The sequence below is a fragment of the Saccopteryx bilineata genome, chromosome 1 (assembly GCF_036850765.1).
Source record: "Saccopteryx bilineata isolate mSacBil1 chromosome 1, mSacBil1_pri_phased_curated, whole genome shotgun sequence".
Classification (NCBI taxonomy): domain Eukaryota; kingdom Metazoa; phylum Chordata; class Mammalia; order Chiroptera; family Emballonuridae; genus Saccopteryx; species Saccopteryx bilineata.
The window spans coordinates 248,804,483-248,876,571 of NC_089490.1; positions in this window are offsets into that span (position 1 = coordinate 248,804,483).

Sequence of the window (72,089 nt, forward strand, 5' to 3'; positions counted from 1 at the left end):
AGAAAATGGTAAGTACAAAGCACTTTTGGACTCAAATAAACATGGGTTTAAAACTTGCTTATGCCCTCTTTTAGCTGTGTCATCTCAGGCATGTTACCTTACTTTACTAAACCTAAATTTTCTCCACTATAAAATAAGACTGATAATATTACTCTCTTAAAGTAATTCTTCTGAAGACAAAGGAGACAATGTCTATTAAAACAATGCTTATATTTGTTTCTGGCCCAAGTGCAGACTCATATACAGTAGGTGAGATGTGATGATCATTATGCTGTTTTTGTGGTTATTCATATGTAAACCGAAGTCATTAACATTTTTTTACAGCAACAATCATTAAGACCCCTCATTGTGACAATATTGACTTGAAATGACAGGGATGGATGGCAGAACCAAAGCAGTGAGAGGTGCCTCAATGTCCCAGTCCATGCTGGGGAAACAGGGTGCCCTGGGAATGTACAGGAATTTGGATATCAAACAACAGAAATCTATAACCCACTATGGCTTAAAACTTTACACCTCAAAAGATGTCTTCTCGTCCTGCCCCGGGTGGCCTGGTGGCCTCAGGTCTGTATCTCTTAAGAAAGACTTCTCTTCACTCTTCCTCCCAAATTGAGGATCTCAACAGAACCATCACTAGTTCCCAGAAATATTATTATATCTGTGATTTTCATAACATTATGAACAATTTGAAATTTAGTATAATATAAAGGTCAAGTTACTAAACCTTGTCAGGTACCATGGGCTTTGTATACTTATTTAGCTTTGGCAAGTGAAAGTTCAAGTATCTTAAAATAGACTAAAAGAATAAGCAACGGAAATAGTAATTGAAATGTTTAGTGATTCTAAACTTGGATGAGTGGAATTCATGACAGTTTTTTAACCTAAAATTCTAAGATGAGATGATGCCAAGAAGTGTGAATGATCCCCGATTTGAGTTTCTTCTGCTGACAAGCTAAGAAGTTAGCCTCTTCCTGTTTCAAGGGTGCCGGTGGCAGACACAAGTCTTGGGTCAGAAACAAAGGACTTTATTACTTACGGCACAGCAGGCACAGTGAATACCAGATGACATACTTGTGTCAGCTTTTTTAGCTGCCGATTTCCCCAGGAGTTGCACAATAAGCCAGATGGATGCTTCACCTCTACACCATGGGTTTTTGTCATAGCTGAGGAATACTGATTTGGGGTCTCCACCGCTTTTTACTGAAAGTGGTAAACAAGCCTGCATGTTTTCCAGAGGCAGGTGGTGGGAGGGGAACCCCATCTCAAGGTTACCAGCTGCATTTAAAAATCTTGAGAAGTGGACGGGCAAATAGAGTAGTAGCCAGGGCTCTGCAGTCTTGGCACACCCAGGAAGACGTGTAGAATCACAGGAAGATCAAAGAGAAGGGTATCTTTACAGGACGTGGTACTAGCAAGAGTTACCTGGAACATAGTTAGAAAAATACAGCCTTATATTAGTGATGCCTGTCTGTTTTTGGCTGTTATGGTCTGGATAGCAGTTTTGTCTTACTGTATTTAATATACTGTGACTTTTCAATTAAATTATTTAATTAAAAACTACATGTGGTGGAAATATTTTAGGATGATCTCAATGATTCTCATTTCTTGGTATTCATGTCCTTGTATTTATCCACTCCCAATGAGTGTGGGTTGGACCTATGACTTGCTTTTAACCACAAGACTATGACAAAGATAATGTGTGCTGTTAAATGCAAAGTTTGCCAGAAGACTGACTCTAGAGACTCTTTGCTGGCTTGAGGAAACAGGCAGCCATGGCAGGAATCATTGCTGCATAATTCATGTGGCAAGAATGTTGAGGAAGCTTCTGGAACCATGGGTAGTCTTAGTCCCTTAGCCAGCCAGAAGTCAAATTTCTAGTTCTATAGACGCAAAGAAATGCATTCAGCCAGTAGCCTAAGTGTACTAGGGGGCAAACTCTCTCCAATCCCCAGGTTAGAATGTAGGCTGGCCCACACCTTGATTGAAGTCTTTTGAGACCCTCAGCCAAGGGCACAGGTAAGCCACGCCCACACTAGTAACCCCCAAAACTATTAGCTAATAAGTGCTTGGTTTTTAAGCCACAAAACGTATAGTATCTTGTTATCAACAATAGATAATGAATAGACAGACAGCAGTAATACAAAATGTAACAGTGATAATCTTTTAAAAATAGCCATCCAATGATTTAATCAATGCAAGTAAGTAAATAATCCTTCTGATGTTGAATACATCTTAGGATTTAATTTTTATATATACTTTCAAAATCAGTGTTATTAGCTAGACTTCATTTGTTTAAAAAATTATGAGCTGAGGCCCTGGCTGGTTGGCTCAGCGGTAGAGCGTCGGCCTGGAGTGCAGGAGTCCCGGGTTTGATTCCCGGCCAGGGCACAGAGAAGAGGAGCCCATCTGCTTCTCCACCCTTCTCTATCTCCTTCCTCTCTCTCTCTCTCTTCCACTCCCGCAGCCAAGGCTCCAATGGAGCAAAGTTTGCCCGGGCACTGAGGATGGCTCTGTGGCCTCTGCCTCAGGTGCTAGAATGGCTCTGGATGCAACAGAGCATTGCCCCCTGTTGGTGGGCATGCTGGGTGGATCCCGGTCAGGCGCATGCGGGAGTCTGTCTGACTCCCTCCCTGTTTCCAGCTTCAGAAAAATGAAAAGGAAACAAACAAACAAAAAAAAATTATGAGCTGAATCATCTCAAAAAATTATCACCAATGCTTTTTAACTTATTAAGAAAACTCTACAATTCTGAGCACAAAGTGACTGAATCGTAAACTTGGAGCTGTTTCTGCTGGGGGAGCATTTAGAACAGGGGTCGGGAACCTATGGCTTGTGAGCCAGATGTGGCTCTTTTGATGGCTGCATCTGGCTTGCAGACAAATCTTTAATAAGAAAATAATAACATTAAAAGTATAAAACATTCTCATGTATTACAATCCATTCATTTCCTACTGCTCATGTTCATGGTTGCAGGTGGCTGGAGCCAATCACAGCTGTCCTCCGGGACAACACCAAATTTTTATTGGATAATGCATAAGGTACAAGGGTCGTTGTATGGCTCTCATGGAATTACATTTTAAAATATGTGGCGTTCATGGCTCTCTCAGCCAAAAAGTTTCCTGACCCCTGATTTAGAACATAACACAGCGCCGTGGTGGTCCTAGGCAGTGGGAGAGTTCAACAGAAGACCAGATGCCAATTAGAAAGGTGATCTTTTGACCAAAGGGAAATTACTGTAACCTACACTATTGTTTCCTTGGGGACAAGTTTAAGTGGCAGTCAGCATTTTCGGAGCTTATTGGAAAAACAAATCATTACAGAAATCAGTTTATGAAGACTAATGACTTTCTTCAAGTAGTAATGAGTTTCACTTGAAACAGAGTAAGCTTGAGACACCAGTGAGTATGGGACCACAAGTATATTGGCAGAACAAGGGGAAAAAGAAAGTGTACACTAAACCACAAAAGAGACTGCTTCTACACATTTTACCAGTTCCTTATAGTGGGAAAATAAAATCCCACAAATTAATGTAAGATAGACTATTAAGTGCTACTAAGTTCTTTATTATACTTGTATATAAACTGACATTAGCTAGACTGAAAACTATTCTTTATGGTGTGACTGTAGCTGTCCTCAACAAATAATTTTATCATTTTAATAATATCTGAAGTTAACACATGGTAATAGGTATTGCTATATTAGACCCTTGACCCAGGTGGTGTTTATTTGACTATTATAATTTAGGCTGTGTTACAAAATATTTGAATTTTGTAAAGTGATTTGCAAACATTCTTGATCAATCTCCATTACTTTTCTGGTGATGAACTTGGAATATGTTATTATTATTATAGTTTTTTCATATAGGAAATTGTCTCACATAGTATTCCCTGTTTCCCCGAAAATAAGACATCCCCCGAAAATAAGACCTAGTGCAATTTTTTTCAAGCTTAGAAAATATAAGGCCTCCCCTGAAAATAAGACCTAGAGCATCTTTAGGAGCAAAAATTAATATAAGACACTGTCTTATTTTCGGAAAACAGGGTTGATTATTGTAAATGGAAATAGAGTCACAAGAAATTCTTGATGGAATTCAGAGTTTGGCTGGTTATGCTGATGTTTGTGATGACATGACTATAGTATAGTAATAAATGTTGATTTTCTGTTCAACAATAAATGTGAATTTTTGTTCATGGAAAAGTAAGACATCCCCTGAAAATAAGAACTAGCGTGTCTTTTGGAGCAAAAATTAATATGAGACACTGTCTTATTTTCAGGAAAACACGGTAAGTAAGTATTAGGTTTTAAATCATAAAAAAATGTAAGGAAAAAACTGGGCTTTCACAAACTATCTCTACTATTATTTATTATAGGAATATAAAGTAAAAAATTATATAGCTATATATAATGTCTTAAAAATGTGGTTGTTTATTTTCATATATGTGTAAAGTTGTCATTATGTTAGATTCTAACAATATCAATTATTCTTAGCTTGCACTTTGGCCTGAATTTTGCAATAAATTTTTCTAACCCCTCAAGATTTTGGTTGTGGTATAGTCAGATGTGCGAGGTGTTGTGGAACACAACACAGACATTATTAGGATGTGAACAAGTTCTCCCCCGGAAAGGGTCTTGTTCACTGATTGCTCATTAGACAATCTGTTTAGCTAATGTCAGTTTATATATAAGTATAATAAAGAACTTAGTAGCACATAATAGTCTATCTTACATGGTGGTATAATTTCACTTTATGCATCTTTATGAATATGTTCTATAGCACAAATGTCCAACTTTATACTTGCAATTATAACATAGCTACTGCAACGTTGCTGTTCTTCCTTGTATTTACATTGATAACTCTGGGATTGGAGGAAATGAGGACTTGTTTTCATTCTTTGTGATCATAAGAAAAACAGGATGGTGGACAATTTCACTGTTTACTGTCAGTCTTCAGTGAGTTCTTTGCTGTTCACAACGCAATAATTAGGCAAGGGATCCTTTCACTCCCTTTAATCTTTGTGGAATTTGCTCAGAATCCAAGATTCATTTCATATAAGCAATGAGAAGTTAAGAGTGCTGGCCTAGATTTCATGGTTATCTCCAAATACAAAAAAAGATAAAAAAGAAATTACTTAGATCTTATTTTTTTTAGCTTTTGTACTTGTCTTTACTTATATTTTTATACATAAAAGTTTTATTGAGATATAATTCACATACGGTGAATCATTGAAATGAAATGATTCATTCCAATAAAATCATTAATGGACTTTAGCATATTCAGAGTTCTGCAATCATCACCACAATCAATTTTAGGGGTTTGCATCACTCCAAAAAGACACTCTATACCTATTACCAGTCACTCTCCATTCCCCCCCCCAAAATACACCCCTCCCAACCCTAGGCAGCGCTAATCTACCTTTTCTCTTGATTTGTCTGTTCTAGACATGTCATATCGAATATATAATGGAATCATGCAATATGTCATCTCTGGGGACTGGATTCTTTCACTTAGCATATGTTTTTAAGGTTCATCCATGTTGTGGCATACATCAGGACTTCACTTCTTTTTATTGCCACACAATCTCTCACAGTATGGATATACTGCATTTTATTTATCCATCCATCAGGCAATAGACAGTGGGTTTTTTCTACTTTTCGGCTGCTATAGGCATATATGTACATTTTTTTGTGTGTGTGGACATAAATTTTCATTTCCTTGGGAGTGGAGTTGTTGGGTCATATGGAAACTCCATGTTTAATCTTTTAAGGAACTTCCCTATTGTTCTAAAGTGGCTGCACCATTTTCCATCCCGGCTAGCAGTATATGCAGGTTCCGATTCCCCACACCTGACCAACGCTTTTTACAGACTAGCTGTTAATTGCAGGCATCCTGACATGGGTGGCATGTCACTGTGGTTTGGATTCTCATATCCCTGATGCCTAATAATGCTGAGAATCTTTTGGTGTGCTTGTCTTTACATCTTGACTGTGTACTGTCATTCAGAAATAGCTATACATTTGTTTGGGGAGTAGAAACTCCATAAGGTTAATATATATTGTATTATTTCATTTGATGTGTGTGTATGTGTGTGATAGTATAAAGTCCTAATCTATGCAATATTATCTCTGATGCTGTAGTGATTTGTATTTTAGAAAGAGGCTCAGAGCCCTGGCCAGATACTCAGTTGGTTCGAGTATTGTCGCAATATGCAGAAGGTACCGATTCAGTCTTGGTCAGGCCACATAGACAAACAGATTGATGTTTCTCTCTCTCACTCTCTCAAATCAATAAATAAAATAAAATAATAAAAAGAACAGGCTCAGAGAGTTAAGACACAACAAAAAAGAAGAGACCAATTCAAAATTGTGGAGAAACCTGAGTATTAACTTCAGGAAAGCAAGAAGCCAAAGTCAAAGAAAACATGATAAAAACCAAAGTTGAAGCAAAGTTGGCACTCTTTGTCAACAGAGCTGCGACATCCCTTGCCACTACTTCTCTGACCATTAGAGTCTCAGAATATTGGAGATTTGGGCTGATTTGTAGGTATAGTATCAATGAGAATGGTTAAGTGTTTATTCTCAAGTTTTTGTTTTTACCTTTCATTAGGTGCTATAAGACTACAGAACATATGTGCCCTATCTAAAAATATCAAAGAAAAAACAGAATCAGAAGGAGACATACTGACTATATTCCGTCTAGCCCTGATAGTGCTGATGTGAGCTGACAATAGGTAGGTCCGAAAAGTCATCCATAGATTGCAGGATAGAAAAGATATAGCAGTTGTGATGAGTGACCAGTAGGCCTTTGATTGTTGTCAATGTCAAGTTTGGGTAAGGGGACATCACTAGCTTCCCAGGTCAAGATAGAAGTCCAAATCTAAGTAAAGACAACCTGAAGTCCGAGGACAAAACAAAAGAAAATAAAACAAGTAACGAGATGTAGGAGGCAGCATGTCCAAATTATTTGCAACATTTAAAAGTTAAAGATCCTGATCACACATAAATTTTGTCTTTTTGAGGAGGCCTCTCTCCCTAAGCATAGCCACACAGCAGTAATTCAGTCTAACCCTCATCTTCTGGATGAGAAACTAAGGATCAAAGAAATTAAGGAGATTTGTCCAAATAAGGTAATACTGGCTACATTAATAGACTCGAGAACTAGGACTGAGATCTTCTGACTCCAAATGTAGTGATCTCCCTCTTACAATACGATGTCAACTATGTTTTCAAGTAACTAGCAAGCTAGGTCTGGTTTTTTTATGATAAGGAGTGGAGTATATTTTTTATAAGAATATGACTAATTTAGATTTAACAACATCTGTAATTTAGTCTCTCTTCCACTACTTCCCAGGGTTGCTCTGTGACCCCCACTTCAAAAATGTGATTCCATTCTTTTTTTTTTTTTAAATGTGTTTTTTAGGTTTGCTTGCTTATATATTTATTTATTTATTTATTTTTTAGAGAGGAGAGACAGAGAGGAAGAGAGACACAGAGAGAGACACAGAAGCGGGGAGGAGCTGGAAGCATCAACTCCCATATGTGCCTTGACCAGGCAAGCCCAGGGTTTCGAACCGGCGACCTCAGCATTTCCAGGTCGATGCTTTATCCACTGCGCCACCACAGGTCAGGCAAAAAATGTGATTCCATTCTGAGATTTAAATGTTTACTGTCCTCTACCATAAACTAAGCATAGTATTGGGCCTAGAATTCCACTTAACTCTACAATGAATAAAAACACTGTACAAACACTGCATTGTGCAAGAGAGATTAATAAGTCTGTAACAATGATTGGTACTCTAATAGAATCCTCTGACTTCATTATTAAAACACACAAAATTACATTTAACTCAAGTGGTATTCCCTTCCTGCAGAATTAAATAATATGAAGCAAAATCAACCAAAATCAAATAAACACAATAAACTGTCTTGAAAAGTTAAGTATAAGTAGCATATAAACATTGAATAAAACTTGTTAATTAAATTGTAAATTTAGAAAACTTGCTGTCTTTTTTTTTTAAATTTATTTTTTAAAAATGTATTCCACTATGTGTATGCCAGAAATAGTTCTGGCCTACTTAAAGTGCTAAATGTTAAATTTCTGAATCAATAATAACCTCTCTTTGTCTCTAAGATATTTATAAATCTTGCCTCCTTTTTGGGTCTTCAGGGACTTTAGACTGCCAAGAAACAAAAGAATCTTAAACAAAGCTTTTGAGTACCATGGATGGGCTTAGTGAATATTTGTTAATAGTAAGGTTGATGACAAATGATCACTTATTTGTTTTGTCTCAGGGTTGTTTATCTGCAGTGGAATGTTTTTTTATTAAAAACGATGTTTCCTTTCTTCCTATGCTTTGGTCTGTAATACCTCTTGACGATTACCTTCACAGAAATTGATGAAAGAAGGCTGTCCCCCTGTTCTGTGCATTCTAATGGCCATGACAAAGAATTCCTAAGGCTTGAATCAATTCCCGTGAGCCTCTGAGTAAGTAGATTTCCAGCATTTGTTGAGTTACAAAAGATATTTGTACAAACCGAAACTTCGCAAATGTAGTTTTAAACAGACTAAGGAGATATTTTCACAAAATCACAGTTTTACAATTGTGATGTTAAAATGATTTATCTAGTATTTCTCCTAAGGACAGAATTAGCTTTGCTGGGAAACACACCATGAATGACCATTTTGTGTGAAGAGTCGAGCCCTAGGAGAGGAGGCAGTGGAAGGTGGGCTAGATTCTTCTGAACAAGGAAATGGTGTAGAGATGTTGATGCATAGATGTGTCTAACATTTCTATTTGTTTTGCACATAACGACAAGTAAAGCCTTTTGTCTTCTAGTATAGCCTTCCATAAACTCCTGTGTCTGGAATGGGTGTTTTTTGATTAAAAAAAAGAAAAGAAATTGGTAGAGTATTACCATCTGAAAAGTGGAGTACATACATAGGATGACGGGGTGTCACAAAAGTTGAGTTCAGTTGAAGCATGAAGTCAGAGGCAGAATTGACTGAAATGACAGCCTCTTTCCCTCCTTTTTCAAAAATTAAATTTACTGGGGTGACATTGGTTAACAAAATTCTATAGGCTTCAAGTGTATAATTCTATGATCCATCATCTGTATATTTCATTGTATACCTCCCAGCCCACCCAAGCCAAGCTTCCTCCGTCACCATGTATTTGGTCCCCTTTACTCTCAGTTACTCTCACCCACTTGTAAGCATGACTTCTTCACCTCCATCCCCTGAATCATGGAGACCTGGGGGGAACAAAATTAATTGCCCTCTGTGGAATGGGGTGGGGCATCTCCGCTGAATGTTACTCCCATGACGTCATATAAGACCGTTGTTATCTTATATCTCATAACCACATTACTTTAGCATTCTTTACAAAGAAAACAGTTTATGTTAGACCTACTTGATATCATAAGAACACTACTTGATATCATCATCTTAATAATTTTTACCACTACCATTTACCTAATATTTAGCAATTGTTCAGCAGGGTGATAATTGTTCAGGGGACTTAAAGAGATATGGTTTCCTCTTCAAGACATGTACTTTCCTTTGACATCAATATGAACAAGTAACTTACTAATTTTAATTTCTCATTTATAAATCTGGCTCCCTCCCTGGCCTATGGGTAGGACCAAATTTTCTTCATTTTGCATCTTTATTGCCTAGAATAGTTCCTATGCTATACTTGGTATTCATTAAATATTTATTGATTAAAAAATAAAATATAAAAGAGCTAAGGGAATATATGTACATATGTAATTGACCTTGGTTTTTCAGGCTCAGAAGTACTGTAAAAGTGTGGAGAAGTGAGTATGGAGGGCTAGAATCATGAAAAGAGGATGAATAAACAGCCAGAAAAGAGGATGCCTAGAAAGAAATACCTCCTAAGTTATCAAACTCTGAGGGTCATTGTCATGGCCAGCAGTCATCATCATTGTGTCTCTCCTCCACCTTGCTGATTTCAGGTTTCTTCATTCCCATCCTCTTGCGTATTGGCTCTGGCTTCAACTTTTATGCTTCAAACGTTCTATTTTTAACCTCCAATCCCAATTCTTAGTTTAAGCAGCTACACATTATGGTAGTTTAGAAAGCAAATACAAATAAAAATGTTGACTATACTAAACTACCACAAATAAGCATTCATTTCCTTTGTGATGCGGGGCGAATGTGGGGGGCGGAGCGCTCTGTGCGGGATCAGAGCTTCCGGGTTCCCGAACGAACTCGTGGTGAGCGTAACTGCAGGAAACTGAAATGGTGCGTGAGTTGGCGCGCGTGTTTGAGGGAAGCAGAAGGAAAATAATGTCCAAGTCATTTTCAGGTAACTGACCTTGGCTGCAGAGACGTGCCAAGGAATCACGCACGCACCAGCTCCGTGGTTAATCAGGCTGGCCCTGGCTGCTAGAGCCCCTGATGAGTTCAGAATAATGACCTTCAAAGAGCAATAGCTCAACCTGCTCACTGTGACCTGACAATAGCACCAATATCCTCACGTTCTCTGGTAAATCACATGCACAATCACACAGACAGCACACACACTGTAACCACTCTTTGTGTGCCAGCATTTTTTACTTTTAGGGTTTAAAGAAAGAGAGAGAGAAAACCACCATTTCAGCCAATCTATAAATTGTTATTCCCTGGAATTTGTTTCTTTATACCTGTGAAAGAAAATTAAGAGCACAAAAATTAAAAGACAAATACAAAAATTATAATAACACATTTCTCCCATATTATCTGGTGGTTTTGCTTATTTCTTTTTTTTTTAATTTTTAATTTTTTTATTCATTTTTAGAGAGGAGAGAGAGAGACAGAGAGGGAGAGAGAAGAAAGAGAGAAGGAGGAGGAGCTGGAAGCATCAACTCCCATATGTGCCTTGACCAGGCAAGCCCAGGGTTTCAAACCGGCGACCTCATGATTTCCAAGTCGACGCTTTATCCACTGCGCCACCACAGGTCAGGCTTTTATTTCTTGATACCTTGCTGCATTCCTCTGTCTTTGCATAGGTTTTAGTTTGAGAAATATGCTAAACTGAATGTTTTCCATTCACTTTGAAGTTGGCTCAGACTCTTTGGCCTGTTTTTTCTTTCATTTGTTCATTGAGTTATCCATGCACCCAACACACATCTTACTGAGCCCACCATATTCCACCAAATATTAGGTTCTTGAGATAGCGAGATGGATAAAACCTAGTCCTTATCTTTAAGGAACTCACAATCTAGTGGGGGGAAAATGCACAGCTACTCATGATTCAGATAGTAAATGCAATAATATGTAGATACAAGGTATACTAAAAAGTCAGAGAGGAAGTCACTCCTTAAAAAGGTGAAGAAAATCTTCCAGGAAGAGGTGATTCTAGGGTTGAGCTTTCAAGTGCAAATAGGAAATAGGTGGGTGAAGACGTGAGCCCCTGTCTAGTCAGCAACCCAGACAGTGGAACTGAAGCAATGACTTCATAGGGGTGAGGAGGAATTACAGGCAGAGAACACAGAGAAGGAAGAACCGACTGCTACACCTGAACTGTGTCCCCTGAAATTCTTATGTTGAAGCCCTAACTCTTATTGTGATGGGTTTTGGAGGTGGAGCCTTGGAAAGGTAATTAGGTTTAGATGAGGATATGAAGGTATTAGTATCCTCATATAAGAGCAGTACTTGCCTGTTCTCTCTCCCACATGAGGATACAGTGACAGGTGAACTTCTGTAAGCCAGGAAGAGTTCTCCCCAGAAGTAAGACCCTACTAAACCTGGATTTTGGACTTCCCTGCCTCCAGAATAGTGAGAAAAAAATTTCTGTCCTTTAAGCCACCCACTCAACGCTATTTTATTAAAACAGCCTGAGTGGAGTGGAAGCTCATGGACTGAGAGGCAGGGACCCTGGAGAGATAGGCCCAGATTGGTTGCAAAAAAATAGACTTGACATCTAATTGAAGGACATGGCTGATGCATTTTGCTTCTCTGTAATACAGAGGCTGAGTGTTTTTCCCAGGTATTTCCTCAACACTTCCTGTCACTCCTGGTTCACCAATCATTCACCCAGATATGCTTTGGTCCTCAGTTGAAAGTAACTTAGAGTTCTTGCATTGAAACAGATACCCTCTTCCTAACAGTGAAATCTGCAAAAGTGAGTTGAAGAGGTTGTTGAACGTACCAGAGGGTCGCTGTCTAAACCAAAAGTAAAATAAAAGGTAAGGCACAATCAATTCACAGTGACACGTGAAAGTGACACAATTGCACTGTGTTATTGTATTAATGAGCATTTCTCTGATTCATAGGCAGTGGACGCAAACATGTAGTAGTAGCTTCAGCAGATCATTGAAATAGTGCAATTGATTATGTTCTTAAAAAATCTTACATCCACTGCTAATTACTTCTAAATGTTTGGAGATACTAATTTTTGACGTAATTTTTTTTCTTCCAGTGGCTACACAAATGGGAAGAAAATAATAAAATGAGCAAATGCTATTCTTAGAAAATAAGGTTTGATTAAGTGACCCTTGGCTGGGAATTCTTATTCCTTGATGAATGCCTCTCTTTTGAGTGTATATGGTAATACCATCAGCAATTGCCAAAGTAATCCTAAAGAACAAGTGTTCTTCCTGGCTAGGACAAATTGGTCATCACTTACTCTTTAGCCGTGATGCAATGATATTGTAGAATTGAGAGAGCTTTGTGAATATATCTGATAAAAATAATTAAAAGTGTCTGAAGACTGTAGTCTTTTGTTCTTGATATGAATGTGTGCTGTAATCTGGTGCTTTACTTTGCCATTGTCCCTCTCTTTGTTAGGGATAAAGAAAATCAAGATAAGAATTAAATCTCTTAATTGAAAGAAAAATGTAAGTACACTTAAGGAACCCTTATATTTGACAATATCTTTCAGTTGGAAGTTCCTATGATGGAGCCAGATTTCCCTCAACCCTTTAGTTACAAAAAAAATCTTTTCATTTAAATGCATAGATTTTAAGCAGTCACGTGTCTAGTATTAAAATGCAGGGTTTCTTTGACCTTGGGTTTCCAAAATTGGTATTTTAAAAAAGATTTTGCCCTGGCCGGTTGGCTCAGCGGTAGAGCATTGGCCTGGTGTGAGGGGGACCCAGGTTCGATTCCCAGCCAGGGCACATAGGAGAAGCACCCATTTGCTTCTCCACCCCCCCCCCCCTTCCTCTCTGTCTCTCTCTTCCCCTCCCGCAGCCAAGGCTCCATTGGAGCAAAGATGGCCCGGGCACTGGGGATGGCTCCTTGGCCTCTGCCCCAGGCGCTAGAGTGGCTCTGGTCGCAACAGAACGACACCCCGGAGGGGCAGAGCATCGCCCCCTGGTGGGCAGAGCGTCGCCCCTGGTGGGCGTGCCGGGTGGATCCCGGTCGGTAGGGCGCATGCGGGAGTCTGTCTGACTGTCTCTCCCCGTTTCCAGCTTCAGAAAAATACAAAAAAAAAAAAAAAAAAGATTTTATTTATTAATTTTACAGAGGGGGAGGGGAGTGTGGGAATGAGAAGTATTAACTCATAAGTGCTTCATTCCAGTTCTTTATTGATTGCCCATAGTATGTGCCTTGACAGGATAAGCTCAGGGTTTCGAACTGGTGACCTCAGCTTTCCAAATTTATGCTCTATCCACTGTGTCATCACAGGACAGGCAAAAATTAATATTTTTTAAGAATGAAATACTGTATTAGTCAGCTTAGGTTGCCATGACAAAATATCACAGACCAGGTAGCTTTAACAAATTGGGAAGAATGCTGAGGTGATTTCTTTCATAGATAATGAGGGCAAAAGAGACAAGTAATGGGCCTAAAATATCTTTGTGGTTCCCTGGCACCTGTTATTGTGTTAAATGAACCTAGAAAAGTGATTTAATGTAATATTTATAAACCTGTAATACTTTATTATCTGTATTTATAAGTTCAATAATTTTGGCTTGGGATAATTATTAACTTATCAAAAAGCACACAATTAGTAAATGAGAGTGAAGGTATTTAGTCCAGATTTATCTGATGCCAAAACTTGTATTTTTTCAATAACATGCTCTTCTTCATTTCTTGCAAAATAAACTTTAACAATGAGAACAATCTTCGTGTGATAAATCTATTTTGTAAGTTTTTAATTTATATAAAAGTTACTGAGGAATGTTAGGTCAAATGGAAACCATATATATCATCAATGCAAATGTTTCATTTTGCTTAAAAGGAAATAGGCTCAAAGTGATAAAATGTCAACTCATAACCTTACAGCTTGCCTTTGAAAAAGGTGGTACAAAGACTCTTATTATAAAGTAGATTTCAATTTTACTTCATTCAATTGTTTTAAAAAGTATCTTTGCAGTGTCTTGCATATGTATGTCTTACTTATATATGCATTGTTGATCTCAGCCATTGGGGAATTAAGATCTCCATGTGATCTCAGCATTCATTATGTAGATTACCCTACTAGGACAAGGTACAAGTACATGAGCTTGGTGGGGAGCTCTAAAGGCTGAGTTTTCTTATTTGGAATTCCGACCAGGCAGGTGGTCATTGTCCTTGAGTATTCCTCCTTGAGTTAGGAGGTCTTTATCCCATATGAAGGCTCAGGGGAAGAGCCTATAGTCTTAAAGAGAACTACAGTTTTAGGTAAATTATTAATTAGCCCTGGGGAAGGATCCAAATTGATGCTCAGTTTTATGGACCTGACTTACATAGGGACACTGTACGAGCTTCATTAGGAGCACAGGAGCCTCAGAAAAATGGCAATACTAGGAGGAGGCTGTATCAACATTGTCACTGATTAACTGGATTTCATGTTGGGGATTTCAAGGCAATTACAACCTGGAAGTCTAAGGGCTCCATGACTCAAAGAAGGATTGAGTTTAAAGCTGGCATTCTAAAGATAAATAAATGCATAAATCAAATAAAAGCAATTAGTAAGAAAATTAAGGAAGAATGAAAATAATGAAGAGGAATCCTCTGGCAAAGCCTCTCCACTGAGGGTCTATTCAGCTTTGGTATTGCATGGAAGGTAAGACTTTTCAGGCACAAAACATCAGGAAGCAATGATGGATTGCCTGGCGACAACTACATGCGGTTTAACCTATGACCATTTTTTCCCCATGAGTCTTTTGTTTTCATCAATGAGAAAGATTTGGAAAGTTATTTTTAACCGGAAGTAGTATTTTATAAAAATGTAGACATTGACAGGAATGTAATGGACAAACTCTCAGGCACTAAAAAATTATCTATGTTCAGGGTTTAAAAAACTTGACAAATTAATACAGTTTGGTAGTGTTATTAGATTATTACAGGGAACATACATCAAGCAATTAAAGCACTGTGCAGAAAAACTGACACAATTAGATCAACAAGGAAAGGAAATTTGAAAAATTTACATCTTTAGTATAAATTGATAATGTTTAAATATAGTTACTCAGAGTTAGTAACTTCATGCAGAATATCACAAATGACTGAAAGGAGCACTCTTCATTATAAAATTTATCTTTATAGTCAAAGACAATTATAAATGAATTTATTATAAAGTTACAACCTTTATTGACTCTCAGTTTTACCTCTTCACTATTATGATAAATGCCTTAGATATTTACTTCACCTCTTAAGTGTAGAAAGAGGCAAAAAACTAAATAAATAAACACCTCAGATATTTAATGTACAACTGAGAAGTTTAACTAAGGAAATAGAAAAGATTGATTACATTTTAAATATTTGGATAGTATAAGACTATCAATAGGGGAGAGAAGAAAGACAAAGAAAGTAATAAAGATAAAGGCTTCAAAGATTGAAGTAATTGAGTTTCCATAGTAACAGGAAAAAATAATGAGTAAGAAGTTGGTAGTGGAGAAAAAGTCCTTCTTTGCTGAGTTGGAATTTCTAATCCAACTTTTGGGAAAGGGTAGTATATAGAATATATAGATTATATCAGATATTTTAAACTCTCTGTCTAATAGTAGTGATGTGTTCTACTTATATAATTAATATAGAAAAAGGAGAAAAAATAATCATTAAGTAAATTGATTATATTATACTAAGACTAGAACATTTTGGAATAATTCCTTTCAGTTTTCTATACATTTTAGGTAGATGGCATAATAAAGTTTACAATTTTTTAGCCTTTAAAAATTATACTAATTTTTTTTAGCTACTTGATTACTCAAAATAAAATTGAAGATGAAGTTGAATTTGGATAAAAATGGACAAAAATGCAAGCTGGAAAAAAAGTACATGGAGGAAGCAACAGATAAATAATTTGTGATGAATAGTAATGTAAGAAACGCCCAAAATGTTCAGCTACCATTCTGCTATCTCTTAGCTCCACTGTTATGCAAAATAATGCTATATATTAACTTTTATTTTCTTGACAGTTGCTTTCAAAATTTCTGGCTGGCATAAAAGACTAATTTCCTTTGATCTTTGATCACAAATAATTCTTTCATGTGACAGACATTTTGGCTCATGGCAAGCAACCTACAATAATGAATATCCTAAAATAGGGTAGCATCTAAAGAAAATCCCCACTCTGGCTGTACAAATATCCCTATTTTTCACTTCCTCCAAGAAAGAAGAAATCTACAGAGAATGTTATTCTGTTATTAATTAGGAAATATAAAATTATCATCAAAAGCATCAGTTTTCTTGAGCCTATAGCAGAAAGTTGAAGTTATAAGGCAACCAAGTAAACACCACTTTAGAGTAGACTAAGTGTCCAAAAAATATTAGCGTTTGTATAAAAAGTGAGAATAAAATCGCTGCACAACTACCAAAATGGCTACAATTTTAACAAACTTATGCACAAACATAAACACACCAAAACATTCTGATAATGTTTTTGGCCAGGGTAGAGAGAAACTGAAACTTAGCACATTGCTGTTGAGACTGGTACAATTATTTTGAAAATAGGCAATAACTATTAATGCCGAACGTATGTTTCCTATACAACCTAGTCTCCATTTCTATGCAGTCCAAGCAGAGAAGATGAAGGTGGCTTGAAAACACATATGGAAGTTTCCAAACAACAAAAATATTCCCCTTGTATCTCTGGCTTATTGTTAGGAGAAAGGTCAGACTGTGGTTTGCTTCTCAGACTTTGTTTATCTATTATTCTATCATGTAATAAATGCTGGGAGGTGAATTTTGACAATGAGAAAAATGGTGTGATTACTATAAGGTCAGATAGATGATTCAGATACTAAGCAATTTTGTTACCTAGGAATCAGAGTCACCTGTCTTCATAACTATGCAAGTTTTATGCAACAATGTCATGTCTGGGCTGTACTGAGAACCATGTTGTTATGTGTTTAGCTACCCAGTTTGGAGTTATTAACTATTCTAGAAATTGTAATGGTAGAAAAAGAACTTTCCAGCAGCATTTCTTTTTACAAATACCTAGACCTGACATTCCAATATTTTTTTTTAAGTGAGAGGTGGAGAGGCAGAGACAGACTTATGCATGTGCCCTACTGGGATCCACCCAGCAAGCCCCTACCAGATGATGCTCTGCCCAGCTGGGGCCACAGTTCCATTGCTCAACAATCCAGCTATTTTAGCACCTGAGGTCAATCCATGGAGCAATCCACAGCACCCTGGACCAACTTCGCTTGAACCATTTGAGTCATGGCTGCAGGAGGAAAAGAGAGGGGGAGGGGATGGTGGAGAAGCAGTGGTCACTTCTCCTTTGTGCCTTGACTAGAAATTGAACCTGGGACTTCCACATGTCAGGCTGATGCTCTACTGTTGAACCAACAGGCCAGGGGTCAATTATTGATTTAAATTCAGCTATCACTTCTTCATTGCTTTTAGAGATATTCTACAGTAACTTTAAAAAGAGTGCTGATCATTTAGAGAATAATTGGTAGAGCTGTACAGAACTTGGTAAGTTTATTTTTTAGAATGTTATTAAGATGTTTAATTTCCAATACTTAGTGAATTTAGTAGTAGCACCAAAGTAATGCTTAGTTATGTCCACATGGTAAAATCTATATTTATTAACTGCCTCAATTTATTATCTTTACAGTGTTTGGTTGTTTGTTTGTTTTTTTGCAACTATAATATTTATGCTCAATTCCTTCCCTCTATATAATCTTGAACTTAATCTTGAATATGTACTTGAAAGGCTTTGGGGGAATGTAATTTCATAGACATTCTTTTTTTAAATGAGAGTCATCTTGGAATTGGTTTATAAGTTTGAGAGAACCTACAACCTTCTGTAATTATAATCATGAATCTACCTCTTCCACTGAGCTCTCCAAGGCCATGTCTTATATTAACATATTAAGAGAATGTCTCACATATTGCCAGCTATACAAATATTTGTTACATTTTTACTTTGACCTTCATTAAAGGTAACAAGGTATATGATACATGATCTCATGATGATGTTACAAACAGTTGTGATGTGAACTAGAAACACTCTATGGAAGAAACAGAAATTTTGAATACTACTTTTTTAAAGTTATTTTACACTCTTGACTCAAAAATGGCTCAAAACCTGATAATTCTTATTAATTAGAGTTTTAAATGAGTAAGGGATTTTGTTTAAGTGATTGGTATCTAAAAATAGCAGTTTTATCACTATGCCCAAACTTATATGTAGGCAGAATAAATTAATATCAACATGGCTAATTATAAATGTTAATTGTGGACCTATGTGTTATACTATCAATAAATTACCAACTTACTTAGATGATCACTAAAATTCTAAAATAAATTCATCATGCCCTTATGAATGATGAATTACATATATAAATACATATACACACATATATATACACACACATATATGTGGTGAATAGATACAGTATATATATATACACGTATATATATACATATAAGGTGAATATTAGTATTCCTGTTATGGTGCTATCACAAGAATTAAAGTGGATGGTGAGTATTAACTATAAGTCACACAGGTTTTCAAAAGATGTTGGATCTGTTCCTCTTAAGTTTTAGACTCTGAAAATAAAATAGTATCTCTCTCTCTCTCTCTCTCTCTCTCTCTCTCAATCTCTGTTTTTTGTTACATGGGAGGTGGGGAGGTAGAGCGTGAAAAGGAAATATTAAAAGGATATTCCTACTCCTCACAGTAATCAAGTACAACAAGATAGTGATGCAACATGTCCTCTAAAGTTATTAGCAAAAAATTATGAGCCAGTAAAGCACACATGCGCCAGTGTATTCAGAATGTGTGCTTGTTGTGAGTAATAATGCTTATAAAGCTGCTCCTAGTTCCTGGCATGGAGCTCCTTAAGCCCTTAAAATTTTCTAAGTGATAGAAGCCTTAGGAATGTATTTTATTCTAATGTATGGTCTTTGATTTCAGTTTTTCACACAGAGTTCCTACATCCCTGGGTGATAGCAGTGTCTTTTGTCCTAATTAGATGACTTTTGATGGTCTCCTGGACGGGAACTGGTCACCAGAAAAACCAAGCCATGAAGAGAAGCTTGAAATTTTCAGCTCCGCCTTTGTTTTCCAGAAAGAGCAGAGAGGCTAGAAAAGGAGTTAATAATTGATCATATCTACATGATAGAGCCATTATAAAAATCCCCAAAAGTACTGTGTTTGGATATGTTCCAGATATGTGACAATTCCACGGAGACTGAAGCTCTTGTGCTTAGGACTCTCCCAGACCTCAGCCTGTGTATCTCTCCATTGGGCTATTCATCTGTGTCCTTTACCATCTTCTTCAAAAAACTGGTAAATGTAAGTAGGTGTTTCCTTGAGTTCTGTGAGCCACTGTAGCAAATCAGTCAAATCCAAGAAGGAAGTCTTGGGAACCTCTGTAGCCACGTCAGACAGAAGTTGTGGGCAACTTGGGAACCTACGATTTGCAGTTGATATCTGAAGTGAGGGACAGTCTCATGGGATTTAGCCCTTGACCTGGTATCTGATGCTATGTCCTGGTAGATAGCATCAGAATTGTTGGCCACCCAGCTGGTGTCACAGAATTGTTTTCTGGGGGAACCCCTCACAATCTGGTGTCAGAAGGATTGTGAGTGTGAGTAGTATGAGAATAAAGGAAAAACAGGAGAAAGACCACTGGGCTTAGCTGACCCACTTGTTGGACATTATTTATTTATTATCAGCATTTTCCTACTGGTGTGTCGCAAGAATTTTTAAAATATGTAATACCTACCTCACTATTTAGTCAGGGGCCCTGACCTCTTTGCCCTTGGATTGTCAAGTAAAAATAAAATGACAACAGTCAAGACAACAATAGGCGTCCAGTGTGAATGAATCAAAATTATACCTCTCTTTTTTGTCAGATCGGCAAAAAGTGTAATATATTTTTTGGTGTGCTGCAGAATTTTGGTAATTAGTGTATGTGTGCCATGAGATGAGAATGGTTGAAGACCACTGATTTATCCATTACAGAGAGAAGTAAAGAGTTGATGTACCCATTGTTTTGATCTTGGTCTGACGTGGGCACTAGCAATTCACTTTGGGTAATTATAATGATTTGCTGTTTGGTAACTGAATGGACAAACATCAGCTTCAATAGGAAAAGTTCCAGCTGCTCAGAGACAGGACTGAGACTCACAATCATTCATTCGTTCATCAGGAAACGTTTGGAACAAGGACTCTGGGGGTAGAATTTTATGAATCAAACCTAAAAATAATGGCAAATATACTCAGAGCTCCATATGTGTCAGAAATCTTGAAATTCATTATCTTTAATTATCCAGGGATAACTTCATGGAATAGATTTCTCTTATCTATAGAATTGCTTCCATCTCAAAATGTGAGTCTCTTTTCCTCTTCTGGTAAAAATGCCCACAGGCTACTATAACGTGGAGCGCCTGCAAATAACTCGCGTGTAACAAGACCCTTTTTGGATAAAAAAACCCATTTGTAGAAAACTAGTGGGGATTTAATCAAAGTGTTGAAATGCAGCCAAATAAACCCATGAAAAATAGTCATCACGTATTGAAGATTTAAAAATAATGGCCATCAATCCAACCAGCCACACGAAATCAAGATCAACAACTGGAGGAAAGCAGAGCCAGGATTTCTGAAAACAATACTCCACAGTTCTGCATGTCCCAAATGCATTTTCATGAGCAATCTGTGGGATTTCTCAGAAATCCCTGGCTAGTGCCCATCTGATGTCAAAGCTGCCTTTTTCTAGGCTTAGATGTGAGCAGATTGCATATTGTGCCTGAAGGATGGACGGAGAGGTGCAGGCGGGCTCTGTTGTGCCCACCAGGCTCCTGATGCTGCTTCTCGGGGTTCTCTGTTTCTTCCGCCAGAACCGCGGTATCTTTGTTCCTCCCTTTCTCTTCCCTCCTATCCTGCATACAATGCTTTCAGGGAATGCTGCCACTCTCACCTTCAAAATACGTCTTGGATTACTACATTCTTTCTCTCCACTTCCCCTCTGTCACTCTGTTCTAAGCACGCAGGCCACCACCATCTCTTACATGACTTGTAGCAGTTGGAGGATCCTTCTGACTGGTCCCCAGGATTCTATTCTTAGCCCCTCAGACAGCAAGCAGAGGTCCTTTACAAATGGAATTGTGTCTCTCTGTGGTGCAGACCCCTTCCACGTTTGCTTATTACCCTTGTAATAAAACTCAGCATCCTTACTGTGGCTTACAAAGGTCCACTTGACCTAGCCTCTCTTCTCATTCCCATCAGGGCTCCCCCAGTCCAGTTTACGCTGCTGCGGACTCAGGCGTTCGTTCTGTTCCCAAACGAAGCCAGACCTACCCTTTTCAACTTACTCTGTCCTCTGCTTGTGTGCTCTCTCTTTGGATTTTTAAGAAGATTTCTCAAGACAGAAGTCCTGGTTCTCACCTGGTCCTCACCTGGTTCTACCCCGTCACCTGTCACCTGCCTTACTTTGGTCAAAGCCCTTATTGCTCTGTGAGACTGTATTGTGTATTCATTGTCTACTTGTTTAGTGTGTGTCTCCTTTAATTAAAAAAACGAGCTCTCCATATACTGTTAGGTCTTCCAGGCTCTTTTTTTTATTCATTGTTATATCTAGTTTTAAAGTACCTAGTGATATCTACTAAAGAAATGAATGAAGAAGAAATAAATTTCTGTGAAAATTCTAGGTGAAAGAGAGGATAATTAGTACAGAGAATAATTCTAATGAAGGCAATCCAAGAAATCAAACCTATTCAAGAGTACAGGATTGAAAAGAAAAAGAACTAAAAATAATCAAAATTGCAGTAGGAGAGCATGCCAAGCCTCTCTTTCCCAAATAGACTATGTATACTGACAGGAAGAGAAATAAGAGTAGCTTTAATCCTTTTTTTTCTTAACCAATTGTGATATTTTTGCTTAAAATTTGTTGCATTATAATAGACAGTGTACATATATGAGTGTGTATTTAATTCGGTCAGAAATTATCAGCTATAGATGTGCATAGGTGACCGAGGCACTATGGTCCAGGACTAGTCGTTCAGACTTCTCTTACCGGAATTTATATGTGAGTGCAAAGAAATTGAGGCAGTTGCACTCCTTCTACATTCTTCCCAACTTGAGCCATGGAAACCTCATGCCATCAGTGACCAAGCTCTCCTCTGCTTAGAGAAAACTTAATTAAGGAAGCAGAGATGTGACAGAGTAGGGGTGGGGGAAGGGAGCCAGATGTTATCTCTGAGTCCTAATGTCTCGATCTGCCTGAGGCCAGCTTCATCTTGGTCCTTCCTAAGTCAGTGAGTCACTTAATTTTCCTTATTTAAAAAAATTAATTGGAGTTAGTTATCTATCATTTACAACAAAAAGTCCTGAATTATAAATTTTGAGAAGAATAATGTTCTTGGTTAGATGCTTCAAACATTCTCCTGATTCATAGACAATGTATAATCATGGATATTACATTAGAATCATAGACATGTTACCTTAGGATAGTAGGGTTGCCTAGAGTGTATCTGGTCCAGGGTAGATAATCCTTTGTAAATCTAATCTTCCCCAAAGCCCTGTGTGTAAAGCAAATAAAAATGGAGATGTCATGTTATAGGGCTTTGAAAAGGCTCTATAAAAACACAGGCCTCCTGAGTGGTGGTTTGAGTATCAATAAATTGTAAATATCAAAATAACAATCTTAAATTACTTTCCCTTGATTACTTATACTATAATTACTTGATTAACTCACTGGCAAAAAGAAAGAAATGGATAAAGACGATAAACACTAATCTATGTCTATGACCCTTAATTTAAAATAATTTCATATGATTGGGCTTCTAAAAGTCACTGTGTGTCTTAGAATTTCTTACATATTCAAAATCAAGTTCAAAGCCTTATTTATATACAAGCCCCTTAATGATATGACTGCTTCCTTCTCCAGCCTAATTCTGCCATATGCTTTTATCAATCTGTTAAAAATCTCTGAAAACTTGGGTCTTTGGCTTTCCTTGTACTTAGACATGCATTTGTCTCTGCCCAAATGTTCCACTGGATTTGGTATATTCTGTACCTCTAACAGTCCTGGGATGTGGCAGATAGTCAATAAATGTGTGCATTAAGGAAAGAACCAATTTCTTATCTTCTGTAGGAATTTGTTATTTAGAGAAATCAGAGACATCAGAAAGAGAATTTGCTTATTAAACACATAAATTATCACTCATTTAGAAAAAGAAATGCTTAAAGGCAGTTGTTTAATTTTAGATTGGATAAAGATGAAAACATTTTAATTATGGAGAAAACAAGTACTTTTCTTTGACACATATCCGACAGGATTCCTGAATGCCCCAAAATCTTAATTGTTGTGTCCATAAAAAAAGAAGTAGCTGCAATTTTTAGTCTTCTATTTTCACTACCATAAAGATTAATACTGTGCTACGTGACCCTGTTAAAAATATTATACCAGGCCAAATTGCTAATTTATAATTTGCTTTAGTTTAAATGTATTTTTTATTTAAGAAAGTTCAGACACATACTGATTACAGTTTTTACTTTAAACAAATTTATTATGGCTATAGAGTTTAATTAAATAAAAATCCATTATTTTCAAATCAATTTTGAGGAAGTAAATATGTTATAGATGATTCATATGTTTTCTTGTTTATTTTAAATATTAAGAAAAAATAGATTTGTTTTTATGCTACTTTTGGGAAGCTATGCATTTTTTTTGTATTCTAAATGAACTTTGTCTTCTTTCTGTGAGTGGATTTTATATAACAAGAATAGCACATTTTTGATTGGAACATGCTATTTCTTCGACTTTGATGTATATGTCAGCATCTTTCTAGGACTTTATATAATGTATTTTCTTTGGCCTGACCATGATTTGGAGTCTAGAAATATTTTTTAAGTCTAATGCGTGATCTGATATGGTTAAATTAAGGAACTTACTTTGGAGAGGAAAAAACAAGACTATTTCATGATACTATGCATGGAAACACTGAAATGAGAGAGGAAACTTGTTTTTCTCTTTTGAAAGAAATACCAGAAGTCTAAGTAGTTCAAGTAATCAATGAAAAGAGTGGTAGGATTACAAGTAAAATAGCAAAGGGGGTCCATCTTGTTAATCACTGGTCACCTATTGAGAAGAGTCTAGAGAAATTTTGGGGCTTTTATGTCAGAAAATTTGGGGTTTAGATATAATTCTATTACTTCATTGCTATGCCCTTACTAATTCTCTTTGAGGTTGAATTTCTCAGATAGAAAATGTAAATAATGATACTTATTCATAAAGCTGATGTCGAGAGGAAGTTTAAGTGTGTGCAATGCTTTTATCTTTCTTCAAATACTTTGAAAGGGTTTGGTTATTTATTCACTCAGTAAACATGAACAGGAGCATTAATTGGATGTTTTCTGTCAGGTGTTGAAGGCAGGAAGCTAAAGCCTGAAAAAGTTTAATTTTTGTAATAAGGGAGCAGATTTATATTGTTTTGTTTTTTAAAAAACCTTCTAATCACCAAAACCACAGGTGAATACATGCTCTTTGCGAACTTGTTGGAGTCGGTCATCTCTGACGCCCCAGCACTTCTTCCCTTGCTATAGTTAATCTGGATCTTTTCTTTATTCGTCTTATCATTTTATAATTAGTCTACCCAGTCCTAGTGTTGTAACTTTTCTGTTTTTGCAACTGGAATAATTTTGGCTTCAGGAACAGAGGCTTAAACATATCTGTGCATTATCTCACAAATGAGACCCAGAGCCGAGGCAGGAACTCCAAAGGAAGCCCGATAATTAAATATCAGCTAGAGCATGGGTTCCCTCTGTGATTTCATCTTCCCATCCTCCCCTGCACAAACCCCTCCCCTTCCTTGCCTGTGGTTACAAATTGGCTACAGCTCTTCATAGATCAGCTTCTCAGTAATGTCCAAAGGCAGACACTGAAGTTTTCCGAACATATCTCCTTCTAAAACATTTCCCAGAAGCTCAGAGGACTCCCCTTGATTTCTCATTGGCCAGAGTTACAATTCATGATATGCCTAAACTAATTACTTGAGAGAAGAATAGATTAATTATTAACAGTTAGACAACTAACCTTCATCCTCATCTTCCCTACAAATGTGGGGAGGGTAAAGGTAAGCAAATCCAAGTGTCTGAAGCAAGAATGATTGTGGGTCAAGGATGGATGTTGGCTTGGTAACCTTCCGGGCCTGCCAGAAACATGCACCATGGAAAAACCGCATTGCATAACACAACAAATTTATTGCGACAAAGAATAATGTAAATCAATGTTGCTAGTCAACCTTCAAATCTCCGCTCACCTTTTCTTCCTCCAGCAAGGATTTTCTTGATTTCCCCAACTAGGTCAGGTCTGTGTTTTACATCATCAGAGAACCACTGGCAATTCAGAGCGAGCTGGCACAAATAAATGCCCCAGTGGGCTTGTTTGATTCATGTGTGACTTGATGACTGGACTGCAAAATCGAAAAGAGCAAAAAGTAGGGTTATTTTGCTTACCTTTATGGCCTTTATGCTTAGAACAGTGTTTGGCACATAATAGGTGCATAAAACATTCACGTAGAAAAAGGAAACATTTACATATGTAGAATAAATTAACAATTGCTTGAAAAGAAAGGTCGTCGTTTTTACTGTTCCTAAAATAATCCAATACAGTGAAGAGATGAAAATATAGCATAGAAAAAGGAAATGTAGGGTCAAACAAAATTTAACAGTTGGCATAGTCAGAACCTGCCTAAACATTAAGAATGTATGCATGCCCTCTGTGGGGCAGGAGATGGTGTTTTTAATTTCGTAGTCTTGTTCTTAAAAAAAAAAAAAAAACTTAAAAGGCAAACTCTGACTCTCTGACATGGCCATTCAACAGCTAAAAACCCCTCAATTGTCCTTAATCTAACGCTGCTCCTTGTATGTAAGTGGGAAACATTATTTCTCTCGTGTAGAATTGTTTTCAAATAAAAATCATGTCACAGTGGTCCCTCTGAGGCTTCAAGTACCCACTTGGCCCCATACTGATTTAACTGGATATTATTGACTATATTCCCTATGTTGTAATCTACCTTTCTATGATTATTCTATAACTACCATTTGTACCACTTAATCTCTTCACCTTTCCCCCCAGTCCCTGAATTTCTAATCACTTTGCTTTATACCTGAAACTAATACAGAATAATATTGAATGTAAACTGTAACTGCAAAATTTTAAATGTTTTTTTTAAAAAGTAATATATATAGAAAGTAAAAAGATAAATTAACAGAACAAACTAATATAAAAGTAGTCCTTTTTTTAGTAGAGCTTAGAAATAGACAAGGGGAAGGCAGGCAGCCCCTTGACGTTGGTTGAGTGGTGGGGGGGGGAGAGAGAGAGGGAGGGAGAAGGAGAGAGAGAAAGAGAAGATTTCTGTGCTATTTTATTTAAAGATTCTGGAGAGGCTGGGATTTTTTTTCCAAAGAATGGGCACAATCCATCTGTCTGAGGAGTCGTCTTGGAAGTATGTCACACTGTCACTAAGCCTGCTCTTAATGATCCCAGTTGTGGGAGATGGAAATCAGAGAAGCCGAGCGGTGGGCAGTCAAAAACAGAACATCCCTATCCATCTCCCTGGATAGATGCTTCTGAGCTCAGCAGCCTTGAAAGGCCATGATGTATGAACTGATCTTGGGATCTTTCTGCCACAAGGAAAATCCATGAGCCTTTCCAGCTAAAAGATGATAAAACCCAATAGCACAGTGTTCTGAAAGTTTGTTATAGTTTACAGACCTGACTTCTGGTTGTTGTACTTGTTTTGTGGTCTGTCTGTCCCTATAACCATGCAGTTGATTTTGTTCATTTGCATTCTCTTGTAAATGGCACAATATCAGTCTTTCCCCCTAGGTCATCCCTAGACATAGCATGGTATGTGCTCAACAGATAGATGTATATATTATATCATTTTAAAAGTACTGTGTCGGCCTGACCTGTGGTGGTGCAGTGAATAAAGTGTCGACCTGGAATGCTGAGGTTACCAGTTCGAAACCCTAGGCTTGCCCAGTCAAGGCACATATGGGAGTTGATGCTTCCTGCTCCTCCCCCCCTTCTCTCTCCCTCTCCTTCACTAAAATGAATAAATAAAATCTTTTTTAAAAAGTACTGGGTCAAAGGGAAATGATTAAAGCCAACAGCATTAGTAACATTATTTCAAGTATACCCACCATCTTCTTTTCCAAGGTCACCAATGTATTTTAAAATAATAAGTGGGCTGGTGGTGCCAAAATGCTTTCCAGTGAATATTGAAGTGTCTTGACTCCTTAGCTTATTTCCATGGAAGAATAAATGTGAGATGCCTTCTTAATGATAAGCAGCATTCTTTCTCAGCCTTCATTAAATCCTGGTATTGTTCTAGTTCTTGAAGTTCAGAATTTGTTGGCTCCTCAACTTATTATAAAAAGAGAATCCTTTTTGACTGAGCACAGCACTTTTTTTCTGAAGTTAGAAGTGGGGAGGCAGACAGACAGACTCTCGCATGCACCTGACTGGGATCCACCTGGCATGCCCACCAGGGTGCAATGCTCTGCCCATCAGGGGCATTGCTCTATTGGAACTGAAGCCATTCTAGTGCCTGAGGTGGAGGCCATGGAACAATCCTCAGCACCTCGGCCAATTTTGCTCCACTGGAGCCTTGGCTGTGGGAGGGTAAGAGTGAAATAGAGAGAAAGTAGAGAGGGAAGGGTGGAGAAGCAGATGGGTGCTTCTCCTGTGCACCCCGACCAGGAATCGGTCCCGGGACTTCCACACACCAGGCCGATGCTCTACCACTGAGCTAGCAGGCCAGGGCCTGAGAGCAGCATTTTTGACACTCATCGAGTTGGTAGAGTTTCAAGGTCAGAAGAAATTGGGACTTTAAAAGTTGATACGTAATGTATAGGTTCAGATGGTCATGGACATATAGTTTGACATGACTGCATTTCTTACAGACTGATACAGTTACAAAGCTTCACAAAAAATACTCTTGACACCTTTCGAAACTTCTTTCTGGCTTTACAAAGTGGGAACTGTATTTCTCCAGGAATCAGCAGGCAGAGGGCATTTCTCATCACTTTTCTTCATGAAACATGCTGCTTATTTTTTCCTATTAAGTGTATGTGAACAAAAGCAGAACCCACTGACAGTAAACCCAGAACACTCTGGGTGTGAAGCAGCAGCAACCCTGACTGCAATTGCGGCTGCACCTGTCGCAATGTTGATACACAGTCCTTCTTATTTCTTCATTTTTCTGTTGGCAACAAGACATATGATAAACTATTATCACACAACAAGAGAGATCACTTAAAATTATTTCACAAGATTCTAGCTCTTAAAATTAAGTTTGACTTGAAATATGCATGAGGTGGTTAATTCTTACTAAATTTGTCTATGATATATGACATAAAATGTTTGATTAAAAATTATACATACTATAAAATGTAAACAGTAGAAATTATGTAAATGATAGAACTGATGTATTTGTTTGCCTTGATCAAATAGACACAGTCAAACAAAAGTGATTCCAAATTAGATTTCAGTCCTTTAAAGGAAGTCAATCGACTGAAACTACTTTTCTCATCCGTTGCCTCCTCTGATTGCTATCTGATTACTTTATAGTCAAAACCAAGGGGTAGGAATGCATTGCTATAACTTACTTCTTTCTCCAAGAGGTTACTTATTTCCTTTTGGGGAGGTCTATTTCAATTGCATCATTGATGTAGAGAAATTATATGATTCACTGAAGTCGGACCTAAATCAAACTTCCACAAAAACAGAGCTTTATAACCAAGATTAATGAATAAGAATTTAAGAAGATGTTTCATAAATTAAAAAAAAAACAATAATACAATGAGAAAAAGCACCAACATTATCAGAGAAAAAGATGGAAAGAAAAAAATTTTGATCAAGGCAGTTTAAATATGTGACTGTTTTGTATCTTAGGTAATTAATTATTTTGTCTGAATTGTATTTTCTCTCTGATATATTTAATATATCACCCTGTCAATTTTACTCTAGTATTTACAGAAAAAATGGTGGTTAAAGAAATAGCACAGAAGTAAGGAAAAAAAAATACAAGTTAAAACTAATATCCAAAGTGGCCAAAAAAGTAGGTAAACAGAAAAATGTCTACCTTGATAAAGTCCTAAAAAATCTATCCTTAATTTGTACATTGAGCAAGAAAGACTGAAGTATATCTAATTGAGTAGTAGATTTTTAGTATGCTGAATGAAGGTGCTGGGTTAGCCTAATATTATTTAGTATCTTTAAATTTTTGTTTAGCAATTAATAGTCTATACCAGGGCTTGTCAAACTACAGTTTATGTGTTGATCAGGTGTTTTTATCAATAAAGTTTTATTGCAACACAGCTATAAAATTAGTGTATTTATTTCTGTATTGTCTACGGAGCATTTGTGTATGGGAGCAGAGTTGATTAGTTGTGATAAAGACTCACAAAGTATAAATATATACAATATAATTCTTTTTTTTTAATTTAATTTAATTTTTTTTTTGTATTTTTCTGAAGCTGGAAATGGGGAGAGACAGTCAGATAGACTCCCTCATGCGCCCGACAGGGATCCACTCGGCACACCCACCAGGGGCGACGCTCTGCCCACCAGGGGGCGATGCTCTACCCCTCCAGGGCGTCACTCTGCTGCGACCAGAGCCACTCTAGCGCCTGGGGCAGAGGCCAAGGAGCCATCCCCAGCGCCTGGGCCATCTTTGCTCCAATGGAGCCTTGGCTGCGGGAGGGGAAGAGAGAGACAGAGAGGAAGGAGGGGGGGGGGTGGAGAAGCAAATGGGCGCTTCTCCTATGTGCCCTGGCCGGGAATCGAACCTGGTTCCCCCGCACGCCAGGCCGATGCTCTACCGCTGAGCCAACCGGCCAGGGCACGATATAATTCTTAACAGAAAATAGTTTTCTCAATCCTGGCTTATACAAACAAAAATAATTAAATTTAAGCTATTTAAAGATAGTATAACTGGAACAATTTTACTAATGAAAAGAAGAATATGACTGTTAGAAGTCTGCAATAAGCAATAGTGTATTATGAAGTTTAGCTTTCTAAAACTGTACATTTCCTAGTAAAAGAAGTTTTACTCCAAGAACACAATGAGTATGAAATATTACCTATTTGGATTTTAAAAGGAAAAGAAAGCATTCTAAAAATATATCAGATAGGGTGGACTAAATGCTGTACCAAACATCTCTAAACTTTGACTCAACACAGTTATTATTATCATTAATCTGTCACACACACAACAGTTTGAAAGGAGTGTTTCTCTTTAGAAGGTTGTTCTGGGCCATTGTTCTCTGTGTAGGATTGCTTGGCTTCTTATACGATGCAGTAGCATTTTTTTCTAGGTCCTTAGAGTCTTCTTCATTTCACTTTCCGATGGGGAAAAGAATAGAAGACTGTGAAGTGGAGGGTTTGATGGACCACATTTGAGTGAGATTTATCATTCCCACTCAGATTCCATTGTTCAGGGCTTAGTCACATGCCTTTCACATAATTTCGTGGTCTTGCTGAGTGCTCCAATGGAATTAAAGAATTTTTTTTCTCTCTTTCTCTCTCTCTCTTTCACACACACACACACACACACACACACACTTTATAATATGGAAGAAGTAGTTTGCAATCTCACTCACAAACAGTAGTCAAAAGTTCTTGATAATAGTATAGCATCATTGAAGAATTTCTGGTAATTGTTCAGTTCAAGTCTAAATTTATTTAGATAACTAATTTTTTCCTGAACATTAAAGTACATATTATTTCTGACAAATAGCTTATATTTATGGGATAAGAATAAAATTTAGTACTTGGATGTCACAATTAAAAATTAAAACATCCATTATGTAGTCTAACAATTTATTAAGAAAATATAAAAGCTTCAGTATATAGCTGAATAAAATATACTTTACTATCAACATCTACAGTCTACAGAGTAGCACTATCCAAAATAAATATGATGCAAGATATATATGTCATTTTAAATTTTCTAGTAGCCATATTAAAATTGTAAAAGAGAAGCAGGTGAAATTTAATTTCATACATTTGATTTAATTCAGGGTAGCTACAATATTATAGTTTCAATATAAAATTATTAAGGTATTATTTTTTTTTTTTTTTTTTTTTTTTATAATTTTATTTTTTTAATGGGGTGACATCAATAAATCAGGATACATATATTCAAAGATAACAAGTCCAGGTTATCTTGTCGTTCAATTATGTTGCATACCCACCACCCAAAGTCAGATTGTCCTCTGTCACATTCTATCTTGTTTCCTTTGTGCCCCTCCCACCCCCTATCCCTCTCCCATTCCCCCCTCCCCCCCGTAACCACCACACTCTTATCAATGTCTCTTAGTTTCACTATTATGTCCCACCTACGTATGGAATAATACAGTTCCTGTTTTTTTCTGATTTACTTATTTCGCTTCGTATCATGTTATCAAGATCCCACCATTTTGCTGTAAATGTTCCGATGTCATCATTTCTTATGGCTGAGTAGTATTCCATAGTGTATATGTGCCACATCTTCTTTATCCAGTCATCTATTGATGGGCTTTTTGGTTGTTTCCATGTCCTGGCCACTGTGAACAATGCTGCAATAAACATGGGGCTGCATGTGTCTTTACGTATCAATGTTTCTGAGTTTTGGGGATATATACCCAGTAGAGGGATTGCTGGGTCATAAGGTAGTTCTATTTTCAGTTTTTTGAGGAACCACCATACTTTCTTCCATAATGGTTGTACTACTTTACATTCCCACCAACAGTGTATGAGGGTTCCTTTTTCTCCACAGCCTCTCCAACATTTGCTATTACCTGACTTGCTAATAACAGCTAATCGAACAGGTGTGAGGTGGTATCTCATTGCCGTTTTGATTTGAATTTCTCTAATAGCTAAAGAAGATGAGCATCTTTTCATATATCTGTTGGCCATTTGTATTTCTTCCTGGGAGAAGTGTCTATTCATATCCTCTTCCCATTTTTTTATTGGATTGTTTGTTTGTTTGTTGTTGAGTTTTATGAGTTCTTTGTATATTTTGGATATTAGGCCCTTATCTGAGCTGTTGTTTGAAAATATCATTTCCCATTTAGTTGGCTTTCTGTTTATTTTGTTATCAGTTTCCCTTGCTGAGCAAAAACTTCTTAGTCTGATGTAGTCCCATTCATTAATTTTTGCCTTCACTTCTCTTGCCATTGGAGTCAAATTCATAAAATGCTCTTTAAAACCCAGGTCCATATCAAGATGGCTATATTACCCAAAGCAATATACAAATTTAATGCAATTCCCATCAAAATTCCAATGACATTTTTTAAAGAAATAGAGCAAAAAATCATCAGATTTATATGGAACTATAAAAAACCCCGAATAGCCAAAGCAATCCTAAAGAAAAAGAATGAAGCTGGGGGCATAACAATACCTGACTTCAAACTCTATTATAGGGCCACGACAATCAAAACAGCATGGTATTGGCAGAAAAATAGACACTCAGACCAATGGAACAGAATAGAAAGTCCAGAAATAAAACCACATATATATAGTCAAATAATTTTTGATAAAGGGGCCAACAACACACAATGGAGAAAAGAAAGCCTCTTCAATAAATGGTGCTGGGAAAACTGGAAAGCCACATGCAAAAGAATGAAACTGGACTACAGTCTCTCCCCCTGTACAAAAATTAACTCAAAATGGATCAAAGATCTAAACATAAGACCTGAAACAATTAAGTACATAGAAGGTATTATTTTTTTGAGTCTTCAAAATCCATCTGTGTATTTTATGCTTCAAGCATGTCACTTGTCTCATTTCAGGGATGCAGTAGGCCCCCCTGGCTAGGGCTGCTGTCTCAGTACTTTCCTACGTCACTGACTCAACCTTTAGGCTGTCTGATAGTCAGCTGGGGCATCGCTGAAAGCATGGACTCCAGGTTCTCGCATGGAGAGTCTAATTCAATAGGTCTATGTGGGGTCCAAGAATCTGCATTTTAACAGATATCCTCATGATTATCATGTAGGAGATTAGGAGTCCACTATAAAAGGCTGCTATGAAATCTCTAAGGTCCCTCCCACCACCAATTTTATAGTTTCAAGGATTTTTCAGACCCTGCAGTTTCAATGTCTTCAGCTTTCAGTGTTTATGATAACATATCATTTTGTGGAAAATTTTTTAAGGGGGTATATTGAATTTCAAATCTTTGAAGATTAAGAACAAAACCACAGGGCAAGTTAGAGTTGACTGGGGCCATCCTTTTTCTAACTCATATGTCTTCTCCACTGAAGAAAGGGACAGATGGCCAGGAGGCACCTTCACCATGTCCCTGAGAAAAATACTCTTGCCAGATATGAGAAAACTTAACCATTTTCATTATTACAGTGTTTTGAATTTCAAAAAACAAATTAAATTCATATGTAACAGATCTCAACTTTTAAAAAGTGCTTCACACATTCTAAGTCATTAGCAACATTTGGTTTATTTTTAGTTTTATTATCCTTCCCTGTTCTGAATGTCCCCTACGTTCTCCAGCTTTTATGCTTTCCTATAGACTCTACCAGCTGTCTCATTTTGTCTGACACTGTACTTGTCTGAATACAAATGACTGCTAACTAGAAAATTCAACATCTCTGTATATACAAATGATTTATATAGATGAAAAACTTTTCTGAAACATTTAAAAATGTCAAGCCTCTCAAATGTTACATGTATATTAGCAGCAGCTTCTGTTTTAGAAATAAATGACTGTTTTTCATTATTTTCCAATTTTAAAGTACTGATTCTGTTCACTCAAATCTGCGAATTGTTCTCTTAAATCAAGGTGACCAAGGCTATCTTAGAGTTTGCATTCTTTCTCTACCAAGAACTAAAGGACAGAGAAAAACACATTTTTTTTTCCTCCAAGGATGCTTCATTTATTGAATTGAATTCAATTTAATCCTCTCCATGATCAATCATGGTTCAATATCTATCTCCAAGCTATTTTCTTTCCAAAGACATGCACTTTTAAGAGAGACAGGAAAAATATTTAGCTCTGTCAGAAAAGAAGTTAGGACACACGATGCAATGTAGCTAAGTGTTAAAAGTATAACCCTCAGCCCTGGCTGGTTGGCTTAGTGGTAGAGCGTCAGCCTGGCGTACAGGAGTCCCAGGTTCGATTCCCGGCCAGGACACACAGGAGAAGCGCCCATCTGCTTCTCCATCCCTCCCCCTCTCCTTCCTCTCTCTCTCTCTCTTCCCCTCCCGCAGCCAAGGCTCCATTGGAGCAAAGTTGGCCCGGGCGCTGAATTGGCCCGGGCGCTGAGGATGGCTCTGTGGCCTCTGCCTCAGGCGCTAGAATGGCTCTGGATGCAACAGAGCGATGCCCTAGAGGGGCGGGGCATCACCCCCTGGTGGGCATGCTGGGTGGGTCCCGGTTGGGCGCATGCGGGAGTCTGTCTGCCTCCTCGTTTCCAACTTCAGAAAAATACAAAAAAAAAAAAAAGTATAACCCTCATATTTTAACTCCAGGTCTGGAACTCTTTCCACTACATCTGGTGAGCATAGGTCTAGAGGTAAAAACAGGATGTACTATATAAACGTTATTCATGACTTATCTTAATTTCTCCCATTATGTAACATATGTGATGTTTTAGATGGTTTTCATAAAATTCCCCAATTCTTGGGTTTGTATAGTGATGTGAAGAAAACAAGACTCTAAAGATTATAAAGAATAAAACCAAACTAATTATTACTTTTATTTTTGAAAAATACATGATAGGTTACTTATTCTTAGATCCCCATACAGTCATCTATTATACCTGAGAGATATTTAATGGTATATTGTTATGCCATCAATACTGAAGGGTAAAAATTGGTGTAATTTAGTTCATGTAGAGAGCTGTTGAGACCCTTAGAATAAGAAACTTTTTAAAGTGCTACTTTTTTTTGTAATATTAAAAGTATCAATTGTTCTACAGTCTGACAAATCAGAGTTAAATGATAGTTAATAGTATGCTTTTAATCTAGAAAAGACACAAAGTACTGTATTGTCTTTTGTTAGTTACCTTTCTATGTTAGCAGGGAACAATTTTCTGTTCCTTTCAGGCTCCTCCCACCAAAACATACACACATAAAAATAAAAAAAAATAGTAAAAAAATTCACAATATACATTAAGCTAAAATTGGGCTATAGAGAATAGTATTACAGAGACAGATTTTGTATGTTGAAAATATTTTCAGACATTGATGATGGTTCGCAATAACTGAGCTTTATTGATATGGGGATGCTGCAATCTTACGTAACTAGACTTTCTTCAGTCTCTCCTCATTAAATGGTTGCTCTAAAGCTAAAGTTGAATAAATTAAGAAGGATTGCTATTTAAGGAATAATTACTAGAGAGCTGACAGTGGCCGATAAGGTCAAGATGAACATGAGCAATAACCTAATACTTTTTTTTTTCCTATTTTTCTCATATATATTTTCCCCATTTGTCTATTGGGTTCACTGTATTTCTCTTTTTGAGTTGTACATTGTAAAATCTGTTTTGGCTATTAATCCTTTGACGTTTATGTGGGTGTCAATTTCTCCTCCCTTTATTTCACTCATTCAACTAATATATACCAGCTCCAATATAAATGCCAGAAAAAAATGCATTTCTAGGTGCTTCATAAATAGGCACAAAGCATATGAGGAAATAATTTCCATTGTTTAAGCCATGCAGACTGCTGGTTTGTACGGCAGCCCTCGTATAACTGATACAGGTTTCCAGCTGAATTGTGCTTCCATCATCTGGTCAGCTCACAACCTGTTGGGCATACGTGTAGCCTTCAGATGGTCTTAGCATTTGTGAATGAGGAAACTTTATTTACTTCTATACCATTGTGGTTATTTATATTTTCTTTCTTTTGCTTGTTGAAATATTTAAAACTTTCCAGTATAATGTTGAAAAGGATCAATGAGGGTGAACATTAAATGAAATGGTTCTTTCATCAACAAGAATAATGCTTGTTATGGATTTTTGATAGATAAACTCTATTAGGTTAATGACTTCCCTTCAATTCCTATTTGAAGAGTTGCTTCTTTTAAAATTATGAATGAGTATTTAATTTTATAAAAATTTTTTCCTAGTAAAACAGAATATTTCTTTCTTTCTTTTTTTTTTACTCTATCTCCTTTTTGATACTTTGATAACTGGATAGATACAGGTATTATGTGTGTGATGTGAAAAGAAGGAAAAGATAGGGTGAATGAATATTTACAATCTCCTATAGGATTTAACAAAATCTGATGAATGTAGATCATGGTACTATCACTCTTATTAGCTCCCTGCAGCCATAATCTTCATGAATTTGACTGGAAAAATTTCTGAAGCCATGCAATCCAAAGAACATACATAGTAAATAACTACTTTAGATACAAAAAGTAGACACAGGCAGAATTTACTCTTCCAAGCATACAATATGATGTTGGGAATGAACTCTCTGTAAACACTAATAAGGAGGAAAAAAAGAAAAGAAAAATTATAGATTCTCATTAAAAATGAGCAATTGCCCTCATTGTTTAGTTTCACAAACATTGTAGAAATTGTCTTATTTTGCCTTTTTTAAAAACAAATTTTCCAAGGCCAGGAAGTTGGTCTTTTTACATGTCTGTTGTTTTATTTTGAGGGAAGGTAACCCTGTGCCTGAAGTCATTTCTCAGCACTGTTTAGGTATGGGTTTATGTTGATAGGTCCACAATTCTCCCCGGGGGATCCAATATGAAGTATAATGGGTCGGGGTCAGGGTTGGTCTTGTTCTGGCCCTCAGCACCTGGATTTGTTCATCACTTTCACTGTGTGAAATCAACCACTTCCCCTCCAGCCATGCCCAGCAATGCTCCCCAGAGAAGCTCAGCAGGTTTTCTGTGTCTGGGGAGAGCTTTACAGCGGTGCATCAACTAGAGATTTTAGCTGGTTTTGTTTATCTTAAAAATCTGACATCAAAGCTGTCACAGACAATAAAGAAAGGCATGCAAAGGAGGAAAAGAAAAAAAATTCTAATTCTCCTTGTATCACCTAATATGCATTTTTAGTGTGCAGTAAAATAGGCAGGCTCTTGAGATTTTTTATGTAACAATTCCTCCTGTTGCAAGGATGCTAGGGAAGGAATTGTTCAAAGTCCACCTGTCCTGTCACAAGCTCTGGCTGAGTCATCTCTGTGACCCAGGTGGTTCTGTCTCATCACAGGCAGAAAGCTGAGTAAGTCTCTCTGAGATGTATCACTTCCTAACAGGAATGTTATTGGCTGACACATTGTTTATGACTTCCTAACAGGAATGCTATTGGCTGACACATCACTTGGCAAAAGCTACTATTTATTCTACATAAAATGTTACCACAACTGGAAATATTTTCCTTTTAGCATTTTGTGATTCATCTAAAACAATTATAACCCCGAGTTTGAGTAAGTTAATTGCTAAGGCAAATGGAAAATCTGTGCATGCATTTATGTATATATATTTGTAGTATAAATGGTAAAAAAAAAAACTCGTTTAAAATAGACAAATTAGTATATGTTTGCTGGAAAAATCTTCATAGCAATGACATAGATTTCATTATCTTCTTTTTTTTCAATTAAGAAGCCATTTCTTAGGCTCCAGGAATACGGACTCTCTCACTGTCAGAGCCTATAAATGCTAATGAGCCTCGACTCCCAACGAGACTAAAGCACAATACATGACATTGCCATAGAGACTTATCAACTGCAAACCTCTACCTGAGCGTGCCAAAGGGGCAGAACCTGGGGTACAGAGTCACCGACCAGGAAGAGGGAGAGAAAAGAAAAAACAAGAAGATAATCTCTCAAAATCAAGAATAATCTGCTGACTTTATAACCTATCCCATTTTATTATATTTGTTCATTTGTTTCTCTTATCTTCATTCTTGATACTTTTTTTCCTCCTCCAATTTGGCCGATTAACTCTCTGTTGGTCTTACTCTCTCCTCTCCTTGAACTACACTACCCATAAGTGTTACATCTCCCATTATCTTTTTTCTCCTCTTCCTTTCTCTCTATGAGGGTTGCACTCCAAAACCCTTAACTCTCTCTTTCTCTCCTTTCTTTTTTCTTCTTTTAGTGGTTCCTTCTTTTTTTCTCTCTCTCTCTTTCTTTTCTCCCTCTATATTAGTTTCTTCCTTTCTCCTTTACATCTCCTCTCATTCAAACCTCAATAACAAACAAATTATCTTATCTGGGACTCAAACTTATGTTTGTGGCATTTTGGGGGGTTTTTACTTCACCTTTTTAACTCACTAACAGTGCTCCCATCCCTGGCTCTCCATTTTATCTAGTTCTTGTTCCACTAAATACAATAGTATTTTTTTAATTAGTCCCCCCATTTTTCTGTTTTCCTCTTATTCCTCTCATCATAACTCTTAGACAACCAACACCTAAAAGTAAATCATTTTATTCTTGACCCAAATTTTTTCCTTATTTGCTTTTTGTGGGTCCATACCCCCGCCCTTTTTTTTTTTTTTTTTGATCCTTTATTACTTTTCCCCAATTCAGGCCCTCCATCACAGGCATTGTTTGTTATAATTCACAGTTCACCACAAGATTTTCTCAAGAAAAAGGGGAGAGGAGAGGAAAAAAGGAGGGGGGAATAATTTCCTTTTTTTAAAATTATTATTTTATTTTATTTTTATTTCGTTATTAATTTTTTTTTAAAAAAACAACTCTTTTTGACTTTTTATTTTTTTTAACTTTTTATTCTTTATTAAATCTCATTAATACTATCAACAAAACCATCCTCAGATGCCATTAAGGAAGAGAAAATCGAATATCATGGACACAAAAGAAAGAGAGGTAAACAGCTAGATGAGGAAAAATCTATGGAGAAAAAATTTAATATATTGGAAACCTTGGAGCTAAATGACAGAGAATTCAAGATAGAAATCCTAAAAATCCTCCGAGATATACAAGAAAACACAGAAAGGCAATTTAGGGAGCTCAGAAAACAACTCAATGAACACAAAGAATATATGTCCAAAGAAATTGAAACTATAAAAACAAATCAAAAAGAGATGAAAAACTCAATTCACGAGCTGAAAAATGAAGTATCAAGCTTAGCTAATAGAACAGGTCAGATAGAAGAGAGGATTAGTGAAATAGAAGACAAGCAACTTGAGGCACAACAGAGAGAAAAAGAAAGAGACTCAAAAATTAAAAAAAATGAGATAGCCCTACAAGAATTATCTGACTCCATCAAAAAGAATAACATAAGAATAATAGGTATATCAGAGGGAGAAGAGAGAGAAAATGGAATGGAGAACATACTCAAACAAATAATAGATGAGAACTTCCCAAGCCTGTGGAAAGAACTAAAGCCCCAAATTCAAGAAGCAAACAGAACACCGAGTTTTCTTAACCCCAACAAACCTACTCCAAGGCATATCATAATGAAATTGACACAAACCAACAGCAAAGAAAAAATTCTCAAGGCAGCCAGGGAAAAGAAGAATACAACATATAAAGGAAGGCCCATTAGATTATCATCAGATTTCTCAGCAGAAACTCTACAAGCTAGAAGAGAATGGACCCCAATATTTAAAGTCCTGAAAGAGAGGAACTTTCAGCCACGAATACTAAACCCATCAAAGCTATCCTTCAAATATGAAGGAGAAATAAAAACATTCACAGATACAGAAAAGATGAGAAAATTTATCATCAGAAAACACCCACTCCAGGAATTACTAAAGGGGGTTCTCCAATCAGATACAAAGAACAAAAAAAAAAAAACAGAGCCACAAGTAAAAGCTCCAAGAAGAACACAATAAAACCAAATTTAAACTGTGACAACAACAAAAAGAAAGAGGGGGAGAAGATGGAGATTAACAGTAGCAAAGGACGATGGAGTGCAAAAGTACTCACAAAATAGTTCACTACAATGAACAGGGTAGGGACCCTTTTCATTACTCAAAGGTAACCACCATTGAAAAAACCACCACAGAAGCACATGAGATAAAAAAGATAGCAACAGAGGAAAGATGTATGGAATACAACCAAATAAAAACAAAAGATAGAAAAATGAAAGAGAAGGATCAAACAAGACACAAAACTAACAGAAAGCAAGATATAAAATGGCAATAGGGAACCCACAAGTATCAATAATTACACTAAATGTAAACGGATTAAACTCACCAATAAAAAGGCACAGAGTAGCAGAATGGATTAAAAAAGAAAATACAACTGTATGCTGCCTACAGGAAACTCATCTAAGTAACAAGGATAAAAACAAATTCAAAGTGAAAGGCTGGAAAACAATACTCCAAGCAAATAACATCCAAAAAAAAGCAGGTGTAGCAATACTCATATCGGATAATGCTGACTACAAGACAGAAAAAGTACTCAGAGATAAAAATGGCCATTTCATAATGGCTAAGGGGACACTGAATCAAGAAGACATAACAATTCTTAATATATATGCACCAAACCAAGGAGCACCAAAATATATAAGACAGCTACTTATTGATCTTAAAACAAAAACTGACAAAAATACAATCATACTTGGAGACCTCAATACACCGCTGACAACTCTAGATCGGCCATCCAAACAGAGAATCAACAAAGACATAGTGGCCTTAAACAAAACACTAGAGCACCTGGATATGATAGACATCTACAGGACATTTCATCCCAAAGTGACTGAGTATACATTTTTCTCCAGTGTACATGGATCATTCTCAAGAATTGACCATATGTTGGGCCACAAAAACAACATCAGCAAATTCAGAAAAATTGAAGTTGTACCAAGCATATTTTCTGATCATAAAGCCTTGAAACTAGAATTCAACTGCAAAAAAGAGGAAAAAAATCCCACAAAAATGTGGAAACTAAACAACATACTTTTAAAAAATGAATGGGTCATAGAAGAAATAAGTGCAGAGATCAAAACATATACAGACTAATGAAAATGACAATACGACATATCAGAATCTATGGGATGCAGCAAAAGCAGTGATAAGAGGGAAGTTCATATCACTTCAGGCATATATGAACAAACAAGAGAGAGCCCAAGTGAACCACTTAACTTCCCACCTTAAGGAACTAGAAAAAGAAGAACAAAGACAACCCAAAACCAGCCGAAGAAAAAAGATAATAAAAATCAGAGCAGAAATAAATGAATTAGAGAACAGAAAAACTATAGAAAAAATTAATAGAACAAGGAGCTGGTTCTTTGAAAAGATCAACAAAATTGACAAACCCTTGGCAAGACTTACCAAGGAAAAAAGAAAAGAACTTATATAAACAAAATCCAAAATGAAAGAGGGGAAATCACCACGGACACCGTAGGTATACAAAGAATTATTGTAGAATACTATGAAAAACTTTATGCCACTAAATTCAACAACCTAGAAGAAATGGATAAATTCCTAGAACAATACAACCTTCCTAGACTGAGTCAAGAAGAAGCAGAAAGCCTAAACAGACCTATCAGTAGAGAAGAAATAGAAAAAACCATTAAAAACCTCCCCAAAAAGAAAAGTCCAGGCCCTGACGGCTATACCAGCGAATTTTATCAAACATTCAAAGAAGACTTGGTTCCTATTCTACTCAAAGTCTTCCAAAAAATTGAAGAAGAAGCAATACTTCCAAACACATTTTATGAGGCCAACATAACCCTCATACCAAAACCAGGCAAGGATGGCACAAAAAAAGAAAACTACAGACCAATATCTCTAATGAATACAGATGCTAAAATACTAAACAAAATACTAGCAAATCGAATACAACAACATATTAAAAAAATAATACATCATGATCAAGTGGGATTCATCCTAGAATCTCAAGGATGGTTCAACATACGTAAAACGGTTAATGTAATACACCATATCAACAAAGCAAAGAACAAAAACCACATGATCTTATCATAGACGCAGAAAAGGCTTTCGATAAAATACAACACAATTTTATGTTTAAGACTCTCAACAAAATGGGTATAGAAGGAAAATATCTCAACATGATAAAGGCCATATATGATAAACCATCAGCTAACATCATATTAAATGGCACTAAACTGAAGGCTTTCCCCCTTAAATCAGGAACAAGACAGGGTTGTCCACTCTCTCCACTCTTATTTAATGTGGTACTAGTGGTTCTAGCCAGAGCAATCAGACAAGACAAAGAAATAAAAGGCATCCATATCGGAAAAGAAGAAGTAAAGGTATCACTTTTTGCAGATGATATGATCCTATACATCGAAAACTCCAAAGAATCCACAAAAAGACTACTAGAAACAATAAGCCAATACTGTAAGGTCGCAGGATACAAAATTAACATACAGAAGTCAATAGCCTTTCTATATGCCAACAATGAAACAATTCAGAACAAACTCAAAAGAATAATCCCCTTCACGATTGCAACAAAAAAAATAAAATACTTAGGAATAAACATAACAAAGAATGTAAAGGACTTATATAATGAAAACTATAAACCATTTTTAAGGGAAATTGAAAAAGATATAATGAGATGGAAGAATATACCTTGTTCTTGGCTAGGAAGAATAAATATAATCAAGATGGCTATATTACCCAAAGCAATATAAAAATTTAATGCAATTCCCATCAAACTTCCAATGACGTTTTTTAAAGAAATAGAGCAAAAAATCATCAGATTTATATGGAACTATAAAAAACCCCGAATAGCCAAAGCAATCCTAAAGAAAAAGAATGAAGCTGGGGACATTACAATACCTGACTTCAAACTCTATTATAGGGCCACGACAATCAAAACAGCATGGTATTGGCAGAAAAATAGACACTCAGACCAATGGAACAGAATAGAAAGTCCAGAAATAAAACCACATATATATAGTCAAATAATTTTTGATAAAGGGGCCAACAACACACAATGGAGAAAAGAAAGCCTCTTCAATAAATGGTGCTGGGAAAACTGGAAAGCCACATGCAAAAGAATGAAACTGGACTACAGTCTCTCCCCCTGTACAAAAATTAACTCAAAATGGATCAAAGATCTAAATATAAGACCTGAAACAATTAAGTACATAGAAGAAGACATAGGTACTCAACTCATGGACCTGGGTTTTAAAGAGCATTTTATGAATTTGACTCCAATGGCAAGAGAAGTAAAGGCAAAAATTAATGAATGGGACTACATCAGACTAAGAAGTTTTTGCTCAGCAAGAGAAACTGATAACAAAATAAACAGATAGCCAACTAAATGGGAAATGAGATTTTCAAACAACAGCTCAGATAAGGGCCTAATATCCAAAATATACAAAGAACTCATAAAACTCAACAACAAACAAACAAACAATCCCATAAAAAAATGGGAAGAGGATATGAACAGACACTTCTCCCAGGAAGAAATACAAATGGCCAACAGATATATGAAAAGATGCTCATCTTTTTTAGCTATTAGAGAAATGCAAATCAAAACGGCAATGAGATACCACCTCACACCTGTTCGATTAGCTATTATTAGCAAGACAGGTAATAGCAAATGTTGGAGAGGCTGTGGAGAAAAAGGAACCCTCATACACTGTTGGTGGGAATGTAAAGTAGTACAACCATTATGGAAGAAAGTATGGTGGTTCCTCAAAAAACTGAAAATAGAACTACCTTATGACCCAGCAATCCCTCTACTGGGTATATACCCCCAAAACTCAGAAACATTGATACGTAAAGACACATGCAGCCCCATGTTTATTGCAGCATTGTTCACAGTGGCCAGGACATGGAAACAACCAAAAAGCCCGTCAATAGATGACTGGATAAAGAAGATGTGGCACATATACACTATGGAATACTACTCAGCCATAAGAAATGATATCGGAACATTTACAGCAAAATGGTGGGATCTTGATAACATGATACGAAGCGAAATAAGTAAATCAGAAAAAACCAGGAACTGCATTATTCCATACGTAGGTGGGACATAAAAGTGAAACTGAGAGACATTGATAAGGGTGTGGTGGTTATGGGGGGGGAGGGGGGAATGGGAGAGGGAAAGGGGGAGGGGGAGGGGCACAGAGAGAACAAGATAGAGGGTGATGGAAGACAATCTGACTTTGGGTGATGGGTATGCAACATGATTGAACGACAAGATACCCTGGACTTGTTATCTTTGAATATATGTATCCTGATTTATTGATGTCACCCCATTAAAAAAATAAAATTATTTAAAAAAAAAAAAGAAGCCATTTCTTGATATATATAAATGCCTGTAGCAATAGAGTTTAGAAATTTGAAAAATAGGATAATGTAGTAGATTTTTTATTATAGGCCCCAATTCTCCCACCTTTCCTGCAAGTTAACCATTGTCATACCCCATTCATGGGTGAAGAGAACTTAGACATGTGGCTAGCACTAGCTGGTGGTATGCAGGGAAGAGAGACAATGTGACAAGTGTAGGCGTAAGTTTTAAAAGGCCTTTCTGCTTGCTGTCATGAGCAAAGAGAACACATGCCCTTGCCAGCCGCTCTTTCGAGGAGGATGAGGGACGTGGAGGCAGAGCTGCTCTCGCTGACTCGGGGACACTGCAACCTGTGCACAGCTGCACAGCTGTACCTCACGTTCGTCACTGCAGCTCTATGCATCTATGAAAATAATGATGATTACTATTGCCACCGAGACTCTGTGGTTATTTGTTATGCAGCATTACTGTACTAATGCCTGACAAACCCAGGGGGGTTTGTCTTGATGGAAATGAATAAATGTATTACTTATAGGTAGGTCTCAGACCCTAGTTCTGTTTCTCTCCTTGTCATTGTTCTTTTGGACTAAAAAGGATCTGAGTCTCTGCCAGTGATACACCTTCAAGACAGTTGCTCAGTGAGCCCATAAACATAAGTTGACCAATCGTCCTCCTTGAGAGAGAATAGTCCTTCTTTTGTAAGTTTTGTCCTCCCTCAAAAAGTGTCCTCCTACATGTCCTCCTTTTTGATATTGAAAGACTAATCTTTAAATGTCCGTATTCTATTGATGCAGAATCAATCCATTGTGTGTGATGTGATGCATTTGTATCTACATGAGTACTTTCTTCTTACAATTATTATTAAAAATTAAGGCCTTGGCTGGTTGGCTCAGTGGTAGAGCGTCGGCCTTGCTTGCGGGGGACCTGGGTTTGATTCCCGGCCAGGGCACATAGGAGAAGCGCCCATTTGCTTCTCCACCCCCCCCCAACTCCTTCCTCTCTGTCTCTCTCTTCCCCTCCTGCAGCCAAGGTTCCATTGGAGCAAAGATGGCCAGGGCGCTGGGGATGGCTGCTTGGCCTCTGCCCCAGGCGCTAGAGTGGCTCTGGTCGCGGCAGAGCGACACCCCAGAGGGGCAGAGCATTGCCCCCTGGTGGGCAGAGCTTCGCCCCTGGTGGGCATGCCGGGTGAATCCTGGTCGGGCGCATGCGGGAGTCTGTCTGACTGTCTCTCCCCATTTCCAGCTTCAGAAAAATACCCCCCCCAAAAAAAATTAATAGGCATGTAAGCATAATTACAATATAAAGTATTACAAATGTTTTTATTATGCATTTATCATATTATAGTGTATTATTGTTGCAATGAATAAAATGTTTCTTTTATTTACAATATTGTTTTCTTCAATTTATTTTTGTCCTCCTTTTCATTGTAAAAATGTTGGTCACCTTAATAAACAGGAGTCACATGCGGAAAGTCACCCGCCAACTTGTCTCATTTTTATGCTTGGATCAGGGGGCAGGCATAAACCTTCCCTTCCGTCCTCAGCTCCTACTGGGCAGAAATCATTCCTGAAACTGCAGTGACAAGAGATGAGGAGTCACATCCTACTTCAGAGGCTGCCTGGCCATTTTCTTTCTTGTTTCATCAATTTTCATCATCGGTCCACATCTCCTGGGACCTAGAAATAGTTTTTTCTAAGGTCTCCTTTAAACATGCATTATCACAGTCCTCACACTCAAATGGGAGTCACTGTGTTTATCATTTGTTCCATCGAAATTTTAATTGGGAAACATACATGCTGCTTTTCTAAGAAACAATTGCATACCAATCATCAAGAACTCATTAATAATTAAAACTGTGCTAGATGGAAGGCTGTTTTTACAGTTAAAGAAAACCATTTGGTACTAGTGAGTTATTTAATTATTTTATGTTAACTATTCGGGTTCTGAAAAAATTCATGTTCTGATTAAATGTAAATCCAAGGTCTTCATTAAGAGTGTATGTTTGGCTAAATGATGTTGAAAATAGTCTGTGTTCTACGTATTTAACATGATTTTCCATATCATTGGAATCATTTTTGTCATTCAAAAGGAAAAGGGCCCTTGAATTAGTTAAACCAAGGGAATGTTGGATACAAATACTCTTTAGCGATACCAGGCTGCGCCAATAATTAGATGTCTGTGTGGGCCACAAGGAATATCGTATATGACAGTTTTAATCTAATTATAATTTAGAAATCTGTCACTTGTTCTCTGAAGTGGTAGAGAGGGAAACTAGTGGTATACAGGATGTGGTGTTTTGAGATCTGCCTTGTTAGGGCATTATAAAGGTAAGGCGCCACCCTGACAGGAGAACCTGCTTGCTGACTGCGGGGCGTGGTCCAGAGTGTGCCCGGGGGGTGTGTCTGGGAAGTATTCTGCCTCTTTCATGTGTCAGGATGAGGGATAGTTTCCATTTTTCTCTGGAACCAAAATACCCTGGTAAAAGGAACATTAAGTACAAATGCCGTAATGACTTTTTCAAATTTAATGGTGTAAAAACAGCAATTAAAATTTAATTCATAAGCTCTCACTTTTTTTTAATCTTTCAATTTCTTTCATATCATAAAAAAAATCATTCCATAATTACCACGGTTGAACAAATGCCAGGAGTTGTATTAGGGGATATATACATTCATATATATATATATATATATATATATATATATATATATCCTTTGCATTTCAGTTGGTCTTAAACAACTACAAAGTAATATCTATTCCGTTTATATAAAACATAACGACTCCTGATAAGTTAGTAACTTGTCCAGGGTCAAAAGCTAGGGTCTCTGTCACTGTCAGAGCTCTGCCCAGGTCGCTGACTCCCTCTGATGACCTTGATTTGTTCTAGAGACCCATCCTAGCGTGTGCCCTGCTGAGTGTCCCCAGCCATCCAGTTCAGCTGCTCAGCCCAGACCCCAAGTGCACCAGTGCCCGTGTTTGCCTGCCTTTGCCACTGCCAGTGACAGACGGGCAGGAGTAGGAAAGCCAAGGTCTCCTGGACCAGTTTCTGCTGTCTGGGTCTGGGAGGGTTCGGGTAGCGGCTGAGACTTGGTTTATAATGGTACCAGTTTGGCTTTGTCCTCTTCCCTTCCTGCTTCCTTTACTCCTTCCCTGGTGTCTTCTGGAAACAGTTATTCATGAAACCACAGCCTGGGACCCACTTCTGGGGAATCCAAATGAAGGCAGGCAGGATTTGTACACAGATCTAATCAGTTCAAAATAAAACAACAACAACAACAAAAAGTAGCCCAATCATGTTAAAAGGTTACTTAATTTTTAGTCTCCTATATGTACTGTTTTTAAAATCTGTTTATTTTGTTTTTACCTTCATATACCTGCTCTATATGTACACATTGCAGCATAGAAATTGGAATGTGTTGACAAAAAAGCATTTGTTTATAAATTTTAGTAGCCTTGGCTGCCACACTTGTTTTCTACCAAGTGTTTATTATTCTACTATCTTTCTAGGAAGAGGCTTGAAACTCCTTAGTTAAGCCTAATATTTTCCACAGTTTAGAAAAAGAAGGTAAACAATGAGATTGTCAAGGCACAGAGAACTATTTTAGTTAGCCAGATAGAACTTCTTAAATGTTGATTCATTAATATATTGATTAACAAATATTTATGAAGAGATTACTACTTTTCAGGCACTATTTTAGAATCTGAAGATCCAGAAAAGATAAGCCGATGTCCCCCTTATTTTAGGTAATAACAGTTGGGCGAGACAGACAATAAGCAAATAAAGCTAATAAAGATTTTAAAATCCCAGATAACAAAAAGTGTTATGAAGGAAATTAAAACAGCAGAAGGAAGTAGCAAGTAGCGGAAACTACTTTTTTACATATGGATGTGACTTTGGAGCAGAGTTCTGAATAATAATTAACAAAAATGACTGTTGAACTTTTTCAAATGATTTCTCTGCATCTATTGAGATGGCCATGTGGCTTTTATCCTGCATTCAGTTAATATGGTGTATCACATTGATTAAGCCAACTTTGCATCCCGGGGATAGATCCCACTTGGTCATCTTGTACCAACTTTTTCATGTTATTAAGTCATTATGTTCATCAGACACGTGGCCCTGTCGTTTTCTTATGGCGTCCATGTCTGGCTGTGGAATTAGAGTTATGCTGGTCCCATACAATGAGTTTGGAAGTCTTCCTTCCACTCTTTTCTCAGAAGATTTAAAAAAGACTGGTATTAATTCTTCTTGAGTATTTGATAGAATTCAACCTTGGGGATAGCTGGCACTGGACTGTGCTTCATCAGGAGGTTTTTTATTTAATCTCCTAATTCATAAATTATTTCTCTAAACTTTCTATTTTTTCTTGATTTGTGTTGCTAAGTTGTATGTTTTTAATAATTTACCCATTTCTTCTAGGTTATCAAACTTGCTGGTATTCATTGTTCATAACAGCTCCTTATAATTATATATATTTTTTACTTCTGAGGCATTTGTTATAATATCTCCCCATCATTTCTGATTTTGTTCATTTGAGACTTCTCAATAGTTAACCTAGTGTGCCTTGCCAAGGATCTGTTATTTTTTTCAGAAAAACAACTCTTAGTTTTGTTATTTATTCTGTTTTCTTTTTTTATTCTCTACTTGATTTATTTCTCCTCTGACCTTTATTTCTTTTCTTCTGCTTACTTTGGGTTTAATTTTTTTTCTAATTTATTGAGGTAAAATGCATATGTTGACACACCTGTGAGCATCATGATCACACTGGGTTGGAGTATCTTATATTCATTTGGATGAAGAAGTCAGGGGACTTTGGATGGAGCTGGGTGGTCCACTTTTAGTAGAGCACAGGGTGTGCAAGGGGGTACAGACATTCACAAGGGTGATTCCTGGCAGCTCCGAGCAGGAATGATCAGAATTAGGACCCTGGCAGCCAGAGGAGGGGAAAAGCTTGCACTGAAGAGGGCAGAGAGTTTGGTACACTGCCGGCCATGTTTCCAGAACAGTGTGCTTGCAGTTTATGAACACCTTCGAGTTGGATAAAATATTTCTATAATAAATGCTATTATGAAAATGAAAGAAGCAGAATGAGTTCATATCACAAATTGTCTCAGTTTCCAACATGGATTCCACTTCCTGAAGTATTGAGGTGAAAGATAATGGCACTTATTTATAAATAAAAGCAGCCTACTTTAACATAATGTTCAAACCAGTCTTCCAGATTATTCATGAAAAACATACAAGCTTGTTAAATTGCCTTCAGTTCATCTAACACTATTCAGTGTTTATGGAGATGATGAATTGTATGATTGTGAGTACGAACATCACAGTGGTTCTCAAAGTGTGTGCCAGGGCGCACTGGTGCATGCTAGAGGATTTCCAGGGACACATATGTATGGTATTCCAGAGAAATAGGTGCCTGTTGGGGACCAAAAAACCAACAGGGTTTTTGGAGTTTAGATTTTTGGGGGATAGAGGTGTGGGGAGTTGACTGTAAGCTGACAGTCTGCCCAACCCCCCACCTCATTTGCCTGATTAGGTTGCAAAAGGTGGTTAAGTTATGGTGCTGGATTGTTTACACTATCTCCCATGTTCCCCAGAAAGACTGGAGGCAATTTTCTTCTATCTTTTGTTTGGTGTAAAGTTAAGATGATATATATGGTGGTGGTTTTCTGCACTCAACACAATTAAGAGTAAAAAGAGAAATTCTTTAGGCCCTGGCAGGTTGGCTCAGTGGTAGAGCGTCGGCCTGGCGTGCAGGAGTCCTGGGTTTGATTTCTGGCCAGGGCACACAGGAGAAGCACCCATCTGCTTCTCCACCCCTCCCCCTCTCCTTCTTCTCTGTCTCTCTCTTCCCCTCCCACAGCCAAGGCTCCATTGGAGCAAAGTTGGCCCAGGCGCTGAGTATGGCTCCATGGCCTCTGCCTCAGGTGCGAGAATGGCTCTGGTTGCAACAGAGCAACGCCCCAGATGGGTGGAGCATTGCCCCCTGGTGGGCATGTCGGGTGGATTCTGGTCGGGCGCATGTGAGAGTCTGTCTGACTGCCTCCCCATTTCCAACTTCAGAAAAATACAAAAATAAAATAAAAAATAAAAATAAAAAAAGAGAGAAATTCTTCAATGTATTGATGAGGAAATGAGAGTTTGCCTTTCAAATATATGCCCAAACATTGAAGAAATTGCTAGGACATATTAGGCTCATGTTTCTCATAAATACAAGAATGAAAAAACTTAACACATTCACGCCAAGACCTGCCAAACTTACTAAATCTTACTAAGAATGTGTCTATATATATAAAAAAATAACTTTTTTGTCATTTTTTAATTTTAACCCCTCTTTTTTATGAATTCTAAAGAGCATAACAAAAATGTAACATAAAAATGTTTTCTAATGTCAGAATAATTTAATTTTGTTGTAATTATTTCATTTAATTACCATAAAAGCACGCTTGGACTTTATATATTTTTTCTTTAATATTTGACTTAATTATTATAACATATTTCTCAGAAATTTGTATATAGTGCACCTACAATTATTTGTAAGGTTTTAAATGCTCCCCAACTTCAAAAAGTTTGAGAACCACTGCCTTAGAAATATTAGGACTATAGTATGAGGATTCTTTTATTTTTAATATATTTCTAATTTTAATTCTGGTTGATTCTAAACCAGAACATCAGCTATTGTTGTATTGTTCATCAATCCTATTAGTTTTCAAATTATAGTAATTTTTCATTCATTTAAATTTTTAAAAAATTTAAGAGAAATATAGTTATTTTAACAAAATTTCAATATTATATTACAGTTACAAAAAATTGAACTTTAAATTCTATTATCTAAGTAGAGAACTTCATTATTAAAAAACAACAATATAGAAACTGTGGTCTAACAGAGTACATTTATATAATCAGAATATCTTAAGAAAGAGCTATTGATCATTCAAATTTAGCACTGACCAAGCATGGCAATGATACATAGTATTTGCTTGCAAATGTTTGTGCTTGCAACTAATTTCACTAAACTGCCAGTTAATTTTTAGCACGATTTGCTTTCAACAAAGGCTTGCTATCACAAGTTGTCCTGAATAAATATAATATAAATCAAGTCTGCCAGCCTTGGGACTAATTATTCTAATATAATTGAAAAATAAATCTCTTTTAAACTGGAACTAAGCCTTTTCTAATTGATGACCGGTGTTGAGTTAATTGATAGTAAAAAGCACTATGCATCAGACAAAATTTCTCAATGGCTGATGCTGAGCACTGAATTTTTGTCCCATTTTATTTTAAAATATGAGGTTGCCACTTCGATAAGTGATATTTAATACCAAACTGCTTAAACTTCTGAACTGTTTTAAATCTAAGACGGGATGGAGTTGAGTTAGTGTCACTCTTTGTGGAGTGATACAACAGTGGGCGTGGCTGTCAATCCATTCACTTCACATTGCGAGAGATATTTCAGTGAACTCTTCTCCTTCTATATTGATTAACTAAATTTATAAAGCATCGCTTTTATTATTTTTCAGCCTTTACCTAAAACCAGAGAACCACAGCTATAATTATGTAATGCGAGCATCTGGCTAAGTACAATGATTGTGGTGACAACAGTTTCCCTCCTCTCTTGCATCTCATTCTCAAATGAACAAAGGTTCAGTGACCAAAACTCTCAACCTGTTCATTCTCAGAGTTCCATTTAAGGTGCAATTAAAGTGCAAATCCAACCAACAAAAGAAAAGGTTGTTCTTTATTAACTACAGAAACCTAAGCTTGTACTGGTTTGTTACCACTGCATGTAGAGAGCACATATTATACAGGCAGTGGAACACAAAACGAGAACATTTTATAGTAAAATGGTTAAAGTAAAGCTTTCGGTCTTACAGTGAGGGATACTTGTCAGCACGGGGGAGGGGCTGGGCATGAAGGTCTCAAAGTGGAGAAAGATGCCCCGCTGACAGACCTCACATATTCCCCATTTTAAGGTAAACCTGGGGAACTAGAACTCTAATGCCTCTGTAAGACATTTGTACTTACTCTTGACTAATTTCTTTTAAAAGTCAAGTATCGCAGTATTGCTACTTTATTTAGGATTCTGGTCGTATAACTCTTGATTAACTGAAGTTTGTCTTTTTTATTCCTTGTTGGGATTTTTGGTAAAAGTGACTTTCCTCCTGAAGTTCCCTGGGGACCATTCAATTCTTTTTCAATTTAATAAAGATTTTTATTTATATGAACACTTTGCCATGTTTTTAGCTTTATGGTCATGATTAGATATTTCTTCAACCGAAAATTTATATTAGTTGATAATTGATTAGTTGGCAATCAGATTGTAAGAGACAGAGTTTCATTTGCTTCAAGACAAACAGTAACATTTCCCTTTACCTTCTGTTATTTTACTATATTAATGCCGTTCAATAGATAATGTCTTTCAGTATACGGACAAAGAATAACCAAAAAGTCGATACATAGTATTTTTCTAAATATTTCTTTTAGAAGTGTGACATCTAGCTAACTGCTACTTCATTGAAAATATGGTAGTAAAACCTTCTAAAAACCATTAAGATCAAATATAGCCCTAGAATATTTCAGTTCTGGCATAAATCTAGGGGGAAAAGTAGATATTTTATAAAAATGCTGCTACCTGGGCCTTCTCCAGACAAATCCAGTGAGATTCTATGGAGGTGAAAGTCGATCACCTCTGTTTATAAAAATTTCCAAGAGCTCATTTTGCCCAGTGGAGGTTGAGGATTACTGCAACACTGTGACAAGTGTGTATGTGTGTGTGTGTGGGGGGGGGGGGTTGTTATGGATGCTGTCAAACTGTTATTTATGAGTGCTGACTTCAAACTCCCCAACATTATATCAGAGTGAGAGTAGAATGGCAATTTGGCATTCTACCAGCAGGGATACCCATCAATTATCCTTTGAGGAAAAGTATAATTTCTGGTTCATCTTAAATCTAGAAGATCATAACAATATTCTGTAAATAAAAGTCAGGAAATGTTAAGTAGATTCTAAAATATAACCTTGACCCTGTTAAATGTTCTATTAAGTATAAAATTAAGGGGAAAAGAAAAACCTCTTCAGAGTGGCTGACAATGACCAAGAACTCTAACTGTATCATTTTTTTCTAAAATCTAGATAGGCTTGACCCTTGAACCTGAAAATAACTTAATGATTACAATAGATAAGATTTGTGGGTAGAAAATGAACACTTTAGTGAAAAATATAAATTAAATAATTATGCTTAAATTTTAAAAGTTGGGAAATGTTCCAAGAAATAAACTTGACACTTAATAAAATAGACATTTTGGAGAAGGAGGCTTTTCCACGTGGATCTCAAAAAACAATTTGTTCTTGTTAGTTGACATTTTAAATTGCTGGCTTTATTTTCTCTTATCACGTTGAAATGCTCATCCAAATCTGTTGTGTCCATTTACATAATTGCTTTTTCTTCTATTGCCTGCCATTTCCTTCCCATCTGAAGTTTATTTCATACTAAAATGGAAAAGTAATACTTGAAATTGATATTTTAGTGGACCATAGTATAGAAGACAATTTTAATGCAAAATGTAATTCAATTAATTTCTTGGAAAGTTATCTTATGAACCTTTTATTAAGCTCCATCAATTCCAAAGAGCTAAGGGGCTCAGAAGAGTCCAGGGAACATAGACACAGCGATGCCTCATTAAAATAAACACACACGAACACACACACACACACACACACAGATATGCCTTCTGAGAAGTGCGTGAACATAGTATTTTGGAGAGTAGGAAAGGAGCAAAGGAAGCTAAAATTTCAAAGCACCAGATGTTTTATGTAAAGTCAATGAAAAATTTACCATATAGTTAAATTTGTATGTTATTTTGGGGAGTGGGAGGTAACAGAAGAAATCCCAACAGAGAGACTGTCCAAAGTCATGACAAAAATGTATTTGGGACAAGTAATGAAACATAGATGGAATAGTGCATACATAGCAGACGAGTGGCTAAAGTGGCTGGAGAATTTTTCCTTCTCCTTCCCTCTCTCTATCCTTTCGTCTCTCCTCCCTTCCTTCATTCTCTCCTTCCTCTCTTTCTTTCAATATGATAATGTACTTTGAAATATTCCAGCATAAACATTGTAGCAATAGTGTGTGGTTAGCGTGTAGGGTAGGGTAACAGTCTATTCATTTAGGGCAGTGTTTAATTAGTGATTTATTTGAAATATCCTAATCAAGATTCTACAGTTTGGAGACATTCAAACAGATTCATCAAATTCTATCTCAAGCAATTGATTAATTAGCATTAGACATATTAGAAAACATTTTTTTTTTCTTTGATGAAAATGAGTGGTGTTTAAGACCTGCGGTTGGCTAGCACGGTTGTGCGGACAGCACCCCTGCATGAATAAGGCTGACGAGGCAGGCCACATCTGGGGCTCACGGAGGACTCTCGCCTGACTCAGGTAAAACGATGCCTACCAGAGAGTATTCTGCATCTGCCTCCAAGTGTACATCTGAGGCCAGGTGCTTTTTCTGAAGACAAAGTGGAGTTTTCCAGATCTTCTTGGAGCAGATTCTATCATCTGCATTTTATCTTATTTTGCATGCTTGTTAATAAATTTTAGTGATTCAACAGTATTTGTTCTAGCCCTTGCGTGCACTGCTTTGTATCTCTTGGTAGGCATTTTGAGGAGTAGGGTTTTGTTAACCAGGTTATGTATGACTCCTGCTTACCAAAGAGCTTGTCCAGTGCTGGTTTTCCAGTTTAGTTGAGGACATTCACAACACTTCTTTCCTCTGCTTTCTTCTCATTTCTTTTTCTTCTTCCCTCTTTTCCCTCTCCATTGTTCTCTATTTGTTTATTGAGGGCTTGCTCTCTTCCCTGCATTGTGCAAAGTATTAAGTAAAACTCTCATGATTTATATTTTCACCCAGTATACAGAACAAAAGGATTCATTGCATGGCCACAAAGTTCACCATTGTTAAAAAAAAATTGTGTCTCTTGATGTTTTGTTTTTCACTGGTAGACCTACACACCTTCATGACCGCTCTGCTGAATCTCCAATCTGACGCGATGTAGTTTTGTTATTTTGGTTGTGACCTCTATGTGATACATGAAAACTAACATACAGATGATTATTTTTATTTACTTATTATTTATTTTTTACAGAGACAGTGAGAGAGTCAGAGAGGGGGATAGATAGGGACAGACAGACAGGAACGGAGAGAGATGAGAAGCATCAATCATCAGTTTTTCGTTGCGACATCTTAGTTGTTCATTGATTGCTTTCTCATATGTGCCTTGACGGGGGGGGGGGGGGGGGGGGGGCTACAACAGAGTGAGTGATCCCTTGCTCAAGCCAGCGACCTTGGATCCAAGCTGATGAGCTTTGCTCAAACCAGATGAGCCCGCGCTCAAGCTGGCGACCTCAGGGTCTCTAACCTGGGTCCTCCTCTGGTCAGGCCAGATGATTATTCAATAACACATACATCTGGTGAGAGACATTTAGATGTACCTTGTTAATGTTAACACCTGGATTTATTCGGCAGTGAGACAGCCTGGGAAGGCAGGTCAATGGGTGATGTTAATCGGGACTGAGTTGGCAAGAACCATTACTGAGACGAGGAAGGCAGGAGAGTCGTAGTAGCAGGTACCAGGCGTTCAGAAAAGTGGAACGATCAGAGTCCAAAGGACCTCGGCTGGGAAATATGTAAGGTGACTGTGATGTGACAAGTCCAAGTCAAGAGTCTAGTTAATTAGAAATGGAGCCCTCCTCCAGGGCTCTGGGCTTCTCCCGAAGCCCTTTGAGCCAGCTTGGGAGTGGGAGCCACTGGCCTCTGAACAGGAAACGCCCCTTGTGTTTTCTCTTCACAGTGCGGATGACGCTCAGCTTGGGCTGTAACTCCGTAAAAGGCAGAAACTATGTGTCCATTGATTTTCCAACGAAATCCAAAGATATTCAAATGTGTTTATTCAATACTAGTGGATAATGGTGACAGAGTCTCCAATTCTTAAACCAGAAATATCCTGTTTTCGGGTGTCATTATGTTTAAAATAGTTACATTTTCTTTCCGCTGTGGACTTTATAAGCATGTTGTGCTCAGGTTACTATACGATGAGTTCAGTTCAATGGCCTGCTTAGGTACTCTGTGCCCCATTTGTGTGATAGTGTTTGTGCTCTGCCTTAGGATTTAAGATTCTTTTTAATTGATTTGGCCCTCTGTGCTCTCTAGGAAAAGCTTTGGGGAGGGGGAGCAAAACAGAATGAAAAATTGTGGAATTTTGTACCAGAATTTAAAATCCAGACTTCTTCCTAGTCTATGGGAACCTCTAATTCTCACAGGATGCTAAGGCTGTCTGCACTTTCAATTGTATTTTGACTAAACTATAGAAGTAATTTCCAATTTCTATACCTTTGAGACTCCTTCAATGCTACTAATAACTTATTATACTATAACATAAAACTAGTTATTTAACTCAGTGGTTACTCACAATCCTTTAGAACACTTGAAGGTCATGAATTTAACATCCTGCCTTTGTGAAATAAAAGCCTCAAGCCTGAGAAGTCAGCTCAGCACATTTTAGGGAGACTTGTCTGCAGGCTATATATACTATTAGAATAGAAGTGTTCATACCTCTGTATTAAGAATGTCAGCATTTCCATTAAAAATAGCCTAAGTCAGGAGTTTAACCAGAGCCCGTCATTACACTGCTTCAGGTAGAGCTCCTTAGGCTGAAATACTACACTCAAATGTATGTACAGTATTCTGATTATTTGATTGCTTCAATGAATGAGCATGTTTATTTATTCATTTATTTATTTAAGTGAACATACATACAAAAATTTATTTCCTCTGCTAAATTTATGTCTCCACTCATTTGTACTTTGGCTTCTCTTCAGTGAACTGTTTTGCGCATTTTTAAAGTTTAAGGCTTTTCTGTCTTAGACGAGTTGTATGAATGTGTTTTGAAGCTGCGTAATATGAAGGAACCTTTGAATAAAGCTTAGTTGCTTCAAACTTTGAAATCCCTTGGTTAAACACCTACTTAAAAAATAATAATAACCTAGAGGAGATTTTTTTTTTTATATGTGCCCCGTCTTCTTTATCCAGTCCTCTATTTTTTTTACAGTGATTAACAGCCTTTAAGCAAACTCTTGGCCAATACAGCAAGAATCCATGAATGAGTAGTGTCCTTAACATGTTCCCCAAGTCCAAGTTGGCCCCATCACCATGCCAAATCCCCGAAAAATGCAACCCAACCACAGTTCAGTCTGTTAGGAGCCGCCACAGGGAGCAGGAGTCCAGGAAAGTTCCCCACAGGAAAAGTCCGCATGGCACTGGAATTGTTGTCACCATTCTATACTTTGCAGCTCATGTCCAAGTCCCAATGACCGCTGCTTCTAGCTGGTAATGATTCAGGCAGACTGGAAAAAACCATTTGCAGCATGCGTGGATATGGAGCTTCTGTTCTCCTCTGCCTGGAGAGTTGAGACCAGGTTGCTTTTCCCTGGAGCTCTGTGACTGTGGCCTAGTAAAGAGAACCTTGGGATACACTAAGCTGGGTAGCAAAGGTAAATTCATAATACAAGTTGGCATAAGGAGGAAAGAGAGCTCTAAATTAAGAGTAGGTCTCAGCCTGAAATATGAGTGGGGCATTGAGGTAGGAGGGATAAAGGAAACACTATATATTAAGCAAAGCAGCAGAAAATAGGACTATCAACACCCACAACAGAGATCTTTGAGGGAAGAATAAAAAACCTGACTATTCAGGCAAAACATAGTTAAGTGGCCCTTGTGCAAATGAGATCAGTTTACCTGCTTCTTGGAAGAAATACCCTAGGCTCGTCCACAGTGTCGTAGATGGGGCCGACGGCCCTGGGCACCTTCAGCCTTCAGTGGCAAACCCCAGCTTTCTGGGCAAGGTTAGGTCATAGGTGGCTGGAGCAGGGCTGGAAGAGACTGAACCCTCCCTTAGAGGAGCGAGGGGGAAGCCCACCTTCCAGTGTCCCTGTTTCCTCACAGCAGAGGCGTGTAAGCCTGGCAGGCTTTAGCTCAATGACCTTCCTTTTCACTATTGAAGCAGGACCCAGATGGCATCCTATGAGACCCTTTGGGGTGTTGGAGCCTTTAAGGGTGTATCCTAAAAGCTGGTAGTTCCCCTGATCTCTATTGGGCTTTTTCTGCCTCTAGGTATCTTAAAAGCCATTCTCAGAAGATCTCGCTGAGGGGTTTGAGGATCCCCTTCCGCCTATAACCTAGAGGAGATTTAACACTAGGGGGCACTAGCGCCTCTTCTAAACTCTTCTGCCTCGTCCTGCTCAAGCTATCTCTGGGTTCTCATTTCCATTTTCTTTTTTGTGGTCTTTAGGGGTTATTCTTCTTTATATTTGGCTAGAAGATTTGTCAGTCAAAAGGCCAAATACTGAATGGGGAAATGGTGTGTCGACTTGCATATTCAGGACGGACCGAAAGTGCCGCAATAGGAGCTCCTACATTCGCCAAGTGGGCGCAGCTATGTCTCCTGCATTTTAATTTTTAGTAAAAGGCACGATCCTTAAATAAGATACTTCCCCATATGACCAATGTATTCCACCAATGGCAAGTTCAAATGATCGCTTTCTGTGATTTGTATGTCTAAAAGTGGCTTATGGTAAAACCTCCCTTTAACAAAGATGACTGGACTCCACAGGTACGCAGTGACCAGGACCGCTGACCCTGACTTAAGGTTTGCTTTGTACTCAGACCGGGGCAGAGCACTTTACTTCAGTAGGATTTTCTCTGTTAATTTTTTACAACAGTCTTATGGTAATAAATCATTTATTTCCTCTACTTATGACACTGTGGAAGATGAAGTAACTTTCTCAAAGATAAAATAATTAATAAGGGTGAGCACAAGTGCAGAAACCCTGACTCTGTGTCCCCAAAGCTTCCTTAATTCTGATTCATTATACAGGAGGCATTTGGCACGTAGTCATTGATCTCCGATTTAAATAGCCCTTTCCCTTCTACGTGTCAGAACACCTGTCCTGCCTTTGTTTATATATATATATATATATATATATATATATATATATATATATGATTGCCATTGTTAAAAAGAACCTATAAAGCAAGAAAATATAAAGTAATCCTTTCATTTGAATAAAAATGTGTTACTTTGAAGAGCCTTAGTGTATATAAAAAATGTTTGTTGCATACAAATTGTTTTCCTATATTTCTTGTTTCATAAATCACTGAATATGAAAAGCACTATTATAGGTCAAACACTATGAGGGATATAATAACATAGAGTGCCACTTCCAATGTCTTCAAGAAATAATCAGTTAGAAATGCACATGACATGTGTGTACACACACATACCCACAAGGTAGGCAAAAGTAAGTTGACAGTTATGAGTATCCAGTTGTCTCGTGAAACACAGCTTATTGTTGTATCATAATTTCTTACTTATTGTATTATTTTTCATACAAGCAACTGTAAACCTACTTTTGCCACACCCTGTACATATATTCTGGATATCTTTCTCAGACAGATTAATTGTAGATATTGTCTCCTAGTTTTTGGCTTGTCTTATACTTTCTTGATGGTGTACTTTGATGTACAAGGTTTTTATTCAATAAAATCTAATTTACCTAATATTTTGTTCCTGTCTTTTTAGTGTCATATTTTAAAAAACTATTGCCTATTCAAGGTCATGAATATTTTTGCCTATGTCTTCTAACACTTTAATAGTTTTAGCTATTTTATTTAAGTTTACAATCCATTTTAAGTTACTTTATGCATATGGCGTGAGGTAGAAAACCAGCTTCATTCAATTGCAAGTGGCCACCCAGTTGTCTCAGCAGCATCTGTTGAAAAGGCTATTCTTTCTCCAGTAATTCTCTTGGCAGTCTTGTGGAAAATAATTAACCATAAATGTAAGAGTTTATTTCTGGCTCTTCATTTTACATTGATCTACTTGTGTAAGAAAAGACAATACCATCTTCTCTAGATGAGTGTAGTTTTAATAGTCAATTTTCAAATTGGGAATAATAAAATCCTTCAAGTTGGTTTTTCCTTTTCTAGATTGCTTTTGCTATTTCGATCCCTTGCACTTATATATGAATTTCTGGATCAGCTTGTCAATTACTGTATATGGCAGCTGGGATTTTGACAGGGACTGTGCTGAATCTGTAGGTCAATTTGGAGAGGATTGCCATTTTAACGGTATTGTTTTCCAATCCACAAACATGAAATGTCTCTTCATTGATTTAGGTCTTCGTTAATGTTTTCAATGATGCTTGTGATTCTCAGTATATAAGTGCTGTACATTTGTTGAATTTAACCCTAAATATGTTTTGGATGCTGTTTTAAAAGGAATTGTGTCCTCAATTTCATGTACAGATGAGTAATGAAAGTGTATAAAATACAACACAATAGATTTTTGTAACATTTCTATATACTGATCTTGTGTTCTGCAAACTTGCTGAATTCATTTATAGTTACTTTATTTTTGTAGGTTCTTATATACAAGATCATGACATCTTCAGAGAGAGATGGTTTTACTCATTCTTCTTTAATCAGGATGCCTTTTATTTTTCCCTTATGTTTCCTGAGTGACACTTTCAAAAAAAAAATCTTAATCATTAGTGGCAAGAATGAATATTCCTGTTTAGTTCCTGATCTACAGAGAAAGCATTCAATCTTTTACCATTAAGTATGACACCAGACTGAGAAAGTTCTCTTCTATTCCTGGTTTATTGGGTATTTTTATCATGAAAATGTGTTGAATTATGTCAAATGCTTTTTCTGTATCTACTGAGAATATTGTGCTTTTCTTCCTTTATTCTATTAATATTGTGTATTATATTAATCTATTTTTATGTGATAAACTAACCTTTTATTCCTAGTATAAATCCCACTTGGTTATGGTGTATGGTGTTTTTTTTATATAGTGAGAATTTCACTTGATCATTTGTTAAGAGTTTTTGTAGCTATATTAATAAAGAAACATGGGTCTATGATTTTCCTTTCTTATGATGTCTTTCTCTGGTTTTAGTGTCAAGTTAACACTAATATCATTTAATTATTGAGGGTAGTGTTTCCTTCCATTCTGTTTTTATGATTTTTTTTTTTTTTTTTTTTTTTTTTTTTTTTGTATTTTTCTGAAGCTGGAAACGGGGAGAGACAGTCAGACAGACTCCCGCATGCGCCCGACCGGGATCCACCCGGCACGCCCACCAGGGGCAACGCTCTGCCCACCAGGGGGCGATGCTCTGCCCACCAGGGGCGATGCTCTGCCCCTCCGGGGCGTCGCTCTGCCGCGACCAGAGCCACTCTAGCGCCTGGGGCAGAGGCCAAGGAGCCATCCCCAGCGCCCGGGCCAGCTTTGCTCCAATGGAGCCTTGGCTGCAGAAGGGGAAGAGAGAGACAGAGAGGAAGGAGGGGGGCAGGGTGGAGAAGCAAATGGGCGCTTCTCCTATGTGCCCTGGCCGGGAATCGAACCCGGGTCCCCCGCACGCCAGGCCGACGCTCTACCGCTGAGCCAACCGGCCAGGGCCTGTTTTTATGAGTTTATAAAAAGATTGTGTTAACTTTTCTTTAAATGTTTGGTAGTATGTCAAACCCTGTATTACCCCAACCATGTCCATTTGTCTCTCTTTTGCCCTTTCTGAAGGTCTTTGGTAACATTTGTCACACATAAGGCTATAACACACAATATGCTTTTGTGTCTTGTGTCACATGCAGGTAGCATGAGTGAGAACCCCTGAGATGCTGATCAGCTACTCTGGGAAACAGATGCTCTCAGTTTGAAGATCTGGTGATCTTTCATGTAGGTCCTGTTGTGCTCTGCCATGAGCTACAACACAGAGCCCTGTGGGATAAAGTAGCCTACTGATTTGTTCCCCAAATTCAGTAAGTGTCAGGGATATAACATTGGTCTTTAGGGGATTCTTGATGAAATCTCAAGCAAACCATAGAGTTTTCTTAAAGAGCTTAATTTTTCTTTTAATCATGAATGAGAATTTCAAAGACAATGTACAGGGATGGGGGCACACATGCAGGAGTGGGGAGGAAAGGGTCCCCACTTGGATGAGAGGGGAGAAGGGAGGGTGAGAGCAAGAGGGAAAACAGCAAGCCATTCAAACCAGAGCAAGTGTAAAAAGACAGAAGGAATGTGAATTTTATGAAATTGTAAAACTTAGAAATGAAGTTAGCAGTAGCGGGTTTTATAAGTCTAGGCAAAACAAGGACAAAGGAACTAAACTTCATGTACTAAAACCAAACAATATTTAGAATTAACTGTGCCAGCTCCCTGTACTGCTAAATGCTCTGCAAAGATAATTTTATTTAATTTTCTTAGGTACACTATTACATATATATCTCATGCCACCCCCCACATCCAAATCTTTTAAAGATCAAAAGACTGAAGTTCAGGAAGTTTTGGTAACTTCCCCTCAGTTACACAGTCCCAACGTGATAGAACAGAAATTAAGCTCATATCTACACAATAGCAAAGCCCATGTTGTTCAGAATTTTTTTCAGTGGTTCTCCATAGGGGCACTACTGCCCCGTAGATAGTCTTTTGCAAATTTGGGAGGTGGGTTAGTTCTTATTATAATGATGGGGAGGCACTGTAGATATTCAGGGCAGAAGATCACAACCAGATGTTTCTGTGTCATTGGCGGCAGTGATAACCTCCAGCTGTGCACAGTTACAGCCCCCACCACTGAGGAGCCAGTTGAAAGCAGGTGACTATTTTAGTCTGTTTTCTAGCACAGTATCTTAGTCAGCTAGAGCTTTCATAACAAATAGGACTTGGTGGCTAGAACAACAGAAATTTATTTTCTCATATTTCTGGAGGCTGGAAGTCCAGGGTCAAGGTGCCGGCATGGTCGATTTCTGGCAAGGACTTCTTTCCTGGCTTGTAACTGGCCACCTCTCCCTGTGCCTCCACATGGTGGAGAGGAAGTAATCTCTCCCTCCTCCTCTTCTTAGAAATCCATCAATCTTATCAGGTTAGGCCCAACCTATGACCTCATGTAACCTCAATTACCTCATAAAAGCCATGTCTTCAAATACAGTCACATTGGAGGTTAGGGCTTTAACATATGCATTTTGGGGAGACACAAGTCTGTCCATGGCAAATAGTCATACACTGTTTCCTCGAAAATAAGACAGTGTCCTACATTAATTTTTGCTCCTAAAGACGTGCTAGGTCTTATTTTCAGGGGAGGCCTGATATTTCTAAGCTTGAACAAAAATTGCACTAGGTCTTATTTTCAGGGCATGTCTTATTTTCGGGGGAACAGAGTAGTTGAATACTTAGATATTAAAGTGAATGCTTTGTAATACAGTTCTTTTTCTTTTACTTCTCGTTTGTATTACTGTTAGAGGCATTGCATTATTTTTAAGTGTGTGTGTTTGTAGATACATTTCTTTTCAAGATAGTAAGAGGGGTGAAGTTAACAGTAATTATTGTGAAAAGGAAACTTTGAGTGTGATCATTCTCTTTTGAAGTGATGCTTAAGTCCTGAGCTTTTTGTATCTAGTATCATTTATTCTCATGAAAATCTTGATGGATGTCATTTTCTTTTTTTTTTTTTTTTTTTTGTATTTTTCCGAAACTGGAAACGGGGAGAGACAGTCAGACAGACTCTCGCATGCGCCCGACCAGGATCAACCCGGCGCGCCCACCAGGGGCGATGCTCTGCCCACCAGGGGGCAATGCTCTGCCCCTCTGAGGGGGTCGCTCTGCCGCGACCAGAGCCACTCTAGCGCCTGGGGCAGAGGCCAAGGAGCCATCCCCAGCACCCGGGCCATCTTTGCTCCAATGGAGCCTTGGCTGCAGGAGGGTAAGAGAGAGACAGAGAGGAAGGGGGGGCGGGTGGAGAAGCAGATGGGCGCTTCTCCTGTGTGCCTTGGCCAGGAATCAAACCAGGGTCCCCCGCACGCCAGGCCGACGCTCTACCACTGAGCCAACCTGCCAGGGCCAGTGGGTGTTATTTTCTTTATTGATAAATGAGTACTTGAAAGTGGTCAGATTGAGTCCTTACTCAAGGACACAGATCTAACATGTGACATAAACACAATCCAACCTAGGCCTGTGTGATCCCATAGCTTGTTACTTGTTTCTCAATGACTCTCTACCTCAATTCTCACCTGATGGAAGGCAGACAAGAACACAGACCTCAGTGATGTCAATTGTTACCATCTGTAGGAGGGACAATTGGTGGTTCAACCAAAATCCTCATAAGAACAACTTTTAATCGATTTTGATTCTAAGTAACAGATCTGTTTCATATAAGTTTTTAGTAGATTTTAGTTAGTCTTAGTTACTATTATATTATAAAGTTATTATTTCACATAATTTTTCTTTATGAATTTGTACTGTTGACTGAACAATGGTAGATTCCCATTGGTATCATGTAAATAAATTTAGGCAATAAGACATAAGTAATAACTTTTTTTTTTAATAAATAAATTTTTATTGGCCCTGGCCGGTTGGCTCAGCGGTAGAGCATCGGCCTGGCGTGCAGGGGACCCGGGTTCGATTCCCGGCCAGGGCACACAGGAGAAGCGCCCATTTGCTTCTCCACTCCCCACCTCCTCCTTCCTCTCTGTCTCTCTCTTCCCCTCCTGCAGCCAAGGCTCCATTGGAGCAAAGATGGCCCGGGCACTGGGGATGGCTCCTTGGCCTCTGCCCCAGGCGCTAGAGTGGCTCTGGTGGCGGCAGAGCGAGGCCCCGGAGGGGCAGAGCATCGCCCCCTGGTGGGCAGAGCATCGCCCCTGGTGGGTGTGCCAGGTGGATCCCGGTCGGGCGCATGCGGGAGTCTGTCTGACTGTCTATCCCCGTTTCCAGCTTCAGGAAAAAAAAAAAAAAGTAAAGAAAAATAAATAAATTTTTATTTTAATGGGGTGACATCAACAAATCAGGGTACATATATTCAAAGAAAACATTTCCAGGTTATCTTGTCATTCAGTTCTATTGCATACCCATCACCCAAAAAGAGATCGTCCTCGGTCACCCTCTATCCAGCCCTCTTTGTACCCCTCCCCTTCCCCCTCCCCCTCTCCCTCTTTCCCTCCCTCCACCCCTGGTAACCACCACACTCCTGTCCGTGTCTCTTAGTTTCGCTTTTATGTCCCACCAATGTATGGAAGCTTGCAGTTCTTGTTTTTTTCTGATTCACTTATTTCACTCTGCATAATGTTATCAAGATTCCACCATTCTGCTGTAAGTGATCTGATGTCATCATTTCTTCTAGCTGAATAGTATACCATGGTGTATATGTGTCCCATCTTCTTTATCCAGTCTTCTATTTTTTTTTTTTACAGTGATTAAAAGCCTTTAAGCAAACTCTTGGCCAATACAGCAAGAATCCATAAAAGAGTAGTATCCTTAACATGTTCACCAAGTCCAAGTTGGCCCCATCACCATGCCAAATCCCTGAAAAATGCAACCCAACCACAGCTCAGTCTGTTAGGAGCTGTCACAGGGAGCAGGAGTCCAGGAAAAGTCCACATCCAGGAAAAGTCCTCATGGCACTGGAATTGTTGTCACCATTCTATACTTTGCAGCTCATGTCCAAGTCCCAATGACTGCTGCTTCTAGCTGGTAATGGTTCACGTAGACTGGAAAAGCCATTTGCAGCATGCGTGGATATGGAGCTTCTGTTCTCCTCTGCCTGAAGAGATGAGACCAGGTTCATAAGTAATAACTTTTTAAATATTCTTAAATTCTTATTTTGTGACTTGGAAAAGTTTGCATCTTGTCTAAGGGACAAAAGTGAGTCTATTTCAGAACTGTAGAGACAACCTGATAAGTTACTTAATATATAATAAGTTAGAGGACTAGATGTGATTCCCAACTCCTCTTGTAACATTGTAACATTCTTGGTGCCCAGAAAGTTAGTAGAATGTCCTTTCTCACCTCTGCTGGTCTTCAGTCAACATTATTGATGAGCAGTTGTTGAATAATTATTTTAAAGCTATGATTCACAGGCTATCACAGAAATATAATTCAAACATTATTTATTGACTATTTTTTCTCTATCACAAGCAGACCAATATCCTTCTATATCTAATTCAGGATACGATTTTTTTTGTTTTTCTCTTTAAAAAATGTAGATTTTTTTTCACCCTTCTCTCAAAGTACAATGTTCTTAAATTTTTTTGCCTTTGGCACTTGAACATCTACACATTTCAATATGAAAATAAATATTTAACTTATCATTTCTTTCTGCATCATTTAAAAAACTGAACTTTTGTGACTTGAGGCAAAGAACATTATAAAGAACTAACATGGATGGTGCTCTCCACCCAGTCCATCAAGAATTGGGAGGGTGTCATGCTCAGAGAGTCTTCTTTATACATAGTCATGGGGGTGAATATTGGGGTCAGATTACTTCAGAGCTTTCAACGTGAACTTTGAATTTGTATCAGCTAAAATTTGGAGGCAGGTATTTTCTGTTACAGGTTCCTTCAAGATAAAAACAAAGCCAATGCTATTTCTATAATGCATTTACACTGAGGATGGTTTGCATATAAGTATGTAATTATTTACATGGTTTGATACCTGATGCACAAACCAAGAATGCTAATATTGCTTGAACTCTTTGAAGGTGGGGAATACGTGGTGTTTGAAAATGCTAAAGGAGGAGAAAGGTGAATTGTGTAAGTAATTACCTCTGAGCCAGGACAGAGACATTACCAAAATGATATAAGAAAGAAAAAAAATTAAGTTCAAAAATAAAGTACCAATAGTTAAGAACAAAAAAATTTATAAAATGTTATTTTATATAGCATCAAATCAGTGGGTGCCCACTTAAATAGAAATAAATGAAGTTAAAATGTCACCTTACACGGTGGTAACTAATTTTTACACATCTGAAGCTTAGAACGATTTAGTTAAAAATTGATTTAGATTTAGTTAGAAATTTCAATTTCTAAAAAAATGCCTGATTAAATTGTTAGCGAATATATCTTAAAGGTTCACTTCCCTTTTTCTCTATGATTAATTTCTTTGTGTGACACACAGCCAGCTAGCATTCTTCAGAAAGTAATTATGATAAAAATATTGGAAAAAATAAACATGCTCCCCAAACAACGTTTAAACAGTAAAATATATAAATATATCAGTCAAGTACACACTTTTTTTTTTTCTTCAGAAACAGAGAGTCAGAGAGAGGAATAGCCAGGGACAGACAGGAACGGAGAGATGAGAAGCATCAATCATTAGTTTTTTGTGTGCGTTGCAACACCTTAGTTGTTCATTGATTGCTTTCTTATATGTGCCTTGACCACGAACCTTCAGCAGACTGAGTAACCCCTTGCTCGAGCCAGCGACCTTGGGCTCAAGCTGGTGAGCTTTTGCTCAAACCAGATGAGCCCGCGCTCAAGCTGGTGACCTTGGGGTCTTGAACCTGGGTCTTCCGCATCCCAGTCCGACGCTCTATCCACTGTGCCACCGCCTGGTCAGACTACACACTTTGAAGAGACAGAGAAAACCCACCATGAGGTAAAAAATAATGGTAGGGAGTCTGATAAGACAAAAACTGAATTGCCTCATCTAAATATGAGATAATAATAATGAGATAATAAGAAAACAGTTGTTAACAGTTGAAATAAACATGTTTCTTTACTGGCTTAATTATTTTCATTTTCAAAATGGATTGCTAACTCATTTTGTAAGCTAAGGAAGACTAAACAATTTCTGGACAGTCAACCCTCTGGAGGCTTCGATTACATAGTGTGAAAATGAATTGCTATCTGTTGCATTATAACCTCTGAATTAAATCCTGATTACCTATGCAGCAAGACCACAGAGGACTCTGTGTAGTGTTATGCAATCAGCTGCACAATGTGCATTTAGAACAGAGGCAGCTCCGCCCAAATAACCCAGGAGGAAGTCAAGGACGTCCCCAGAGTGGCAGACACACACACACACACACTCACTGCAAAGCTCCAAGAAGTCTTCAAGGCACTTTAAATTAGCCCTCATTATTTTAACGAGCTGGCTGTAATTTTTAAAAAGCATTTGCTTTTGTAGGCAGATTCATAAACTCTGTTCTAATGGGGTCATGTATTAAGTTGCCTGACGATCATTTCTTATGACAAAATCCTAACATTGTTATGGAATGCCTCTGGAAGTAACAGGGTCTGGAAGGGTGCTATGTTTTAATCTGCCAGACGTTTCCATTATGGATGGTGCCAAATTGTTTCCTGTGAATCATCTTCCCTTTCTGTTCAGATTATTAGAGCAGTAACTTCCGTAGAGTTCTCTGTCACTGTTTTTTTGGTGACTGAGAACGTAGTGGTTTTATAAGCCACTGCTTTCAATTTGTACTTTCTTTAGGTTTATGCTCTAATCTAACAATCTTTGGAAGCCCTTGCCTGATCACCTCATTTGAAATTCCCCTGTCATCAAGCTTCTTACTCACTTTTTTCCTTACTTATTTCCTTTTTCTTTGATGCACATGTTCCCTTACCTGTTTCCTAATCTCTCTCTTGTCAGCAGAAACTAAGCTTCCCAAGGACAGGGACTTGGCTCAGTGTTGTCTCCCTGGAGCCCAGACCCATGACTGGCATGTTGTGGTTGCTCCTCAAACACTTGTCAGGGAATGAATGAAACGGTGAAAGCTGGACAGGTGGACTTCATGTCAGTTCACTAGGCCACGTTTTATGGCCTAACCATCAACATCAGCGCACATCTGTCTCATGAGTTATCTATCCTAGGGTGTTTCTACAATCGTGCAGCCGTGTCCTGGTTCAGGCCTTTATTTTATCACACTTGGCCTCATCAACACTTCTTCATGATTCTGGTAAGTTCAATCTGCCTTAATTTCAGTTCATCGCCTCAGTGCTGCTGGTTGTTGTTTGAAAATGAAAAATGGACTGTGTCACTTCTACAGTCACCTCTCATAAGCCCCACACCCTCTGAGACTTCAGCCGTGGCCAGTGCCTGCACACAGTGATGATGGCTTAAAGTCCTATTATTATTTTGAAATAATTAAATGATATCCATTAAAAAGTTAACCATGAATATACCTTGCCTCATGAATACACGCTTTTTTTGTATTTATAAATTAATTTATTACATGTATCAATGGTTTAAACATGTACATATAACTAAATTCATACATTGAAAAAGTATACCACAATTTTATCTATATGTCACTTAAAATTATTTTCTTTTTATTGAATTGATTTGGGTGACACTGCTTAACAAAGTTATACAGGTTTCATGTGCATAATTCTACAACATATTACCTGTATTCTATATTGTGTGTTCATGCCCCCAAACTAGTCTCCATCCATTAGCATTTATCCACCCCATACCCTCCTCCACCTCCTCGCACGCTCCCTGCAATCACCGCACTGTTTTGAAGATCATTTTAGTGAAACTGAAAGTACCAGTGCTGTACAGATACTGATACACAAGAATTACTGTTTTGTTTGTATCTGCGACAAATTGGAAAATATCTGAATCTAAATGCCCATCAAGAGGCAATTTATTTTCAATCATATATCAGTATCACAAAGAATATGGTAGATATTTATGTACTAAATAGAAGAACTTTTTGTTTTATTTTTTTTTAATTTATTCATTTTAGAGAGGAGAGAGAGTAGAGAGTATGAGAGAGAAAGGGGAGAGAAGCAGGAAGTCTCAACTCTCGTATGTGCCTTGACCAGACAAGTGCAGGGTTCTGAACCGGCGACCTCAGCATTCCAGGTCGACGCTTTATCCACTGCGCCACCACAGGTCAGGCTAGAAGGGCTTTTTAGGCATACATAGTTAACTGGTAGAAAAAATTAAGTTTCAGAGTAGTGTTAATAATAAAATCTTATTTTGTTAAGGAGAGAGAGAGAAGGAAAGACAGACAGACAGTGAGAGGGAGGGAGAATATAGCTATAAAGGCATATTTGAGCATCAAACATAAATTTCTAGTTAAATAATAAAAATAGTAAAATACTTGTATTTGGCCAACATTTTTTAAGTTAAATCTACCACTTCTTGCTGTGTTATAATATATATGCTTCAAAAATGCAGTAAATGTAAAATTTGGAATGTTGAAAGGATTGCAAAGAATATGATTTTTTTCTTTGTATTGGTGAGAAAAGTGAGGCTGGAGAAAAATATATTTATTTAATAAAAGTCACATAATATGTTAAATATGGAATCGGGAACAAACTTGTGCCTTGACACACCTTAGACTGATAATATTTCCAGTGAGACCTACCGCCTCTCAAGGGGATTATTTACTTCTTATTTGGGCTTCATTTTGTTTAATTATTATTGATTGCTATGACAATTATATGCAGAAAAAGAGAATATTATATTTTGTCAAGAATAAAAATGATACCCAATATAAACCAAAATAATTAGATTTATATTGATTCAATTTGGAGAAGGAATGATAATTATCATTAAAGTGTGATTAAAATATACAATTAGATAAGATAATAAATTTTAATAAATGTTGACACATAAATCACATAGGAAGTATTTTAAAGCTGTAGATGTTCGCAGTGTAATAAAAAGTGCCTAAGCTGGTATTTTACAATAGACAAGAGATTGTTATGACTGTCAGGACGGGTAATTCAATATACCAACTGATTTGTCTGATCAATTGCCACATGGTAATACAGCTGCGATTTCCGACTCACCTATAAAGCATACTGTCTAGCCACGAGCTCAACTTATTGCATCATTAATCACTTCTTTTGCTTTTATTTTGGTAGTCGGGGTATATGCGGACCCGGGCAAAACGCAAGCCGGGTGAAAAGCCTATTTTCCCCGACTGCCCTCTGCCGTGCATTAATGGCTGTATTTGAAAGAGTTTCTGATTTATTTAGAGCTTTGCAACTGCATTTTTTATCAGGTAAAATATATGATTTCTCACATAGTACAAAGTCTTGGTGACAGAACATTGAAACATTAAGCCACCACCATTGCCTTGGTAAAAAAATAGGGCAGGGCAAACATGAGCCAAGCTTTTCTGCAGAGCCCTGGTGCGGACGGGTGTCGCTCAGCCTGTCTTCTCTAGACCACTAGTTGTTCACAATTACATAGTAGAGAGGCTCGTTAATAAAATGAGAGGAGGAAATTTTTTTAGTGAAATATGTTTGGAACAGAACATTTTTTCAGGCATTTAGAATGCATAGTCTAACAGAATAGTACACAGTTGTTGCTAATATGGTGCCATATTTAAATTGGTTTGTTTATAAGAGACTCCCTCAGGAATAGTGTGTTCTTTGAGTTGAGCACTGGGAAATGCTAACATGATACGTTTATTTGATACACTGTGTGCAATGTAGGGGTCTAGCCAATAGACAATGATAGCACAAGGGAAGGATTGGAGGAAGGACTGGCCACAGACTTGGTATTCTACTTGAGTCTCAGCAACTCTCCATACAGATATTTCAGATACTGACATATAGATTACAGACACCAAATTTCTGTTAGTTTGTATATCCTTATTTACCGTTTTGGCATATTCTACAACTGAAGCATTGGGTAAGTATTAAATAATGCATTAAATTAGATTCTAAGATTCTAAGTATCCACTCACCTTGCCATATGTATATCAAATT